A 52,381-nucleotide genomic window follows, 5' to 3' on the forward strand; every position below is an offset into this window, starting at 1 on the left:
GATCCCGCTTCATATCGCGGGAGCCGGCGCAGGATGTAAATATACGTCCTGCGTCGTTAAGGGGTTAATGAATTGAGAAATGTTTCTATGAACTGGGAAAACTCTGCGTTTCCTTTCTTCTAGGCCCTCGAATATTATGTCTTAAAGGGGTATTCCTGTGGAAAACTTTTTTTTTTAATCAACTGGTGTCAGACAGTTAAACAGATTTGTAACTTACTTCTATAAAAAAAATCTTAATCCTTCCAGTACTTTTTAGCTGCTGAATACTACAGAGAAAATGGTTTTCTTTTTGGAACACAGAGCTCTCTGCTGACATCATGACCACAGTGCTCTCTGCTGACATCTCTGTCCATTTTAGGAACTGTCCAGAGCAGCATATGTATGCTATGGGGATTTTCTCCTACTCTGGACAGTTCTTAAAATGGACAGAGATGTCAGCAGAGAGCACTGTGGTCATGATGTCAGCAGAGAGCTCTGTGTTCCAAAAACAAAACCCATTTCCTCTGTAGTATTCAGCAGCTAATAAGTACAGGAAGGATTAAGATTTTTTAATAGAAGTAATTTACAAATCTGTTTAACTTTCTGGCACCAGTTGATTTAAAACAAAAAGTTTTCCACGGGAGTACCCCTTTAAATAGACTTCTGCTCTTTAGTCTCCTCGAGACCCATGGTGGACTTCACAGCCTTAATCAATTGCTCAGAATCCTCTGACAGAAAAAGAGGCTTTCCTGACGAGTCATCCTCCAATGAATGGGAGTCATTCCCTGTAGGGAATATATATAACTATGACTACCCATAGTATAAAAAAAAACTGAACAACCCAATGTCAGATAAAAGAAATACCTGAATCAGAATAAAAATAAATAAAACCTTCTTCCTCCTCAATATCATCAGGAACAGAAGAGGTCAATAACGGCTGTGGAGTGGTAACTTCAGGTAGAAACCCTTTAAAGGGCGGACTCTATCTGGCTCCTAACCATGTCTTTTTTAATTAAATACACCTGCACCCACCTGCAGCAATGATCCTATTAATACAAGCTGGACAGTTAGGTTTAGAGTAATCAGGCGCCAACCCAATTTTACACATAAGGCATTCCCTATGTTTAGTCTTAACCACTTTCCTAGGGTGTATCCTAAGAAATAAAATAACAATGAGAAAAAAATGGACTAAAAAAGAGCCATGACACTCACCCCTCCGCAAGAGACAGTATCGTGGAAGTAGTCTTGGAATCCTCACGGTCCCGTTTGGAAGAACTTATCCCAGTGGAGCTCATCTTCCTTCATACTTCTCCCTCCAGCTGCTTCAGCGTCCAGACGGCTGTCCTCTGTGCAACAGACCGTGCTCTGGAAACACTGATCTACAGCATGTGCTGTTTACAGGATAACTTGAGTCGGAGGCTAAAAGCCACTGTTGTGAAGATGTTGCTGTAGCCACAGCCAGGGCTGGCACTACCTATAGGCAAAATAGGCAGTTGCCTAAAGTGGGGGCGCCGCAATGTCTGCCACAAAAAAGTTAGACAGCCACTATCTGAACCACTCGGTCAACCAGCACCACCATAACCCCACTCTGATGTGTGTCACCCCAGTAGTAAGCTAATGACATGAGAAGGGGGTTTGTGACAGTGTGTCACCTCATTAGTAAGGTAATTACATGGGAAGGAGGTTTGTTACAGTGTGTCACCCCAGTAGTAAGGTGGGGCTTGTTAAAAGGGCGGGCCAATGGGCAGAGTCAAGGGGGCGGCAAAATTAGCTTTTGTATAGAGTGGCAAAAATCCTTGCATGAGCCCTGGTCACAGCTTCTAGTTAGCAGTAAAAAGCATCTACATTTTGTTTAGGGGCAAGGGTAGATTATAATATGGGTGGTTTGGATTACTGCCTGGGGACCATGCCAATTAAAACCACCTATATTTAGTTGTGACCCTGACTTCCCGGGGTGGAGTGTGCATTAATGACATTGCTAGCCCAGGAATCTCCTAGGTGGGCACCACTTTTTGACAGAGCACAGAGCCATCCATCGTGCAACCCTGTTTGATTTTCCAGATGACTATACATAATACATTTTGAATATTGGACTTAAAGGAAAACTGTCACATCTTTTCTCCCGCACTATCCACAGGTATTGGTGGATAGTGCGGGAGATGCTGATTTAAACTGCAGAGCAGTGTTTCCCAACCAGGGTGCCTCCAGCTGTTAGAAAACTACAACTCTCAGCATGCCCGGACAGCTGTTGGCTGTCTGGGCATGCTGGGAGTTGTAGTTTTGCAACAGCTGGAGGTACCCTGGTTGGGAAACACTGCTGCAGAGGGAGAGCAGAATACAGGAAGACTGGCAGAAGCAGAGTCCCGGCCAGGCTTCATGTGACATCATGCCTGCTGGGACCCGCCTCCTTCCACCCCCTCAGAAAGACAGTGCTCCTGAGCTAATGAAGAGGGATAAAAAAAAGGTATTTCCACAGCTTTTAAACCTCAATAAACACAGGGATAGGCATAGTTAGAGTAAGGGACAGATGGCGAGGGGGATCAGGGAAAGTTTAGATGAAGACAGGTACTCTTTAATTTCTCTTCAAAAAGTTTAGTTAAAGGGGTTAAATGTGAATAACATTTTTCCCTAATTCTCTTAAACTGCAAGGGGTCTCTTTTACATGGTCTCTAATTTTGTGTGATTCCTAGCTTTTTTTTTTAAGTCACTATGGGATAAAGAAGAAAAAATATAGTTGATGAGACAACTAGATACCAGTCCTCAAGGTATATGTGAAGGTATAGTAAAGAATAGAAGGTGATCCAGATATCAATTAAATATATTTATTTACAATTTATTTACAATTGTTTGTAATCCTTGCATCTATCCACATCTATTACTTTATTCCAAAAAATCCAACCGATTACAGAATTTCATTTGCAACTGCTGGAGACCTCAACTTTGGGACCACAGCTACCTCACTGCTACTCTACGCGAAATAAGCGCTTGATCACACGAGGCACACTGCACACTCACCCACCGCTGCCCTGGCTATACTGCTCTGTTTGCGCCATCTGATCCCATCAACCAAGGACCCTCGGCATACCTGTGAGGCCGGAGCCATCCGTGCCAGCCGCAGACCTTGAAAGCAAGTCACCATCAACGTACCCACCGCGCTACATACAGCATCGCCAGATACAGGAGACAGAGACCGATACTGCCGGAGGTCTGATACTCCCACACTGCATCACCGAACAAGCTTCTCCAGTGCCGACAGCGATACCAGCAGGTATAAGGGTGGTGAGTGGTGCTTTGCACCGGACTTTAATATTCTCCCCATTATTCTTGATACAGTTTGCAACACTGTACCACTAACGGCTGCCATACCGTATACTGACACTGTATCACCAACACTGGATACGCAACATTGAAAAGCTATTTACTGAGACTGTTTAAATACAGTATAATCCGTTGTCAGCATAGCATATCCAGCTATTGGATTCGCTCTATTGTACTTTCAAGAGACATTTGACCAACCGAGCAGTGAAAGCACATTTACAGTACCTCTTAATTTCAATATTATACTGAAGTATAGATGCAAGCTTTTATTTTTATCTTTAATATATTTTTAATATACTGTTTTATTTTAATTTAATATTACGCTGTGTCAGTGTCCCATGCAAGGGCCCTGCAGGGACATTAGATACCAGTGACCACCATATACTTCCTAATAAATATATTTAATTGATATCTGGATCACCTTCTATTCTTTACTATACCTTCACATATACCTTGAGGACTGGTATCTAGTTGTCTCATCAACTATATTTTTTCTGCATTTTTTAGACCTTTGGGTGAAGGTAACACCAGTTCACCTCAGGTATATGTTCCCACTGAGTGAGCTACACTATCTTTTATATTGTACTATGGGATAAAGTTCTTGACATTCATGTCATTTAGGTAGGCAACCAAAACCTTAAATTGGGATCTCAATCCTGCCCAAACAACAAAAATATCCTCCATGAAACACATGGTCTATCTATGAATTCAACGAGATTCTGCTGTGTGCACACAGAATTTCCGTGCCAGATGTTTCTGGCGCAGAAATTCTGAATTTCATGTCTGCAGAAAGAAGAAACCTGTTCCTTCTTTCTGCGGACCCTGCACGGAATGCATAACCATCTGGGAGATGGCACATTCCCGTGCGGTCCTAGCACCTGCATATTATGCCAGCATCCGCAGTCTCCGGAATGTTTGTACTGAGATTTTCTGTGCCTTAGAGGTTTTCTCGAATCGACCCTTGATGTAAGAATATAACCATATATAAAACTTATCATGTATGGAAGGAAAAAACGCCACAACTTTCTGAGAACAATAAAAAGCAAAACAAATAAAGAAAAAAAATACATTTATTATCTTCTCTACTATCAGCTAAGCCGCAAAATGAAGATGCAGCATTGGGGGTCACTGGCTAATACAATACATTTTTACATGTCTTCTTTCTGTAGAGCACTGTACCGTGAGAGTTATTTGGCAGCCCGCTCATCATATGTCTTTATTTGCCCTTGCCAGTTCAAATGAAGCTCATATTACAGCAGAAATAGCTACAGTCAGTAAATCTATTCCTGTGCCATGTAACAGATCTGCCCAGACTTACAATATCCATATGTCCTTTTTGTGTGATGTTAAGCTATGCAAATTATAGCCTTGAAACTGTTAGGAATAAAATGTTTGCCAAATGTATTAATGATCACAGTTCAGACTGAAAAGTGACACACAGTTTACCATAGCTTTAAAGGGGTACTCTGCCCCTAGACATCTTATCCCCTATCGAAAGGATAGGGGATAAGATGTCAGATCGCGGGGGTCTCGCCGCTGGGGACCCCCGGGATCTCGGCTGCAGCCCTCACCTGTTGCGGCTTTCAACAGCGCTGGAGGCTCTCATCCTAACGCCTCAAGACCACGGTGACATGAGATTGTGACGTCACGACTCCGCCCCGAATGATGTCAGGCCACGCCCCCTCCATGCAAGTCTATGGGAGGGGGCATGACGGCTGTCACACCCCCTCCCATAGACTTGCATTGAGGGGCGGGGCATGACGTCACACGGGGGCAGAGTCGTGACGTCATGATCTCATGTCACTGTGGTCGGGAGCCGAAGCCTCCAGCATTTCCAGAAGCCGCAACAGGCGAGTGCTGCAGCCGAGATCCCCAGCGGCGGGACCCCCGTGATCTGACATCTTATCCCCTATCCTTTCGATAGGGGATAAGATGTCTAGGGGCAGAGTACCCCTTTAAGGCCCTGTTCATACTAGGTTTTTTCAGTACTTTATAAATATCCTTCAGCATACTGTCATATATTGTAATGTATCTCATTTGTTTGACTGGGCACAATAGCTCAATCTGCTATGCTATTGTGCCCCTTCAAATTTGTGTTTACTACAAGGAAGCTGCTCGAATAGAGTCAATAGGTGAATCTGTTCAGGCCATTAAATGTAATGGGGTGCAGACAGATACCTCTAAGCAGTTAAAAGAGCAAGTGACCATGCACCTCCCTCTGTGTCTGTATAGGCTTATGGAGGCCGCTGAGGGATGTGTATGTCACACGTTCCTTCAAGCTTGTCAATCTTACAGATGATACCAGCATTCACAATGCCGAGAAGAATGGGACGGCAAGGGTGCGGGGATTCTCATTTCTAGACAATAAGGGAACAGCGGGACAAAAAGTCAATAAGTGGGTAGCAGCAATAAGGTGGCAAAACTATACTATTAAAATACAATGAATAATTTTAACATAAAGTGACCAACTATTCCATTCTCAGCCTCCTGCAGTTTACTATGTTCTATTACAATAAAATTTATATTTGCAGGTTTAGGGGACCTTTGTTCTGGAGAAAGGTGTGGGTTTCAAACGTGTAAAAGCCATAAACATCTAAGGCTGGAATACCCTGTCAAAGAAACAGTCAGATAATAGAGTACAGCTCTGAGTAATATCGGCTGTAATGGATAATCCCCTTTGTTAAATACTTAAAGATTTAATTTTATTATTAATATATAATGAATATCATTCACCCAATGATCAGGATGTCCATACCTGTTATTGGACATTTGCAAACAACATCCCTACCAGGATCAGGTAGCAACTGGTTCATTTACATAAAAAAAAAAAAAAGGACAATTCTGTACACAAAATCAAACTTGTTTCAGAAAACAACAAAGTAATCTGTATAGTACTGTGCAAACGTAATTATATCCTCTTACGATGATAGCAACACAAATGATACGCGGCAACATTTTAATGTAATGTCTACTAAGAATGCCCTTTTACATGGATGCCTGAGCTGCCTTGGGCTGATCATGTTCTTTCTCAAATTCCAGGTCTGTGGACTGCTCTTGTGCGACCATCTTCACTGCGTGAATAGCATAGTTAATGCTGGTGTCATCTAACCACCTCCAGGATCCCATCAGTGGATTGTATAGCATGCCCCTTAACATATCCACTACAAATCCATCTGTAAAAAAATAAACTAATATTAGTATTGTAGTTTGTAAAGCTAAAAACAGACATATACCCTTCCAGTTTAGCCTACGTTGGTTTAGTGTTGATCCAGAAGAAGGCAAAACTCAATTAAGGTAGAGGCTTTTCCACACTCCCTTCACAATTATTAAAAGTAAAGCTTATATATTATTACCTCCTCCCACCCCAGGACATATAGGTACATACTGGGGCAGACAACAGTGTTTGGAGTGGGATCCTGATGCGATCCTGCTCTGTAAGGCTGGGTTCACATACAGTGAGGGAAAAGAGTATTTAGTCAGCCACCAATTGTGCAAGTTCTCCAACTTAAAAAGATGAAGAGGCCTGTAATTTTCATCATAGATAAACTTCAACTATGAGAGACAGAATAGGGGGAAAGAATACAGGAAATCATATTGTAGGATTTCTAATGGATTAATTGGTAAATTCCTCTGTAAAATAAGTATTTGGTCACCTACAAACAAGCAAGATTTCTGGCTCTCACAGACCTGTAACTTCTTTAAGAATCTCCCCTGTCCTCCACTCGTTACCTGTATTAATAGCACCTGTTTGAACTTGTTATTAGTCTAAAAGACACCTGTCCACAACCACAAACAGTCACAATCCAAACTCCACTATGGCAAAGACCAAAAAGTTGTCGAAGGACACAAGAAACAAAATTGTAGACCTGCACCGGGCTGGGAAGACTGAATCTGCAATAGGCAAGCAGCTTGATGTGAAGAAATCAATGGTGGGAGCAATTATTAGAAAATGGAAGACATACAAGACCACTGATAATCTCCCTCGATCTGGGGCTCTACACAATATCTCACCCTGTGGTGTCAAAATGATCACAACAACAGTTAGCAAAAGTCCCATAACCACAAGGGGGGACCTAGTGAATGACCTGCAGAGAGCTGAGACCAAAGTAACAAATGTTACCATCAGTAACACACTACGCCGCCAGGGACTCAAATCATGCAGTGCCAGGCCCTGCTTAAGCCAGTACATGTCCGGGCCCATCTGAAGTTTGCATTTGGAGGATCCAGAAGAGGATTTGGGAGAATGTAATATGGTCAGATGAAACCAAAGTAGAACTTTTTGGTAAAAACTCGTCGTGTTTAGAGGAGAAAGAATGCAGAGTTGCATCCAAAGAACACCATACCTACTGTGAAGCATGGGGGTGGAAACATCATGCTTTGGGCTGTTTTTTCTGCCAAGCGACCAGGACGACTGATCCGTGTAAAGGAAAGAATGAATGGGGCCATGTATTGTGAGATTTTGAGTGAAAACCTCCTTCCATCAGCAAGGGCATTAAAGATGAAACATGGCTGGGTCTTTCAGCATGACAATGATCCTAAACACACAGCCCGGAAAACGAAGGAGTGGCTTCGTAAGAAGCATTTCGAGGTCTTGGAGTGGCCTAGCCAGTCTCCAGATCTCAACCCTATAGAAAACCATTGGAGGGAGTTGAAAGCCCGTGTTGCCCAATGACAGTTCCAAAACATCACTGCTCTAGAGGAAATCTGCATGGAGGAATGGGCCAAAATACCAGCAACTGTGTGTGAAAACCTTGTGAAGACTTACAGAAAACGTTTGACCTCTGTCATTGCCAACAAAGGGTATAAAACAAAGTATTGAGATGAACTTTTGTTACTGACCAAATACTTATTTTCCACCATAACTTGCAAATAAAATCTTTAAAAATCAGATGCGATTTTATGAAATTTTTTTCTCACTAAGTCTCTCATAGTTGAGGTATACCTATAATAAAAATTACAGACCTCTCTCATCTTTTTAAGTGAGTGAACTTGCACAATTTGTGGCTGACTTAATACTTTCTTTCCCCACTGTATGTTCGCCATCCGACATAGGTGAACTCTGCCTAGATCTCGACGCAACTGATGCCATAACTGATGACAATGTGCATCAGTTGACATCAGTTGTTTGGCATCCAGGGACCATTGTTTATGGATGCAAGCTGCATTCCCCTGCCTGGTGCCATCCAGTGAGTCCAACCGTCCGATGTCAAAATTGAGATAAAAATTTTTATATAATAAAATAATAATAATAATGTGAATATCACTCTTCCCTATTGAAAGTTTTAGTCGCCCCCCCCCCCTTTCCCCCCCATTTTTTTAAAAATAACATAATGTAAACAAAAACAAACATATTTGGTGTCGCCGCATGCGGAAATGTCCAAACTTTTACAATATAACAGTAAATAAACTGCACTTTAATGGTGTAAATGTGTAACAAAAAAAAAAAAAAAAGAAGAAGGATAACATGTCAATTTAACCTTAAAGAGGTACTCCGCCCCTAGACATCTTATCCCCTATTCTTTGGATAGGGGATAAGATGTCTGATCGCGGGGTTCTGCTGCCGGGGACCCCCATGATCTCCCTGCTGCACCCTGGCATTCATTTAGAGTGTCAGGTGCAGCACCAGAGGTTCGTGAAGTCACGGCCATGCCACACTTGTGACGTCACGACCACGCCCCCTCAATGCAAGTCTATGGGAGGGGGTTTGACGGGCGTCACGCCCCCTCCCATTGACTTGTATTGAGGGGTCGTGGCCGTGATGTCACGAGCGAGGCGTGACCGTGACGTCAAGAGCCTCCACCCCGCATCACCAGTCATCCGGCACGGAGCAAAGTTTGCTCCGTGCACCGGATGTCTGGGGGGCCGAAGCTGAGATTGTGATGGCCCCAGCAGTGCAACCCCCTGTGATCAGACATCTTCTCCCCTATCCTTTGTATAGGGGATAAGATGTCTAGCGGCAGAGTACCCCTTTAAGTGCACTGCGTAGAAACGGCCCACCCCAAAGTTGCAAATTATTTTATTTTTTTTCAATTTTGCCCCTACGTGTGTGTATATATATTTGGCTTCTCTGTAGAATTTGTGGTAAAATTAAACATAACAATGCAAAGTACAATTGGTCCAGCAAAAAATTAGCACTCATATGGGTCTGTATATGGAAAATTAGAAGAGTTATGACTTAAAATACGAAGAGGAAAAAAAGAATAAGAAAAAAAATTGCAGTATTAAGGGGTTAAACCTCATGAGTATAAATGACACATTATGAAGTAGCAAAAATGTAACATTTAGTTTGTTGTGCTAAACCAAGTTGCAATGCATTACACCACAGGTGTTATGTCAAAGCTCCAATCCAAAAGATCAAAGGTAATAAGCAATCTCCAGCTGAGTCCATCAAACACCTCTAACTTCTCTCCTTTCATAGTCATGGACGTAAATGTTGGCACCCCTGAAGTTTTTCTAGAAAATGAAGTATTTCTCACAGAAAAGCATTGCAGGAACACATGTTTTGCTATACACATGTTTATTCCCTTTGTGTGTATTGGAAGTAAACCAAAAAAGGGAGGAAAAAAGAAAATAGGACATAAGGTCACACCAAACTCCAAAAATGGTCTGGACAAAATTATTGGCACCCTTTCAAAATTGTGGAAAAATAAGATTGTTTCAAGCATGTGATGCTCCTTTAAACTCACCTGGGGCAAGTAACAGGTGTGGGCAATATATATATATATATATATATATATATATATATTTTAAAAAAAATCACACCTGAAAGCAGATAAATGTTCACTGAAAGCAGAGAAGTTCACTTAGTCTTTGCATTGTGTGTCTGTGTGTGCCACACTAAACATGGACAACAGGAAGAGAACTGTCTGAGGACTTGAGAACCAAAATGGTGGAAATATATCAACAATTTCAAGGTTACAAGTCCATCTCCAGATATCTAGATTTGCGTTTGTCCACAGTGCGCAACATTATCAAAAAGTTTGCAACCCATGGCACTGTAGCTAATCTCCCTCGGCGTGGACGGCAGAGAAAAGTTGATGAAAGGTGTTAACGCAGGATAGTCGGGATGGTGGATAAGCAGCTCCAAACAAGTTCCAATGATATTCAAGCTGTCCTGCAGGCTCAGGGAGCATCAGTGTCAGCGTGAACTATCAGTCGCCATTTAAACAAAATGAAACGCTATGGCAGGAGACCCAGGAGGACCCCACTGCTGACACAGACATAAAAAAGCAAGATTACATTTTGCCAAAATGAACTTGAGTAAACCAAAATCCTTCTGGGAAAACATCTGGACAGATGAGATCAAGATAGAACTTTTTGGTAAAGCACATCATTCTACTCTTTACCCAAAAACGGAATGAGGCCTACAAATAAAAGTACACAGTACCTACAGTGAAATATGGTGGAGGTTCAATTATGTTTTGGGGTTGTTTCGCTGCCTCTGGCACTGGGTGCCTTGAATGTGTGCAAGGCATCATGAAATCTGAGGATTACCAACGGAATTTGGGTCGCACTGTACAGCCCAGTGTCAGAAAGCTGGGTTTGCATCGGAGATCTTGGGTCTTCCAGCAGGACAATGTCCTCAAACATACATCAAAAAGCACCCAGAAATGGATGGCAACAAAGCGCTGGAGAGTTCTGAAGTGGCCAGCAATGAGTCAGGATCTAAATCCCATTGAACACCTGTGGAGAGATCTTAAAATTGCTGTTGGGAAAAGGCGCCCTTCCAATAAAAGGAGACCTGAAGCACTTTGCAAAGGAAGAGTGGTCCAACATTCCGGCCGAGAGGTGTAAGAAGCTTATTGATGGTTATAGGGAGCGACTGATTTCATTTTTTCCAAAGGGTGTGCAACCAAATATTAAGTTAAGGGTGCCAATAATTTTGTCCAGACCATTTTTGGAGTTTGGTGTGACATTATGTCCAATTTGCTTCTTTTCCTCCTTTTTTGGTTTAGTTCCAACAGACAAAGGGAATAAACATGTGTATAGCAAAAACATGTGTTACTGCAATCCTTTTCTGTGAGAAATACTTCATTTTCGAGAAAAATTTCAGGTGCGCGAACATTTACGGCCATGACTGTACATCTAGAAGGATAGGATAGATGTTAGAGGTGTCTTAAAACTGCCCATAATCTTTTATCCTGTGGATTATAACTTTGATGCAGTCCTCATCTGTGAAAAAGCCCTGGAACCTGGTTGAGTGCAACAAACTGTATGTTATATCTGAGACTTAACAAAATCTGTATTCTTTGCTGGTCAGGGCAGAAAAATATTTGCCAGGGAGACCACATTTGTGCCCTTTGTTAATTACTTACTAGATTCAAGTAGTCTCTCGAGATCTACAGGCGATATGAACTTTTCCCAGTCATGAGTACCGTCTGGTACAAGAGACATCACCTTCTCAGCCAGCAATATTCCAAAAAGATAGGATAGCTTTGTTTTGTTGATTGTCGTAATAAAAAGAGAGCCACCTGGCTTCCAGAAAAGAAACCGATATCAATTAACATCAATATGTTCATTCTTTATGTGAAATAGTTTAGATCTTTTATGCCCTACACAAAAAAATACACAAATAAGCTAAGATACCTTTCTTAGCAACAGATATGAAATAGTCAGAAGTTAAAAAGTACCTGTCACCAAATAAACTGTTCTAAACTAATTCAAGCTATGTTCCCTAACTACTCCTAACAACCCTCCTGCCCTTAAAGAAAAAGATCCGAACTTTAAAAAGCTATGTATCATACCTTTCTTCTTGCTCACATAGTGCCATTTCACAGCAGGAGAAAGTGGGCGTTTCCCAGCAGACATGACATGACTGAAACCTGCTGGGGGACCACTTCCGCCCTCACATGGTTGCAGTGCTGTAAAGAATAGAAGACCTTAGGCTCTTTGCATGTTTCGGTCTGTGTTGCCATCAGTGAGGCTCTCCTTCAGCTGTCAGTCTGTGCAGCTTTCTGTTAGAATCTGAGGAGCATTCACTTTCTGTGCAACTGTCAATTAAGCTCAGTGCAGAGAAGCTCCTGCCAGCCCGGAAGGAGACCAAACTCACTGTATTAATTGTGGCAGGGAACAGAACAGAGCCACCTAGTGGCAGTTTTTTATATTAAATTTTAAACATATTTATGTGGATATGAAGATAGAAAATTAGCAGGCGGCACTCCAGGATCTTTTCACGTTCGCAAGAATGCTTTCTCAAGGTAGTGTGGGTAAAGGGGAACACCCTATTTAACCCACTGAACACCAATTGTCTCCAACACTTAATTAAACCCACATGTGTATACATAACAAATGAGTGAAAAATACATTTAAAAATCCATATAACAATTTTTTCACATTTTCCTGTAATAGAAACACATGATCATACAAAAAACATCTATATACAATTTTACAAAAATGAGGACAGATCATTGCGGTCATTTAGACCTAAGATAACAGTTGCATTTGTCTTCAAAAGCCAGGTTGCTTCTGCTTGCAAAAACCTGGTATGTTTATCCAATTCGCTATCCATATGGTGTTATGCACTGTAATCCTTGTCAGGGTATAAAAGAAAGCGCTTTATATGGAAAAAGAAGGAACAAATAAAAATATCAACAGGGTTAATCCTATGAGGTGGACATAAAAAATAAAAAAAAACTCAAAAAAAGAGTACATTTGTAGGTAATTTATGTTGTGCAATAGAGATGAGCGAACTTACAGTAAATTCGTTTCATCACAAACTTCTTGGCTCGGCAGTTCATGACTTATCCTACATAAATTAGTTCAGCTTTCAGGTGCTCCCGTGGGCTGGAAAAGGTGGAAACAGTCCTAGGAGTGTCTTTCCTAGGACTGTATCCACCTTTTCCAGCCCACCAGAGCACCTGAAAGCTGAACTAATTTATGCAGGATAAGTCATCAACTGCCGAGCCGAGAAGTTTGTGACGAATCAAATGTACTGTAAGTCCGCTCATCTCTATTGTGCAATAATAAAACTCACTATTAACGGTTAGATAAAATATAAAAATGATTATATTACACAATATTAATATAGTTGAATTAATCGACACAAAGCCATATAACAATATATATGTATGCAATACTCAGATTTGGCCACAAGATGGCTCTCTACCAAACACTAATTACCCTATCACCTGGACAACAATAGAGGGCAGATGACTAACTGGTCATACAATACAACATGGGAGATTTATGCAATGTAAAGACAATTAGGTATACCAGATTATTGCTCTGACAATATAACCAATCTTAGATATTTGGTAGTGTAGTCCTCCCAGTTACCTGGCTTGATATTAATTCCCCAGAATATGGATTCCAAGGCAGAGACTTTCCTCTGAGTCAATTTAGATGCAATATTCGGTAATATGCATCTTTACCGAATAGCACTAAATACTGACGTAGCTCCTTTAACACTACGCATCCACAATAAACCAGGCCACGACTAAATTTCAAGCCAGTTAATTTAACAACATTTCAGATAATAAAATCTATACATTACCAGATATCTAGGTTTTCAGCCTCCAAGGTAATGATATGCTAGGAAGTTCTTTGTGATGAGACTTTCTGATAGATATCTCTCAGGGAACCTATTTCCCCTCCTGACTTGGACACAGGATTTTGTTTTCTTTCTTATCTGACCTATCCACCCATAACAACAACATGATGACATTCGGTGGGTGTGCCTATGTAGATTGGGACCTAGTTATTCCTAGGTTAACCACAGAGGGCAGTCTAGGATAAGAAATGGACTCTACAACTGGCTATATTCACTACAATTGGGATATATCATATGACCATATCATAAGAAATGACATGGAATATATTGTTTAGCAATATCTGGCATAACAGTTGTAATAGACAACAATCTTGCTAATCATATTAATATTACATTGATTACAGTATAAGACCTTCATTTCAACCTTTCGCTGAGTTCATACATTTCACTGGTAGTTTTGGGGGAAGAAACTGTGAAAATTGCAGACTTGTTTTGCCAAAGCTCAAACTCCATAGGATAAGTATTGTTTCAGGTCAACATACACTTTAACCCCTTCCCGCTATTGGACGTATGCATACGTTCAGGCGAATTACACGTTCGCGCAAATGGACGTATGCATACGTCCAAGCGATCTCCTGCTCTGCTGCGGGCAGCGCAGGAGATCGCGGGTGGGACTCAGCTGTCAATCACAGCCGGAGTCCCACCGCAGCTGCCGGGGCCGCGATCGCGCCGGTCCCGGCAGCATTAACCCCATAGATGCCGTGATCAGTCTGATCACGGCATCTATGGTGTTTGCAGGGGGAGCGCTCTCCCCCTGCCCATCAATCGCGGCGCCGCGATAAAATAAGGGGGATCGGGGGTGTCCAAGACACCCTCGATCCCCCTTGAAGAGATAGGAGTGAGGTGGCAGGGTTGCCACCCCTCCTATCCCTGCTATTGATCGGCGGAGCGGCCGACCAATAGCAGACTGGGGGCGGGGGGGTTAAAGTTCGGTTCCCCGCGCTATGCCCGCCCATCGGTGTCCGGGCACAGCGGGGGGAACCGTGTAGTAGCGGCGGCGGCGATCACGGCGGCGGTGGAGGTGAGTATGGCGCCGCGTGTCCATAGTCTGTTGCCTAGCAACATCTGCAGGGCGACAGTTTAGAGAGTGGTCTCTAAACTGCCGCCCTCCAGATGTTGCAAAACTACAACTCCCACCATGCCTTGACAGCTGTTTGCTGTGTTGGCATGCTGGGAGTTGTAGTTTTGCAAGATTTAGAGGGGTTCAGGCTAGAGATCACTGACAGTGGTCTCTAAACTGTAGCCCTCCAGATATTACAAAACTACAACTCCCAGCATGCCCAGACAGCAGTTTGCTGTCTTAGCATGCTGAGATTTGTAGTTTTGCAACATCTGGAGGGCCACAGTTTAGAGACCACTGTCAGTTATCTCCAGCCTGAACCCCTCTAAATCTTGCAAAACTACAACTCCCAGCATTCAGGAACAGCAAATGGCTGTCTCGGCATGCTGGGAGTTGTACTTGCGTGCATCCAGCTGTTGCATAACTACATCTCCCAGCATTCTCTTTGGCAATCAGTACATGCTGAGAGTTGTAGTTCTGCAACAGCTGGAGGCACACTGGTTGGGAAATACCGAGTTAGGTAATAGGTTCTATTACCTAACTCAGTATTTTCCAACCAGTGTGCCTCCAGCTGTTGCAAAACTACAACTCCCAGCATGCACGTTCTGTCAGTGCATGCTGGGAGTTGTAGTTTCCCCCCCCCCCCCCTCCCATGTGAATGTACAGGTTACATTCACACTGGCGGCGGATTACAGTGAATTCCCTGCTTCAGGTTTGAGCTGCAGCAGCCGCAGCTCAAACTCCTAGCGGGAGACTCAGTGTAATCTGCCGTCAGTGTGAATGTAACCTAAAAACACTACACTACACTAACATAAAATAAAGAGTAAAACACTACATATACACACGTACACTGCCCCCCCCACCACCCCCCCTTCCCCCCCAATAAAAATGAAAAACGTATCCTACAGCAGTGTTTCCAAAACGGAGCCTCCAGCTGTTGCAAAACAAAAACTCCCAGCATTTCCGGACAGCCATTGACTGTCCAAGCATGCTGGGAGTTTAGCAACAGCTGGAGGCACCCTGTTTGAGAATCACTGGTGTAAAATACCCCTATGTCCACCCCTATGCAAATCCCTAATTTAGGCCTCAAATGCGCATGGCGCTCTCACTTTGGAGCCCTGGCGTATTTCAAGGCAACAGTTTAGGGTCACATATGGGGTATCGCCGTACTCGGGAGAAATTGCCTAACAAATTTTGGGGGGCTTTTTCTCCTTTTACCCCTTATGAAAAGGTAAAGTTGGGGTCTACACCAGCATGTTAGTGTAAAAAAATAACATTTTTGTACACTAACATACTGGTGTTGCCCCATACTTTAAAATTTCACAAGCGGTAAAAGAAAAAAAGCCTCCAAAATTTGTAACGCATTTTCTCCTGAGGACGGAGATACCCCATATGTGGGCGCAAAGTGTTCTGGGGACGCACAACAAGGCTCAGAAGGGAGAGTGCACCATGTAAATTTGAGGTCTAAATTGGTGATTTGCACAGGGGTGGCTGATTTTACAGCGGTTCTGACATAAGTGCAAAACAATAAATACCCACATATGACCCCATTTTGGAAACTACACCCCTCACGGAATGTAACAAGGGGTACAGTGAGCATTTACGCCCCACAGGTGTCTGACAGATCTTTGAAACAGGGGTCTGTGAAAATGAAAAATAAAATTTTTAATTTACACAGCCCACTGTTCCAAAGATCCGTCAAATGCCAGTGGGGTGTAAATTCTCCCTGCACCCCTTATTACCTTCCGTGAGGGGTGTAGTTTTAAAAATGGGGTCACATGTGGGGGGTCCACTGTTCTGGCACCACGGGGGGCTTTGGAAATGCACTTGGCCAAATTCTCTCTCCAAAAGCTCAATGATGCTCCTTCTCTTCTGAGCATTGTAGTTCGCCCCCAGTGCACTTCACGTCCACTTATTGGGTATTTCCATACTCAGAAGAGATGGGGTTACAAATTTTGGGGGGTATTTTCTGCTATTATCCCTTGTAAAAATGTAAAATTTGGGGGAAAACAAGCATTTTAGTGTAAAAAAAATTTTTTTTTTTTTACACATGCAAAAGTCGTGAAACACCTGTGGGGTATTAAGGTTCACTTTACCCCTTGTTACGTTCCCCAAGGGGTCTAGTTTCCAAAATGGTATGCCATGTGTTTTTTTTTTTCTGTCCTGGCACCATAGGTGCTTCCTAAATGCGGCATGCCCCCAGAGCAAAATTTGCTTCCAAAAAGCCAAATGTGACTCCTTCTCTTCTGAGACCTGTAGTGCGCCAGCAGAGCACTTTTCATCCCCATATTGGGTGTCTTCTGAATCGGGAGAAATTGGGCTTCAAATGTTGGGGGGTATTTTCTGCTATTACCTTTTTTTAAAATGTAAAATTTTTGCTAAACCAAGCATTTTTGGTAAAAAAAAAAATTATTTTTTTTACATATGCAAAAGTCGTGAAACACCTGTGGGGTATTAAGGTTCACTTTATCCCTTTTTACGTTCCTCAAGGAGTCTAGTTTCCAAAATGGTATGCCATGTCGTTTTTTTTTGCTGTCCTGGCACCATAGGGGCTTCCTAAATGCGACATGCCCCCAAAGCAAAATTTGCTCTCAAAAAGCCAAATATGACTCCTTCTCTTCTGAGCATTGTAGTTCGCCCGTAATGCACTTCAGGTCAACTTATGGGGTACCTCCATACTCAGAAGAGATGGGGTTACAAATTTTGGGGGGTATTTTCTGCTATTAACCCTTGCAAAAATGTGAAATTTGGGGGGGAAACACACATTTTAGTGAAAAATTATTATTTTTTTTTTACATATGCAAAAGTCATGAAACACCTGTGGGGTATTAAGGCTCACTTAATTCCTTTTTACGTTCCTCAAGGGGTCTAGTTTCCAAAATGGTATGCCATGTTTTTTTTATTTGCTGTTTTGGCACCATAGGGGCTTCCTAAATGCAACATGCCCCCAAAAAACCATTTCAGAAAAACGTACTCTCCAAAATCCCCTTGTCGCTCCTTCGCTTCTGAGCCCTCTACTGCGCCCGCCGAACAATTTACATAGACATATGAGGTATGTGATTACTCGAGAGAAATTGGGCTACAAATTCAAGTATAAATTTTATCCTTTTACCCCTTGTAAAAATTCAAAAATTGGGTCTACAAGAACATGCAAGTGTAAAAAATGAAGATTTTGAATTTTCTCCTTCACTTTGCTGCTTTTCCTGTGAAACACCTAAAGGGTTAAAACACTTACTGAATGTCATTTTGAATACTTTGGGGGGTGCAGTTTTTGTAATGGGGTCATTTATGGGGTATTTGTAATATGAAGACCCTTCAAATCCACTTCAAACCTGAACTGGTCCATGAAAAATAGCGAGTTTGAAAATTTTGTGAAAAATTGTAAAATTGCTGCTGAACTTTGAAGCTCTCTGGTGTCTTCCAAAAGTAAACACTTGTCAATTTTATGATGAAAATATAAAGTAGACATATTGTATATGTGAATCCAAAAAAAATAATATTTGGAATATCCATTTTCCTTACAAACAGAGAGCTTCAAAGTTAGAAAAATGCAAAATTTTCCATTTTTTCATCAAATTTTGGGATTTTTCTCCAAGAAAGGATGCAAGTTACCACAAAAATTTACCACTATGTTAAAGTAGAATATGTCACGAAAAAACTATCTCGGAATCAGATTGATAAGTAAAAGCATTCCAGAGTTATTAATGTTTAAAGTGACAGTGGTCAGATGTGCAAAAAAGGGCTGCGTCCTAGAGGTGAAAATGGGCTGTGTCCTTAAGGGGTTAAATAACCCGTAAAATACACACAGATGAGCTTTTTAAACAATAGTGGCTTATTTGTAAGCTCTTATATTGGGTTTCCAGACATCTGGACTAGAACTTCCATTGTTATTATTCTCCTTGTAAACAAGTTTTATTATCTGACTACCTTGGAAAAGAGGGCAAAAAGGTGAGGTCAGCATTATAACCAGACCTGACAGAAAACAGGAAAATTCTGACTTCAGAGCCATGATCTAGGAATTCTATAAGCAAAATAAAATATTCTTGATTTATATTTATACTAATTATGGATACGCCCGACATCCAAGAAACCGGCGACATCCTTTTCCTGTGCATAACGAATATAGATGTTCTCTAAACCTATGGAAAAGTGGACGGATAGTTTTGCCAATATAGCATTTCAAGCGCGGGCAAATGATAGCATAGACTACAAAGTCTGTACAGTATGTAATAAAATCTGACACTGTATGTCTTACCGGACCTAACTGAATGGCTTTTAAAGTATATAGTTGTGTACAGAATGAACAATTTTGGCAGTGGTAAGTGCCTTTTGGCAAATCCTGCTGTAACCAAGTCAGTTTTCTATTCCGGTCTTGAAAAGCACTTCTAACTAGCTCGTCCTTTAAATTTCTCATCCTCCTGAAGGATATTATGGGGCGCTGCTCGGGCAGTTCCGTCAGATCCTGGTCGGACTGTAGAATGTGCCAATTCTTGTGAATGGCACGCTTAACACAGTCCGCTACGGGATTGAACTCAAAAGAAAATACTGCACGTTTATTTTTATTCCTCTCCTTACCGCTCTTCCCAAAAATCTAATTTTTCCTTTCCTGTTTGTTGGCCCTCTCAAAGGCTTGATTAATAATGTTTTCACTATGACCTCTATCCCTGAGTTTCTGCATTGATACAAATGCCTGCTGGAGAAAAACCGCATGGGAATTGTTCCTTTTTAGTCTTAAAAATTACCCATATGGCAGTGAACTAGGGGTGTTACCTAGATACTGCCTACCACTTAAGGGAAAGTGTCTGCTAATTACACAAGGAATGCTATATTAAAAGTTTTATTTGGTGATGTGCATGCACCCTTACAGATAATTAATTTGGTGAAATAGAATTATAATTTTTTTTTTTTTATATCTATCTGTCCTAAAATATTTAGCCAACTACAGGGTCACTATGGTTATTTTACCCCAATGATCCACCTGGCTCTCCTGTCTAACCAACCAATTTTAACCACCTTAGAGGGAGTTGCAGGGATATTTAAATTACGCGCGCCACGCACGAGCACTGTGCTCGCTCTCTGCCCATTTCATATACACGCTACCCGGTCAGCAGTGGTCCGAACGTGCCCGATGTGAGTTCCTGGACTACATAGGGTGACACCTAGTGGCCAGGATTTCAAACGTAAAATAAACAGTGAGTTTTTTTTTTTAACAACATGTATTACAAAAGATTTTTTATTTAGGCATAATCTAATTTAAAAAAATTAAGTTTTATGAGAGTACCCATTTAAACTGATTTGTAAATTACTTCTATTTACAAATCTTAATCCTTCCAGTACTTAGAAGCTGCTGAATACTACAGGGGAAATGGTTTTCTTTTTGGAACATAGAGCTCTCTGCTGACAACATATGTTTGCTATGGGGATTTTCTCCTACTCTGGACAGTTCTTAAAATATTGACATCATAGTTGACATGTTTTTAATTTTTGAAGATATTAGAGGGCTTCAAAGTATAGCAGCAATTCTCCAAATTTTCATGAAAAATTCAAAATCTGAATATTTCTGTAAGGAATAGCATCAAATGAATAGGAATAGCATCAAAATGGAGGAGAAAACTCAAAATCTCATTTTTTACACTAACATGGCTCAGAAGGGAACAAGCGCCATTTGGCTTTTGGAGAGAGAATTTAGCCGGAATCGTTTTTGGGGGCCATGTGGCACTTACAAAGCCCCCATGGTGCCAGAACAGTGGAAACCCCCTCCTGTGACACCATTTTGGAAACTACACCCCTCAAAGAATGTAATAAGGGGTAAAGCAAGCATTTACACCCCACAGGTGTTTGACACAATTTTGGGACAGAGGGCCATGAAAATGAACATTTTTCATTTTTACACTAAAATGCTGGTGTAACCCTTAATTTTTCATTTTACAAGGCATAATAGGAGAAAAAGCCCCACAAAATTTGTAACCCAATTTCTCCCAAGTATGGAAATACCCCATATGGGGATGTAAAGTGTTCAGGGGGCGCCCCGCAGGGCTCAGGAGGGAAGAAGCGCCATTTGGCTTTTGGACAGAGAATGTCTGGAATGGTTTTTGAGGGCCATGTCGCACTTATAAAGCCCCCCATGGTACCCAGAAAGGGGAAACCACCCACATAAGACACCATTTTGAAAACTAGACCACTCAAGGAATGTAACAAGGGGTACAATGAGCATTTACGCCCCACTGGAGTTTGACAAGGGAAAAGTGGGCTGTGAATTTGAAAAATGTATTTTCATTTTCACGGACCCCTGTTCCAAAAATCTGTCAGACAACTGTGGGGTATAAATGCTCACTGTACCCCTTATACATTCCTTGAGGGGTGTAGTTTCCAAAATGGAGTCACATGTGGGTGTTTTTTTTTTTTTCTTTCTTGCGTTTATGTCAGAACCACTGTAACGATCAGCCACCCCTGTGCAAATCACCAATTTAGGCCACAAATGCACATGGTGCGCTCTCACTCTTGAGCTTTGTTGTGCGCCCGCAGATCACTTTATGTCCATATATGTGGTATTTCCGTACTCAAAAGAAATTGCGGTACAAATTCTGGGGTCTTTTTTTCCTTTTACCTCTTGTGAAAATATAAAGAATGAGGCAAAACCAGCATGTTAGTGTAAAAAAAAAATACACTAACATGCTGGTGTCGCCCCAACTTTTCTTTTTAATAAGGGATAAGGGGAAAAAGCCCACCAAAATTTCTCCAGAGTAGGGAAATGCCCCACATGTGGCCCTAACCTGTTGCCTTGAAATGTGACAGGGCTCCGGAATGAGAGTGCTCCATGCCCATTTGAGGGTTAACTTAGAGATTTGCATACCCTACGGCAGTGTTTCCCAAACAGGGGTGCCTCCAGCTGTTGAAAAACTGCCGTGGCTTTCTGGCCACGAGGGGAGTTTTTGTTCTGCAACAGCCAGAGGCTCCAGTTAGGAAACAGTGCTGTACAAGCTGTTTTTAAATATTTATAGGGGAGGGAGACTGTGTAAGGGTGTGTGTATATGTAGTGTATTAATCTTTATTTCACTGCTGCTGCATAGGGGTGATTGGTGTTGTCTCGGACAGCACCAATCACTCTTATTTTACCGGGCCACCAGGGACCCGACTGGCCCGGAAATGCTGTGATTCGCCGGTCAAAATTGAGTCTCAGGACCCTCCTGGGCAATATGCCAGGATGGCTACTGTTAGATAACAGCAGCCATTCTGGGCTGATCACCGCGTCCGGAGAAGCGGTGATCACGGAACGCAGCAACATAAATGTACATCGTTGTGCGCTAAGTGACGCTAAACAGCGCCGTACATTTAAGGCGTTCATCCTTATGGGGGTTAATATAGTGTTTTTCACAGCCCAATGTGGTAAAAACATCACATACAATATATGAAAGTAAATGAAACCTGCCAAAGATGAACAAGTATTGTCTAAGAGTATGGCCATACATACATAGAGGCTGCATGTATGCAACTGAAATATCTATGTTTCCAAGTAAAACATTAAAGAACAATCCCATGAGAAACCATGGCAACTCATACCTTTAGTACTTTAAAGCAACTTTGGATAAAAGCCTCTACATCATTCACATGTTCTACAACTTCGGAGGCCACAACTGCATCAAAGCCTTCCATGTTGTCCTCCACAATATCCTCCAGTGAACAGTTTTTGTACTGGATACGTTTATCTAGAACAGGATCAAATGATTTGTGCAGTTCTCCAGACTTAATGTTATCTTCTAAAGGATCTATTCCAGTGACAGCAGCACCAAGTCTACCCAATGGCTTCAGAAGAAATTGGAAAGAGAGGAACATGTAGGTAGAATAATAGCAACATTTTTTTTACAGGTTATACATTGGAACATACAGGTTCATACACATACACACAATAGGGAAACATAAATACAATAATGAGCCTTGAGCTTTTTACAGATTACTGTAGTTTAGGGTTTTAGAGTCTCTTAAAAGGGAACCTGTCACTAAGTTTTACCCTATATATCATGTGTTCTACCATGCCTGGATGTCTGCTGGCACGTCTGTAAGGGTATGTTCACACTGAGGAATAGGAGAGGAATTCTGCTCGCTTATTCCTCTCCAATTCATTCAGCAGTGCCATACCCCATAGTATTTAGATAACTTTCCTCTCCTCAGTTCACACTGAGGAAATTCTGCTAGCGGAATTCTGTCACAGAATTACGTTCCGCATGAAGAATGAACATGTTCTTTCTTCATGCGGAATTCGGTTCGTAACTCCATAGAAGTCAATGTAAAAAATGTTGGCAGTCTGCCACGCTTCCGCGCGGAATTTGCGCATTACTGTGTGTCCTATCCTCTTTCATTTCCGCAAGGAAATCAGAGTGGAATTCCGTGTGAATTCCGCGCGCAGTCCGTGCAGAAAAAAAGCGGCATTTTTTTGCGGATTTTTTAAGCGACCATTCCGCTCACACCTTAACCAGTATGAACATACCCTAAATGTGGAGGGAAAAACTTTTATAAAAGTCACACACAGTATGTAAATTAGGCCCAAGTAGACATTTGGGAGTGCGGCTTCCTAAAGCAGTGGCAGTGCCTCAAGCTGTAATCTAGCAAAATACTTTGTGTAAAACCCGCTTCATGAGGTCATTTTTGTGAATGTACTGCTCTTTGCCTCCTCTGTGTCATTACTGGCAAGTTACATTCTCTGTTCATTCCCTCTCCCTTTCTGGTCCCAATATGTCACACGTTCAGGTCAGGAAAGTCAGCTTGTACAATGAGGCTGTCTCAAGCTGATCATGTGACATGTTAGGCCAGAAAGGGAGAGGGAGTGAGAATAGAATGCAAACTGCTGGGACGACATGCAGGATAAAGAGAGCGGATGAATGAGCACACAGATCACAGAAAGTCTTTTGTTTTCAATACAAGTATATTGGGATATTAAATACATTTGGGCATGGCCCTTATTTAGCGGTAATTTCATCTCCTTAAATAAATCTTTAATGACAAATGAAACAAACACTTATTTTTACAAATTAAAAAAACAAAAAGGTTAAAAAAATGGTAATTTTGAAGGAAGCCTTGGGCTGGAATCACAGCTTTTTGAGCCAAACACAGTGAACACAGTGCTGTTTGTCCTTGTTATTCCTCCTAAGGATATGTTCACAGGTACATAATCTGCTGTGGATTTTACATTGTGGAAATTCTGCTGCAAAATATGGGAAGCAACAAAAGCTGCTGTGGATTTTCTGCAGTGGATTATGTGTGAATGTATCCTATGGGCCTGACCACAATGCTAAACTTTGCACGCAGCAGAGTCCCACTGTATTTAAGGGGATTCGGCTGCAGCATTCACACTGCGCAATTTCCGTGGGGAAAAATTTCACAGAGGAAATTTAAGATTCAGCACCCACCAAAAGAATAAACATGTTCTTTCTTCTGGCGGAATTCTGCCGGACTGCATTAACATCTATGCGGCCACTGCAGGTGGATATTTAGCAATGTGGACAGGCCCTAAGTTTATAGATAAACAACAGGATGAGAATTTCCTAACCAGTGTGCCTCCAGCCTTTGGCTGCCAGGGAATGCTGGAAGATGTAGTTTTGCAACAGCTGGAGGCACACTGGTTGGGAAACACCAGTGCCCACTATTTAGGGACACACACATAATTCACAAGGAAAATATTAATTAATACATTGCCAACAGAATAACAGAGGAATGGCATGATGTTCTTAAAGGGGTACTCCGCTTTAAACATCTTATCTCCTAAGAGGTTAGATTGCGGGGATCCAGACAAGAATGCATGGGATGGCTACATATAAGAGAGCATCTCATGTAACTAAAGCTGGAGGTTACAACGATACATAATAGGCCAGCTCTGACCATGGGAGGAAGACAACCAAGGCTACTATATACAAATTAAAAGATTTATAACATTTTTTCTAATAGTTTACCTCAGACAGCAGTCCACCACCACAACCAACATCGAGCAGCTTGATGCCAGACAGAGGGCTCCCAACATCATGCTTATGGCTCTTACTCATCAGAATGTCTCTGCAGACAACAAGGTTTTTAGTTGTGTTAAGAACAAAAATATGTCCTGGAATGTAAATATGACAAAATGCTTACTAAGATTACCCACAGCAATATACTTTATCAAAGCCTCTGTTCAAGCTGACTGCTGGAGGACCTTAAAAATGGGCATACATATTAAATGTTCTTATACCCCATGACAGAACCTCCTAGCAGTCTAGGAGCATGGAGGCCTTAATGGCTGTGCTCCATTGGAGGTGAAAGAAGATCAGCCTGATGGACAATCTAAGAAGAAACGTATAGTGGCTTTCACCGGAAAGTAGATAAAAAATGTTCCACTATATGTAACATGAATGTCTTTTCTCCTCCCTTCAGTGTGAACAGCAGAGTAAAATACAAAATTCACTTAGGTGCTAGTGCCGTCTCCTACTGCTTCTGTTGTTTTAATAATTCAGCATGATAGAATTCATCATGCCCAGTACTTAGTTGTAGCCACTGCCAGAGGCATCTCAGTGTCCCCTTAAAAATACACACATACACTTAAAGGGGTACTCACCTGCCCAGTGTTTGGAACAAACTGTTCCGAACACTGGAGTCGGCACCGGGAGCTCGTGACATCTTATCGCCACTCCCTCATTGCAAGTCTATGTCACGCCCCCTCCCATAGACTTGAATTGAGAGGGCGGGCGTGATGTGACGAGGGGGCGGGGATATAACGTCACAAGCTCCCAGCTCCAGCGTTCGGAACCGTTTGTTCCAAACGCTGAGCAGCGGAGTACTCCTTTAACCAATCCGAGCATGTCTTTGGGGGCGCGGGGGTCAGGGCTATTGTCTTTAATTACATTTAGTGTCCTGTACAAAATATTACAAATGCCAGCTCAGGAACAATTGTCGTTTCATACACTTTTATATTCTTTACAGAGCACACCTTACGAATGGAACTCGTATATCGTTCAAAGCATGGAGAGCACAATATACTCCTTCTTCATCCCACCATTTTGCTGACCATGCCTGGAATTTCTTCATTTCCACAGGATCCACCGTTTGTGATGTACTGTATGGCCGCCTTACACAGCAACTGCACAAATATTACAACTTCTTATTAATTTCATAGACACATTGGTAGACAGACAAAGAGAATGCCAAACCATAAGCCAGTAATGTTCACAACAAGCAGTTCTAAAATGTGTATTTCCATGTACAACTGATCAAATTACACTGTCCTTTCAGTTCTTACACAAGTCTTCATGAACATGGCCATTATACAGCAAATGTGGTGTTACAAAAAAAAGATAAAATGTCATGCTGCAAGCATTAAAACAAAAAAACGAAAACACATGTACGCCACTCCCTTGGTGTTTCCGGTATCATGCTCCGTCCTCCAGCGCAGTCTTATTCCTTGTTGCTGTGGGTCGACACGTCAGCCTGCCGCTCAGCTAATCGCTGTTCCACCTTGGCCAGTGATAGGCTGAGCGACAGTGTGACATACTGAGCCCAATACATCACACTGCTACTTAGCCTATCACTGCCTGAGGCTAGACATTGCAGTCTCATGCGCCGACACCTAGCAACAAGGAAAAAACAAACAAACTGGGGGATGGAGCTGGATACCGGAGGTACTGGGGGAGTAGCGTGAGTTACATCTGTTTCTTTTTGTTTGCATGTCAGCAGCCTTAGCAGATTTTTTTTTTTTTTGTAACACCCCATAACCCCTTTAAAGATGTACTCCGGCCCTGAGACATCTTATCCCCTATCCAAAGGATAGAGGATAAGATGTCTCACCGCCCCCTCCCATAGACTTGCATAGTGGGGGAGGGGGGTGACGTCACATGGATGTGGAGTCGTGACATCACGATACTCCGGCCCTGTGGTCGTCACCTGGCTGTTTGTGAGCTGGCACCGCGGCGTGCAGCTCAAGCAGGTGGGTGGTGAATACAAGATTGCGGGGGTCCCCAGTGGCAGGACGCCCATGGTGAGACATCTTATCCCCTAGCCTTTGGATAGGAGATAAGATGTCTCAGGGCCGGAGCATCCCTTTAAAGGGGTTATGTGGTGTTACAAAAAAAATTATAAAATCTAAGGCTGTTGACATGCAAACAAAAAGAAACAGATGTACCCCTTTAAATACTGTACTTCTATAAATTTCCTACAGATTTATATGGAAACCATTTGAAAAAAAAATAATCAAGTACCATATTATGCAGATATTTTCCCTTAGAATCCTTACTAGCGGAGTATCTTGGTACAGTACAGAGGGACCATACTCCAACACATAGAGCACCTTCATCTGCATACTATAGACAAAGACTTCATATCTCAGAGTATAGTCCAAGCATGCAGCATTAAAGGGGTACTCCACCGGAAAACATCTTATCCCCTATCCAAAGCATAAGGGATAAGATGTCTGATCCTGGGGGTCCCGCTGCTGGGCCTGCAGCAGCGGTGACCGAAACACGGAAGCATGGAGTTTCCGTGTAGGTGACGTCACACCACGCCCCCTCCATTCATGTCTATGGGAGGGGGCGTGACGCTAGTACATATCCATCATACCTCCTCCCATAGATATGAATGGAGAAGGCGTGGTGGCTGTGGCCATCAATCATCCGGCACGGAGTGGAGTTTGCTCTGTGCACCGGATAACTGGGGTGCCGCAGCGGGGATTGGGGGGTTTCACAGTGGCGGGACCCCACAATTAGACACCTTTTCTGGCAGAGTAGCCTTTAAATCATGCAACTGACACTCCTTTACATAACTTCACAAACAGCACTGTAAAAAACAAAAAAACTTACGTTCTTCTATCTCTGGATGCAGTACTGACATTGCCATCTGTTCCAGCCATTTCTGAAACCCTCTGAACAGTAGGTGGAAGGCACATGGCTATCAATATAAAGTCAAAAAGCATCGTATTAGAGAAGACTAGATCTCCAATGTTCAGACCCCAACCATTGCTTTCTGCAAAATATAAACCCCCTTCCTGGATACCCCTTTCAAGCGCGAGAGAAGACAACCATCTTCTTGATGCACAGGATCTATGGATACTGTAAGTGTTCATACACCCTAAGGGTAGGGTCACAAGGAGCACATCTGCAGCGTATTTCATGCTGCAGATGCGCAAGCTCCCTGCTGCGGCTGGGTAGCTCTTTGTCTGCTCATAGCGGATGCACACAGTGGAAAATCCACCGCTATGAGCGGACACACAGAGCTACGTAGCTGCAGCAGGGAGCTTGCGCTTGTTAGTGCAGCCAGCGCATCCGCAGCGTGAAATGCACTTGGTGGTTACCTAGCAGTGTGCCTCCAGCTGTTGCAAAACTACAACTTCCAGTATGCCTGGACAGCCGAAGGCTGTCCAGGCATGCTGGGAGTTGCAGTTTTGTAACAGCTGGAGGAGGCACAAACTGGTAGTGACTACAATACAATACAATAAAATATAAAATTGTTGGGGTGGGGAAGTAAAGTTGTCAGGCTCAACACTCCCCCCCCCCCCCCCCGACCAAGGACTTATGGTATGTCCCATCACTACGTCATAAAGCAGCACCAGTAACTGTTAACCCTATAACAGCTGGCTAGAACACAATACAATGTTCTGAACGCCTCCTCCCTTTGGCGGCGGTCCCGCTGTCGTTACCTAGGCGGCATCTGCTATGTACGGCTCTGCTAAGCGCAGCTGCCCCCACACGGGTCCACAAGGAGGCCATGCCGCTATTCCAGCCCGGACCTACAGGTGACACCTTCCGGGGTCAGGGCGGAGGACAGAGACTGAACCCCAGCTGCCCCGGAAGTAGTGCCGTACGGGCCGCGTTCACTACGCGGCTCTAGCTGCTAGTATGACCGCGCTGAAGCTGTGCTAGGCTCCCGCCATGACGTCCTTCTGCCTCTGTTCTTTACATGTCCGCCATAGGTTTGTGTTATGTAGTGTGATACCGCAACTGCTAAAGAACCTAAGATTCGTGTCAGATTTGTAGCAGGAATGTTCACAGCAGGGAAAAGAATTCCGCAGCTACAGGTCCTGGTATTTGTAGTGTCTGACGTATCCATAGCTTCCCATTCTGAGGGTAGGTGCCCTCTAGGCTTCTGTCAGGCTGGTGTATGCCAATATACATTGGGCGGAAGGGGCATGTGCTAAAATAAAATGCTACTTATCCCCCATCATCCTGGGCTAGTCCAGTGTAACAAAACATCCCCTATCCGCAGAGCATGGGGGTCCCCGCAATCTCCCACTTGGCGCCTTGCATGAATGGCGTATGTCGACCACGGTACGAAACTCTGACCGAGGCCCCATCTATGGATCTTTATTTTTGAAGAGCCTAGTAACGTGCTCTCTATCACCTAAGAGCAAGAAAAAGTGCAAGCGTGTCACACAAAAAAAAAAAAAGTGTGGCCAATCGCAAGCTCTTCTCCGAAAGGAAAGAGCCCCCCACCAAAAAACCTACCCTTTCCCTCCAGGCCAGAAAGCATCTGCAAGGGTCTGGGTTTGATGTCCCCTTTCACTGAAGCTACTAAGGGACCACAAGTGTTCCTGGCATCGACCTAGGCGAAGCCAAAACGCCCCAGGGTTGCAAGAAGGCTACACACACCCCGCCCCTAGAATGCCAGGAGGGACACCCAGAAGGGCTTACCGCACCCTGACCACCCTAGTGAACATTTTGCGCCATGATCTGTAGTTTATCAGTACCACTTTTGCTTAGGTTTTACTTTTTATAAATGTTTTATTTTTTTTGGGAATAAAATGTGACAAAAAAGCAGAAATTTTGGACTAGTGATGGAAAGTCCGGATTAGAGATGAGCGAATTTACAGTAAATTTGATTTGTCACGAACTTCTCGGCTTAGCAGTTGATGACTTTTCCTGCATAAATTAGTTCAGCTTTCAGGTGCTCCGATGGGCTGGAAAAGGTGGATACAGTCCTAGGAGACTCTTTCCTAGGACTGTATCCACCTTTTCCAGCCCACCGGAGCACCTGAAGGCTGAACTAATTTACGCAGGATAAGTCATCAACTGCCGAGCCGAGAAGTTCGTGACGAATCGAATTTACTGTAAGTTCGCTCATCTCTAGTCCGGGTCACTAAAGTGAATCGGTTCATTTCGAATGATTCACTGAAATGAACCGACTCCTCGGTTCTTAATGTGAAAAGGAGGGGGTGGGGGGTTGTGACTCCCTAGTAACTACTTCCCAGTCACTCCCCACACTGCTGATTGGCCTTAACCCTTTCTCTGAGTCTATTAATACCTGCCGTGCATGAGGCTTAATGGAATATATTGGAAGGGGGGGGGGGGGGGGGGGGAAACCAGTCGGCAGTGTGGGGAGTGACATGGAGGCAGTCGTGGTGATGATGTCACACTCTGCATTTGCGATTGGCCAAACCCCCTTCCATTATATTCTCTTCCCAATTCTGAGAGTAATGTACATATGTACAGTGACCCCCCCGACCTACGATGGCCCCGACATATGATCAAATCGACATACGATGGCCTCTCAGAGGCCATCGCATGTCGATGTCAGCATCGACATACGATGCTTTATGTCGGGGCCATCGCATTAAAGGGTACCTCTCATCAAAAAAACTTTTGATATATTATAGATTAATGTATGCAGAATAACTTTACAATTGCATGTTATAAAAAAATATGCTTCTTTCTATTTAATTTTCCACTTTGAAGAAATGACCACTAGGGGTCTCCCTACCAGTCCTGGCAGCAAGCATTTCAGACTCATGCTGGAGTCCTAAACACTACGAGCTCCCAGTCTGCTTTGTTCACAAATGAGAACAGTCAGAGCTGCCAGTCTGCTTTGTTCACAGCCTGTTTGGCTGTGAACAAAGCAGGCTGGCAGCTCTGAGTGTTTAGGACTCCAGCATGAGTCAGAAATGCTTGCTGACAGGACTGATCGAGAAAAATACAATAGAAAGAAGCATATTTTTCATTAACATGCTATTGGAAAGTTATTCAACATTCATTAATCTAAAATATATCAAAAGTTTATTTGATGAGAGGTACCCTTTAAGTGCTATCCGACAGCGCCAAATGCTTAAGCTGCTGCCGGATAGCAGCTTAATGTTCCCCGTGTGGTGCGGAAAGTATTACTTACCCCTCCACGATGCTCCGGGTCCAGCGCTGGTCTTCCGGTGTCTTCTCGGCCCTCTCCGATGACGTCAATACGCTGCTGCACACGTCATCCAATAGTAATGGCGTACGCAGCGGCGTAATGACGTCGCTACGCAGGTCCAGTAAGGCCTTGCGGAAGAAAGCAGAGGACCGGAGAAGATAGCCGAGAGCCCAGCCGAGAGCCCAGCGGAGGCCCGGGGACACCATCTCGAGCGGCAGGGACAGGTGAGTACAGCTTCCTATACATTACATTGCACGAATCCCTCAACATACGATGGATTCGACAAACGATGGCTCGTTTGGAACGAATTACCATCGTATGTTGAGGGACCACTGTGTATAATTCTTATAACACAGATCCACTGAATTCCCCCCCCCCCCCCTTGTAATATGATCCTAGACTGAGAGATCCGCCTGTACTGTCACCTACTCCTTACAGTCCGAGTCAGTACCTGATCACTGATTCACTGACTCAAAGAGCCGTCTGATCTCCAGTACAGGACCAGGCAGCAGCTCACTGACTCAATGAACAGTACAACAGATCTCCAGTACAGGACAGTGCAGACCAGCTCACTGACTCCATGTCATGTCTCTAACATCTAACATTGTCATGTCCCCTAACGTTCAGCAATCATTACATTGATCTCACAGCAATGTGAATAAGTTTATCACCTTTCTTTAGTGTTTTCAAACAGTGTGCCTCCAGCTGTTGCAACACTATAACTCCCAGCATGCTGGGAGTTGTAGTTTTGCAACAGCTGGAGGCACCCCCACTGGTGACATGATTACCACAGGTCCTACAGTATTCAGTAAGTAAAGAGCAGGTATTGGTCGGGCTGACTTATGCTTTGTGTGGAGATCACTGCTATTCAATGGCTGGGAGTTTAAGCATTTAAATAAGATTTTAAAAGAAGTACTGTCAGCCGCAGGCCCCCACTCAGGACCTGTCAGTCCGTCCCTGCTGCTACCTGTAACCCGATCCCTGAGGCTGGTTACCAGTGCAGTTACTGATTGAACCGTTTTAAACGATTCATTTAATCTAGTGAACTGAATCATCCGGATCATTGAAAAGAACTGGATCAAAAGAACGAATCACTCATGAACCGGACATCACTATTTTGGACTTTATTTTTATTTTTTTATCTTTACGCCGTTCACTGTACGGGATAATTAACAATATACTTTAATAGTTCAGACTTTTACGCATGCAACGTTACCAAATATGTGTATTAATTATTTTTTTACGCTTTTTGGGGGCTAAAATGGGAAAAACTGACGTTTTACTTTTTTATTGGGGGAGGGGATTTTTCACATTTTTTGACTTTTTTATTTTAAATTTGTTTTACTTTTTTTTTTAACACTTTTTATGTCCCCGTAGGGGACTATTCATAGCAATAATTTGATTGCTAATACTGTTCAGTGCTATGCATAGGACATAGCACTGCTCAGTATTATCGGGGATCTTCTGCTCTGGTCTGCTCGATCTCAGACCAGAGCAGAAGACCCCGGGAGACGGCCAGAGCCAGGTGAGGGGACCTCCGGCCACCATGCTGAATGATCGAATCGCCGCGGCAGTGCTGCGGGCAATCCGATCATCCCTTCAAAGTACCGCACTGCTGCAGATGCCATGATCTGTATTGATCATGGCATCTGAGGGGTTAATGGCGGACATCCGCGCGATCGCGGATGTCCGCCATTACCGGGGGGTCCCTGGCTGCTGATAGCAGCCGGGACCTGCCGCGCATGACGCGAGCACCGCTCCGGTGCTCACGATTATGACGGTGCATAAATGTACGTTATGGTGCGTTAAGTACCACGTCACCATGACGTACATTTACGTCCATTGTCGTTAAGGGGTTAAGAAGCCCTCCTGTTCTCCACTCATTACCTGTATTAACTGCACCTGTTTTAACTCGTTACCTGTATAAAAGACACCTGTCCACCCAATCAAACAGACTCCAACCTCTCCACAATGGCCAAGACCAGAGAGCTGTGTAAGAACATCAGGGATAAAATTGTAGACCTGCACAAGGCTGGGATGGAAATACTACAGATCAATAGGCAAGCAGCTTGGTGACAAGGTAACAACTGTTGGCTCAATTATTAGAAAATGGAAGAAGTTCAAGATGACTGTCAATCTCTCTTGGTCTGGGGGGGTCCATGCAAGATCTCACCTTGAGGGGCATCACTGATCATAAGGAAGGTGAGGGATCAGCCCAGAACTACATGGCAAGACCTGGTCAATGACCTGAAGAGAGCTGGGACCACAGTTTCCAAGAAAACTATTAGTAACACGATACGCCATCATGGGTTAAGATCCTTTCGATCGGACTAACAAGCACAGTGAGGCTGAATATCTTTGTTTAACCCCTTAACGACGAAGGAAGTATATTTACGTCCTCCGCCGGCTCCCGTGATATGCCGCGGGGTCACGCGTCATATCGGGTTGGTCCCGGCGGCTATCAACGGCCGGGACCCGTGGCTAATACAGGACATCACCGATCGCGGTGATGCCCGGTATTAACCCTTCAGACGCGGCGATCAAAGCTGTCCGCCGCGTCTGAAGTGAAAGTATCCCGGCTGCTCAGTCTGGCTGTTCGGGACAGCCATGGTGAAATCGCGGCGTCCCGAACAGCTTCCAGGACACCGGGAGGGCCCTTACCTGCCTCCTCGGTGTCCGATCAACGAATGACTGCTCCGTGCCTGAGATCCAGGCAGGAGCAGTCAAGCGCCGATAACTCTGATCACAGGCGTGTTAATACACGCCAGTAATCTGTGTAAAAGATCAGTGTGTGCAGTGTTATAGGTCCCTATGGGAGCTGTGACACTGCAAAAAAAAAAGTGTTAATAAAGGTCATTTAACCCCTTCCCTAATAAAAGTTTGAATCATCCCCCTTTTCCCTTAAAAAAAAATAAAACAGTGCAAATAAAAAAAAACGTGGTATCGCCGCGTGCGTAAATGTCCGAACTATAAAAATATATCATTAATTAAACCACATGGTCAATGGCGTACACGTAAAAAAATTCCAAAAAAGCGTATTTTTGGTGATTTTTATACCATTAAAAAATTAATAAAAAGTGATCAAAAAGTCAGATCAAAACAAAAATGGTACCGATAAAAACTTTAGATCACGGCACAAATAATGAGTCCTCATACCGCCCTGTACGTGGAACAATAAAAGTTAAAGGGGTCAGAAGAGGATTTTTAAACGTATACATTTTCCTGCATGTAGTTATAATTTTTTACACAAGTATGACAAAATGAAACCTATATAAGTAGGGTACCATTTTAACCGTATGGACCTACAGAATAATGATAAGGTGTCATTTTTACTGAAATATGCACTGCGTAGAAACGGAAGCCCCCAAAATTTACAAAATTGAATTTTTTCTTCGATTTTGTCGCACAATGATTTTTTTTTCCGTTTCAACGTCAATTTTTGCGTAAAATAACTAATGTCACTGCAAAGTAGAATTGGTGACACAAAAAATAAGCCATAATATGGATTTTTAGGTGGAAAATTGAAAAGGTTATGATTTTTAAAAGGTAATGAGGAAAAAACGAAAGTGCAAAAACTGAAAAACCCAGCATCCTTAAGGGGTTAAGTAAGGCGGCAGTGCTAGGATATAAACAAAGATAGGCTAGTAATATCAACAAGGTACGAAGAAAAAGGTATATATCCGCACTCACCACCGAGAACGAACCTCGATGCTCCTACATGGATGCGGCCGCGGGACCGAGACTTCAGAAAGGCTTGTGCGCTCAGAGGCTATAACCGGTCATTTCACGATGACCTGTTATATCCTCTGAGCGCACAAGCCTTTCTGAAGTCTCGGTCCCGCCACTGCGTCCATGTAGGAACATTGAGTTTCGTTCCAGGTGGAGTGCAGATAAACACCTTTTTTCTTTGTACCTTGTTGATATTACATGGAACTTGGTACATGTGTAAACTATAAATATAGGATAGGTAAATTAACCCACACGCAAGGGTCGAGGTTTTTGTTTTAAGTCCCATACAAGTCTGTGGGAAATATGTTACTGCATAACTTCCAAATCGCTGGAGATATTTCGATAATACTTTGGTCACATGTTACTTATATGTAAAATAAAAATATTGGATAGTTTATTTAACTCTAACCTATCACCATTTGCGAGGGTTGGAGTTTTTGTTAAAAGTTCCATGCAAGTCTATAGGAAATGTATGTTCCAGCATAAAGTCCACACGGCTAGATATACTTTGATAATACTTGGTATACATATTACTTATACATCAAAAAAATTATAATTTAGTATATTTAAACCCTAATCTACCCCTTTATGTGAAGGAAGTCCCAAGCAAGTATATTTGCCTTCCAGTGCTTAACTCCACAAGCTCTGCATCTCCTGGTGAGTGCGTTAGAGCCACAAACTGCAAAGACTTTCCCATTCTTTAAGCCACACCACTTTTGTTTTCTACCCTTTTTGCGCATTGGTCTGCCTTGCCAATCACGCCCAGTCCCACAAAGCCACACCCCTTCTAGCCTCACCTGAAGATAGGATATGAGGACAATATGTGGTTGGGATATGAGGAGGGGATATGTTCCTTCCCAGCAAGGATTATGTAGGAAAAACCAGGCAACGCCGGGTAGTCAGCTCGTACCCCATAATGACAAAGTAAGAACAGATGAAGGGTTTTTCTGCTAAAGGCTTATTAGATATGGCAAATAGTTTTGTATCTAATTCAAATATTAAATTTCCATTATTCTCTATGGGCATTCTATTCTGGTCCATTATTCTCTATGGGCATTCCACTTCCCTGTTAAGTCTGTGGGCATTCCATTCTATCATTCCTTTTAGTATGTCCCGAAATCTTTGCTAATTTATTGAACAGGAAAAACAAAAATATTGCATTGACATAAGTAGTTTTCTGCAGGGATTTTCTGCCATTCTACACTGTCATACTCTGTATTCCTTACAACCTCTGTCAGGTTGGATGTGGACTGTCAGTGGACCGGCATCTTAAAGGCGAAATCTGGTAAAAATAAATCCTGTGAATAGGGGATAGGTTTACTTTTGCCGCAGATCTCCTTCTGTATGTAAGGGCCCCCACTCTCGAGCTTATTAGCCCTGAGCCAATTGAGAAGACAACATCTTAAGAAAAAGTATTTGGTACTGACCGTAAAAAAGTCTGCTTCAGATGCCTCAAACCGAGGTGCCTTTGCTGTGGACAAATCACCCACGGAATATCCTATTTTGCATCTTTCTCCACCGGTGAAGATTTTGACATAAAACACAATTTAACATGTCAGAGCAATTATGTCATTTATTTGATACAATGTTTTTTGTGCATGTTACAATATGTAGGTCGTACTACCAAGCCGATACATTGCCGACTAAATCAGCATAGAAAATATTTCTATTGCACAGTCCCTCACGACATTGCACTAACTACCATCTAGAAGCTTTAGATCCTATCCGCATCACACCAATTGAATGGGTAAGAGATTATGCCAACAACGGTTCAAAGCATTGAAGTGTCTTAAGATTTTTTGGATTTATAAATTGTCCACTATAGTTCCTAATGGACTTAATAAAATTACTGTGGTTTTCAAATAAAAGTTTTCATTTTATTGTTTTAATCTATCACCTGTTCGGCCGTTATTTATTTTAAGCTGTACATCTGATTGTCCACTACATGTTACGCACCCCCACCTTAACCCCTTAAGGACACAGCCCATTTTGACCTTGACCCCTTAAGGACTCAGCGTTTTTCTGTTTTTGCATTTTCATTTTTTCCTGATCACCTTCTAAAATTCATAACGCTTTCAATTTGGGACATAAAATTCCATATGATGGCTTATTTTTTGCGCCACCAAGTCTATTTTGCAGTGACATTAGTCATTTTACCCAAAAATCTATTTTGTCGCACAAAAATTCATTGTGCGACAAAATTGAAGAAAAAATTTCATTTTGGGGGCTTCCGATTCTACGCAGTACATTTTTCGGTAAAAATGAGACCTTATCTTTATTCTGTAGGTCCATACGGTTAAAATGAGACCCTACTTATAAAGGTTTGATTTTGTCGTACTTCTGAAAAAAATCATAACAACATGCAGGGAAATGTATACGTTTGAAACCCTACAACTTTATTTTTCCGCGTACGGGGTGGTATGAGGGCTCATTTTTTGCGCCGTGATCTGAAGTTTTTATTTTTATTGCGCGTACACCATTGACCGTGTGGTTTAATTAACAATATATTTTTATAATTCGGACATTTTTAATTACACATTTTTTTTTTTTAAATGGGAAAAGGGGGGGTGATTAAAACTTTTATTAGGGAAGGGGTTAAATGATCTTTATTCACTTTTTTTTTTGCAGTGTTATAGCTTCCATAGGGAGCTATAACACTGCACACACTGATCTTTTACATTGATCAATGGTTTCTCATAGGAAACCATTGATCAATTATTCTGACGCTTGACTGCTCATGCCTGGATCTCAGGCACTGAGCAGTCATTCGGCGATCGGACACCAGGAGGCAAGGAAAAGGACCCTCCTGCTGTGTCACAGCTGTTCCGGATGCCGCAATTTCACCGTGGACATCCCGAACAGCCCCCTGAGCTAACCGGCAATGATTTACTTTCACTTTAGACGTGGCGTTCAACTTTGAACGACGCTTCTAAAGGGTTAATAGCGCACGCACCGCGATCAGTGCCGTGCGCTATTAGCAACGGGTCCCAGCTGTTGTTAGAGGCCGGGCCCGTTCCGCCTCTATAGAACGGGAGCGGACTCAGGGCTGATAGGTACACCCTTGGTCCTCAACAGGTTAAGCATTAATAACTCTTGGATGCTTTAACTTATGAATTTGATTCCAAGATTGTTTTTTCGTGACATATTCTACTTTATGTTAGTGGTAAATTTTCGGTGATACTCATTTCTTGGTGAAAAATTCCAAAATTTCCTGAAAAATTTGAAAATTGTGCTTTTTTTATTTTTTTTTTCTTTTTTTACTTTGAAACTTTCTTCTTGTAAGGAAAATGGACATACCAAATAAATTATATATTGATTCACATATACAACATGCCTACTTTATGTTTGCATCATAAAGTTGACATATTCAGAAAGTTTGTTAACCCTTTAGGTGTTTCACAGGAATAGCAGCAAAGTGAAGGAGAAAATTCTAAATCTTCAAATTTTAAACTAACGTTCTCATAGACCCATTTTTTCAATTTTTTTTTTACAAGGGGTAAAAGGAGAAAAAGCCCCCAAAATTTGTAACCCAATTTCTCTCGAGTAAGGAAATACCTCATATGTGGATATAAAGTGCTCTTTGGGTGCACTAGAGGGCTCAGAAAGGAAGGAGTGACAATGGGATTGTGGAGAGCAAATTTAGCTGAAATGGCTTTTGGTGGGTATGTTGCATTTAGGAAGCCCCCATGGGGCCAGAACAGCAAAAAAATAAAAAAATAAACACACGGCATACTATTTTGCAAACTACACCCTTCAAGGAACGTAATAAGGGGTACAGTGAGCCTTAACACCCCACAGGTGTTTGACGACTTTTCGTTAAAGTGGGATGTGTAAATGAAAAAAACTAAAATGCAGTTTTTCCCCAAAATTTTCAATTTTTACAAGGGGTAATAGGAGAAAATGCCCCCTATTTCTTCTGAGTATGGAACTACCCCATGTGTGGACATAAAGCACTCTGTGGGCGAACTACAATGCTCAGAAGAGAAGGAGCCACATTTGGCTTTTGAAAAGCAAATTTTAATGAAATGTCGCATCTAGGAAGCCCCTATGGTGCCAGAACAGCAAAAAAAACAAACAAAAAAAAACACATGGAATCTACACCCCTCAAGGCATGTAACAAGGGGTACAGTGAGCCTTAACACCCCACAGATTTTTGACAAATGTTTCAATAAATTTTGATGTAGAAATGAAACATTAGATTTTTTTTTCACTAAAATGCTGGTGTTACCCCAAAGTTTATAGTATAGTTTATACTATAAAGTTTATAGTATAGTCCCCCAACATTAGGTGCAGTATAGTTCTCCACATTAGGTGCAGTATAGTTCACCCCACATTAGGTGCTGTATAGTTCCCCCACATTAGGTTGGCAGTATAGTTCTCCACATTAGGTTGGCAGTATAGTTTACCCCACATAGGGTGCAGTATAGTTCCCCAACATTAGGTGTAGTATGTTCCCCCACAGACATACAGCCTCCAGCCATACAGTGTATGGCTGGAGGCTGTATGCCTGTTTACTGCCCTACTTCAGTGCTCCGACCACTGGTCCGGCCACCATAGCAGTAGGTCCCGGGACTGGAGGAGCGGTGGTCGGAGCACTGAAGCTGATGTGCCCCTGGTCACTTACCATGCTGGCCAGCGCATGTCCCGTTCGCTGCTCCGCTCCTCCGCTTTGCTTTCCAATGGGCGCACGCACGGGACGTCAGTGACGTCCCGGCGTGTGCTACCTCCCGGCGGACCCTGCGAGGGGCCGAGAGGGTTAACAGGGGCATGGTATGTCCTTAATAGGGATGTTCTTAATAGTGATGGGGAAATTTATCGGGGGGGGGGGGGGCAATTGCCCCATTCCCCCCCCCCCCCAGATCCGCCACTGCATGCATTATATACACACACACAACACACTGTACACATTACATACTGTACATGCATCAAACACACACATATTGTACACAATACATACTGTACATGCATCATACACACACACTGTACATATTACATACTGTACATACATCATAAACACACATACTGTACACATTGCATACTGTACATGCATCATACACACACACTGTACACATTACATACTGTACATGCTTCCTGCACACACACACTGTACACATTACATATTGTACATGCATCATACATACACACTGTACATATTACATACTGTACATGCATCATACACACAGATACTGTACACATTACATACTGTACATGCATCATACACACAACATACTGTACACATTACATACTGTACATGCATCATACACACACAACATACTGTACACATTATACTGTACATGCATCATACACACACAACATACTGTACACATTACATACTGTACATGCATCATACACACATACTGTACACATTACATACTGTACATTCATCATACACACACACATACTGTACACATTACATACTGTACATGCATCATACACACACATACTGTACACATTACATACTGTACATGCATCATACACACACATACTGTACACATTACATGCATCATACACACACAACATACTGTACACATTACATACTGTACATGCATCATACACAAACACACACTGTACACATTGCATACTGTACATGCATCACACACACACACTGTACAAATTACATATTGTACATGCATCACACACACACACTGTACACATTACATACTGTACATGCATCATACACACACAACATACTGTACACATTACATACTGTACATGCATCATGCACACACACATACTGTACACATTACATACTGTACATTCATCATACACACAGCACACATACTGCACACATTACATACTATACATGCTTCATACACACACAGATAGAATAGATCAGTGTTTCCCAACCAGGATGCCTACAGAGGATGCAAAACTACAGCCTTTGGCTGTCCGGGCATGCTGGGAGTTGTAGTTTTGCAACAACTGGAGGCACCCTGGTTGGGAAACACTGGTATAGATACACACATGCACTTTATATATAGTCATCCACAGAAGTAACACACACACACAGGCACAGTACATAGACATACACAAATGTACACACACACATATATATATATATATATATCCACACACCTGCTTCTACACATATATATCTATTTATCCAAACACACACATACGCTTATACACATATTTGTGGTCGGTGCTCATTAGGATAGCGAACCTACCTAACTAAACCTCATACTAAACTCCTATTCCTACTAACCCTGTAACCTATCTAGGCAGTTAGATGTGTGCCATATACTGCCGCGTACGAGTACACCTGAAAAAATAGAGGGCATACCCTGATGTGTAATGATAGTCATGGAGTGAAATGATATTGAGGGAGGGTTGGGTGGGTGGAACGTGAAGAACCCACGGCGTCACGCACAGGAGCTGCCACGGGTTCTTAAAGCGAAATCCCCGCCCCTCCCACAAATGCAGGCTAATAATAATTAGCCTTCACACTTGTGGTCGGTGCTCATTAGGATAGCGAGCCTACCTAACTAAACCTCATACTAAACTCCTATTCCTACTAACCCTGTAACCTATCTAGGCAGTTAGATGTGTGCCATATACTGCCGCGTACGAGTACACCTGAAAAAATAGAGGGCAAAACTCATAATCAGAACAAAACGCTATTAACTCACATAGTAATCACCACACCAATGACTGAAATGCATCATCCATTTCTGACTATGGACTGGGGGTGCAGTGCACGTAATACTGGATTTTTAGTGCCCCCTATTTCTTAATCACGTGTGCTGGCACACCATGACGTGGCATTGATACAGCTGCCCCAATGCCTAGTGAGTGGCTGAACACAACGGACGGATCACTACCAGAGGGCTTAATAAGAACACGTACATGTTTGACAAACAACGTAGTGGTGATTGCCGTCCCCCAAAACAACAACAGCGGCGGCGGCTCCCCCTCGGATCCTTGACGTGGCGAAAGCAAAGCTGGCAACACTCGAGCTGAGCGCCACTTGTGTAAAAATGAAAAATACCGTATGATGATAACCTGACCGAGCAATGACTATTCGCTGCTATACAATTTCAATGCATAATAATCTGCATCCCAACAAAGTGCTTGTAACTTCTGCCATGCACCTGTATGTAAATTCCTCAGGCCTTAGGAGACCATGACAACTCAAGAACAGGCGGCCTTAACTTAAGCCATCCGATATCCAAATGGGGAATCACCTAAAGCAGCAGCTAACCAACCAGCCAACGAGGGCTGATGGCTAGAGGCTTGCAAACCTCCCTCTCTGCGTACTCATGAAGGCAGATTAATGCATGGGACACAAACAATGACGTCCTGTCAGGGCAAGACAATGTGGTATTATGCTGGTTACCTTGAAGAGTGGCAAAACCCGTTGAATACAAAATAGGAATGAAATGGCATGCGAGACATCCTCTGAGTATCTATTGCAAAGTGTCGTGTAAGTATTCCAGACTGCGTGAAGGAGGCTCTCTGTGAGCTTTAGGCGTGACAAGCCTCAGAGAACAAACCCTATGCCCGTATGCACCACGCCAAGTGCCAACTTTTTTTTTTTTTTTAAATAACTACCTAGTCGCTAACCTAGACCTGTGACAGGTTGTCACTGCAACCAACCTGTGGATGTGACCGGCAATGAGACCACTTACGCAGAAAACATGACGATGAGACTCAACCAACGTGTAACTACTGTCATCGTCAACCTAAGCCGATACAAACAAAACCTCTACTGAACCAAGCTAGAAGAAACTGAACCGACAGGCCGAAAATGAAAGACTCAACCAAATATGTAACTAATAGTACTACCGTTAACCTGAAGCCAAGACAGGTTGTAACTATGATTAACTATAGACGTGGCAACTCACAATGGAAAATAAAACTATATCCCTTGTAGCGTCTCCCAACTACTGAATAACACAACATATAACATGGCATTGCCGATAACCTGAAGTCGTGTCAGGTTGTAGCTGAACCGACCTGTAGATGTGACAGGCCGAAAAAACGAAAGACTCAGCTAAGTATATAACTAATAGTATGACCGTCAACCTGAAACTGATACAGGTTGAAAACACGTTGCCTATAAACGTGGTAATTCACAACGGAAAATATAGCTGAATTCCTGTAGCATCACCCAACTGCTCAATAGCCACAATGTATAAAATGACATTGTCACCAACCTGAAGTCGTGTCAGGTTGTATCCGGACTGACCTGTAGACTTGACTGGTCAATCCGAAGCAGAGCCTCAACCAAAGTAAAGTATGTACCGAATGAACAAATGAACATGTACCGAGTATGGACGCTTATAAGCATATGCGTAGCATAACTCGTAGACACATATGCTGAACATGACAATATGAACGTGGGCCCGGCATAGCTAGCCAGACCATGTGTACATCAAGAACACCAAGACCACATAAAACGACCAAATTCACAGGCTAAGCCTGAACTGAACTAGCCATTGGGAACCATGCCGTAGGAAACAAGATGTGCATAGCGAATTGGAAAGGACGTGATGTACAACTAGCATGAGTAAACAGCTGGACTGTGAGTACAACGCTGAGTGACCTAAGCCACCCCAGAAGTGATCGGATTCTAACCTAGCATGCGTGCTTTACCCAATTGAGGTGCTGATCCAAGCTGAGTGGGTCGGATGTATGCAACGCAGTCAAATGCCATGACAATGTAAATGACATATGAGATGCGAAACTGCTCTGAAGACGTGTCAGTAACAGCCGCAGGCCAAGGTCACCCCTGAAAACGTGTCAGGATAACAGCAAAGCAAGGCCTAGTCCAAACCAGACACCATGACCTTATACACCGACAAAAAATAATATGAGAGCCTGTACCGCACAAACTATGAACTAAAATGAGTGAGGCTAAAATGAATATTTATTTATTTATTAACTTTTGTATTTCTGAAGATGTGTCAGTAACAACAATTGCACAGTGCTTCCCCCAGCAGACGTAGCCAGTATAAGGTTATACAACCGCCTATATGTGGTGATGTTGTTGCTCTGAAGATGTGTTGCAAAGGTAGGTATGATACCCCGACCGCAACAGCTGTATAAAAACTAAAGTGAGGAACACATGTGCCCCATTGCTATGCAACTATATGCACTGCGGACACTACAATTAATCTACAAAAGTGCACTGTAAACGCTATAACGTGTAAAACTAAATGAACTGACATTAACATAAAACCCTGAGCGTATAGACCAAATGAACTATGTGTGCGTATACCCAAACAAACTATATAAACGAACGGCCACTGTTAATGCTACCATGGCGATAAACACTAATCCACAGTATCAATGTAACAAGCAGATGTAACGTATAACCTAAGTGAAACAGTATAATTAATACCAGCATATATAAATTATAAACATACGAACAACATGAATCTATAAGCGTATGTATGTGAGTGTGTTAAGTACAGTATAACTCCTACGAGTGTATGTCAGACATGAAACCTACAAGCATGTGTACAGTATAAATACTACCAGCGAGTGTACAGTATAAACTCTCTGATCGTATTTACAGTATAAACCTACGAGCGTGTATACCGCATGAACCCTACGAGCGAATATACTGTATAAATCCTACGAGCGTATGTACAGTATAAACCCTCTGATCGTATTTACAATAAAACCTACAATCGTGTATAGTATAAAACTGACGAGCGTGTATACTGTATAAATCCTACGAGTGTATGTACAGTATAAATTCAACAAGCGTATACTGTAAAATCCTATGGGCGTATGTACAGTATAAATCCTGCGAGCTCGATTACAGTATAAATCCTTCCAGCGTATGTACAGTATAAATCCTACGAGCGTGTATACTGTATAAATCCTACGAGCGTATGTACAGTATAAATCCTAAGAGCGTATGTACCGTATATATCCTAAGAGCGTATACTGTAAAATCCTACAAGCGTATGTACAGTACAAATGCTGCGAGCATGAGTACAGTAAATCCTACAAGCGTATATACAGTATAAATCCTATGAGAGTGTATACTGGATAAATCCTATCAGCGTATGTACAGTATAAATCCTGCAAATGTATATACAATGTAAATCCTACGAACGTGTGTACAGTATATATCCCGTGAGCGTGAGGACAATATACAAACGTACACCTGAGTGACCCCCCCCAACTACCAATGGCCAACCTTGCTGACGAAGTGTTAGTCACAACACGGAGGATCGGTCAAAAAACCTTAATGGGGACCGTAGTACCTAAAGAAAATACATCTAAACTACACATAATTAAAAGGGTAGAAAACCGTAACAAAATTTTATATAAATGCGTGTGAGATGATTAATGCCATAGTGAAATATCTATCAAAACTAACTACACACACCTGTGCATGTATACACACATACACATGCCTATGCATATATATACACACACACACATTTATCTTGCCACCATTTTTATTTTTTATTTTTTGTATATGCTCCGCATGATTATATCTGTACATGGGAACCACAAAACTTTTGTAACGTAACCATGCATGTGCTGCATGTATGTAACAGCCCCTGCAACGTGTATAGCGGAGCAGCCAGAAAGCGTGCTGGCATATAATTACCCCTATCTGTAATGTGCAGAGCGGAGCGACCAGAGCGTGCCAGCGTATCATTAACCCCTTACTGAAATGTGCAGAGCGAAGCTGCCAGAAAGCATACCGGCATATAATTAACCCCTACTGCAATATGCAGAGCGGAACAGCCAGAGCGTGCCGGCATATAATTAACCCCTACTGTAATATGCAGAGCGAAGCAGCCAGAGAACGTGCTGGCATATAATTAACCCCTACCGTAATATGCAGAGCGAAGCAGCCAGAGAACGTGCCGGCATATAATTAACCCCTACTGTAATACACAGAGCAGCTAGAGAATGTGCTGGCATATAATTAACCCCTACCGTAACATGCAGAGCAGCTAGAATGTGCTGGTATGTATGCAGTATAAAGTTACGGGCGTATAACCAGAATAAAGGCTACGGGTGTATGTACAGTATAAAAGCTATGGGCATACAACTAGTGTAAAAGCTACGGGTGTATGTACAGTATGAAAGGTATGGGCGTAAAACCAGTATAAAAGCTACGGGCGTATGTACAGTATAAACCTCCGGACGTATGTACAGTATAAATGCTACGGGCGTATGTACAGTATAAAAGCTATGGGCGTATGTAAAGTATAAAAGCTACGGGCGTAAAACCAGTATAAAAGCTACGGGCGTATGTATAGCATAAACCTCCGGGCGTATGTACCGTATAAAAGCTACGGGCATATGTACAGTATGAAAGCTACGGGCATATGTACAGTATGAAAGCTACGGGCATATGTACAGTAGGAAAGCTACTGGCGTATGTACAGTACGAAAGCTACGGGCGTATGTACAGTATGAAAGCTACGGGCGTATGTACAGTATGAAAGCTATGGGCATAAGTATAGTATAAACCTACGAGTGTGTGTACAGTATAAAACCTACGAGCGTCTGTACAGTATAAATCCTATGAGCGTGTTTACAGTATAAACCTACAAGCGTGTACAGTATAAAACCTACGAGCGTGTGTACAGTACAAACCTACGAGCGTGTGTACAGTATAAAACCTACGAGCGTCTGTACAGTATAAAACCTACGAGCGTCTGTACAGTATAAAACCTACGAGCGTCTGTACAGTATAAATCCTATGAGCGTGTGTACAATATAAAACCTATGAGCGTCTGTACAGTATAAAACCTACGAGCGTGTGTACAGTATAAAACCTACGAGCGTCTGTACAGTATAAAACCTACAAGCGTCTGTACAGAATAAACCCGTATGAGCGTGTGTACCGTATAAATCCTACAAGCGTCTGTACAGTATAATCGTATGAGCATATGTACAGTATAAATCCTATGCATGTGAGTACAGTATAAATCCTACAAACGTGTGTACAGTATAAATCCTATGTATTAAATGTTACGAGCGTATGTGCAGTAATGCCCACTGGGACCTAAGATTAACCAATAACTATAACGGAAAATAATGCGTCTGAGAGGCTAGCGGCATGCATAAGAAAAATTATAAGCAAACTGAAGCTCATCATAACCCGCAGGTCATAAATGTGACAAATTTAACATGCGTGTACTGTGACAGTATCATTCGTGCAACCAGTTAAAATAAATAAACCTAACGTGATACTGATATGTGAACAAAAATTATATGACCGCATGCGTGGAATTATGGGAGCGTGTGCACAGAATAACCATATGATCGTATGCGTGTAATAAATTATGGGAGCCCGTGTACAAAACAACTCTATGACTGTATTCATAAGATAAATATATAAACACGCATGCAGAGCAGACTTTTGAAATGGGTGCACAGAACAACTATGCCCATCAATAAAAATTGTTTGAAAAGAACAACTATGCCCCTACCTATAGAGTAAATTATAGGAATGTGCACAGAATGACTATATAATCATATGCACTGAATAAATGATCGTGTGCCTGGAAATATATGACCTAAAAGTATGTAACAGCTAAATGCTGCATATTTACGTGCACCTGAAACTCAAGGCTGGTTTATGCGACGCATATGCTAAATATGTGGACATGCCAAATCCTGACACACTCTTGACTCTCCATAAAATAGCAGGCGCCAAGGGGACCAATCTAAGCCTGTGATCACCCCTCTGATACAACGAGCAGGGGGCCAGCCCCAAGGCGACAGCACCGATGAACCATTTAGATCCGTACTGCCACAGGGGATCCATGCTGTCTGAGGGTTTCGTGGGGGAACGAGGTCTCATGCAGACATCCTCAGACGGCAACAGCGTGTCACCATCACAGGTCCCGCTGCTGGAGGTGACCCGCTGTGCGCCTAACACGAGAGAGAAAATTCCCCCCATGGGGCGCATATCCCCTTGTTACTGAAACCGAGGCCGGGCCTAGCCGAGGGTACACCCCCGACTCCGGATTACCTCCGGAGAGGGGGCTGCGCGGAAATGCCGCCGCCCGGGCCAGCCCCGGTCACCTGCTGGAACCCCGCCGCTAAACCGCTTCCGGTCAGCTGACTCGGCGTTCCAGCTGACCCGAGAACTCCACACGAGATCTACTGCGGGAGTGGGCCCGGGTCGCCCATAGACCTGGCTTCAATAGTTGGACCGGAGCCCCCGTCGAGGCTCCCCATATTAACCCCCTGCGCCAAAATATACTTTACCGGCGAACATTCACAGGGGACTCCTCTTTCTGTTGTCCATGCTTAATGTGGCACACACAGACACACAATGCAAAGATGAAGTGAACTTCTCTCCTTTTTATCTGCTTTCAGGTGTGATTTTTATATTGCCCACACCTGTTACGTGCCCCGGGTGAGTTTAAAGGAGCATCACATGCTTGAAATAATCTTATTTTTCCACAATTTTGAAAGGGTGCCAATAATTTTGTCCAGCCCATTTTTGGAGTTTGGTGTGACATAATGTCCAATTTTCTTTTTTTCCTCCCTTTTTTGGTTTAGTTCCAATAAACACAAAGGGAATAAACATGTGTATAGCAAAACTTGTGTTACTGCAATCCTTTTCTGTGAAAAATACTTCATTTTCTAGAAAAAATTCAGGGGTGCCAACATTTACAGCCATGATATGTGTTTTTAATATGTACTTATTGTTTATACATTTATTTTTATGTAATGTGTATTTTTTTGAGCATGTAAAATGTTAGATACGTGTTTTACACTTGCACTTACTCCAGCTATTGCAAAACTACAACACCCAGCATGTCCTGATAGCTAAAGGATGTCCGGGAATGCTGGGAGTTGTAGATTTGCAACAGCTGGAGGCACCCTGGTTTGTTGGGAAACACTGCCCTAACCTATTTCTGTTTTTTCTTTTTTAAATTTTCCTCTCCCTTTATTGAACTGGTTTAGTAAGTTAAGTAAATGCATAGTTAATTGCCATGGGGAAATTTTATATTGATAGAAACACAAACGTTCTAAAGGACAATTATCAAATTATGTCTGTGATTTTGACAATAAAATTTTTTCCCTGCGCAATTAACTATGCATTTCAATAACCTACTAAACCAGTTCAGTAAAGGGAGAATATAAATTTAAAAAAGAAAAAACAGAAATAGGTTAGCGCAGTATTTCCCAACAAATCAAGGTGCCTCCAGCTGTTGCAAAACTACAACTCCCAGCATGCCCGCACAGCCTTTGGCTGTTAGGGCATGCTGGGTGTTGTAGTTTTGCAACAGCTGGAGGCACCCTGGTTCATTGGGAAACAGAAACACTGGGTTAGTGCAAGTGTAAAACACGTATCTAACATTTTACATGTTCAAAAGAATACACATTATATAAAAATGAATGTATTAACAATAAGTATATATTAAAATCACATATTTTACTATAAATATCTACATAAAAAAATCTAATAAAAATAACCAACATGACACGTTAAACATAAATCACTCGTTAATGCAGAATTCATTCAACATTACATTATGTATTAATAAATCACATAAAATTAAACATTGTCTTACCTGTCTTCCAATGTTTCGATCTCTGCGTCTCCCTTCTTTTCCTGCGCCCGCTCCCCATAATGGTCCTCTGCATCTAAATAAAAAAGAATTTCTCTATCGGCTCCATTGGGGGACACAGACCGTGGGTGTATCTTGCTGTCTCTAGGAGGTGTGACACTATGGTAATAAAAAAGTCAGCTCCTCCCAGCAGGATATACCCGCCTTCAGGCTCTGAGCTAGTCAGTTTAAGCTTAGTGTCTGAAGGAGGTGGACATGGGCTGGATTCTCCAGTCCAGGTCTTCTGTTTTTTATTTTCCTAGTTAGGGACGTGTTAGTTTTTTCTTCCCTTTCTTTTCCGTTTTCAGGTGGGGACTCAGGAACTGCGGTTCACTGTTTCCCCATTGCGAGTAAGGGGGCACAGACATTGCGTATATGCGCTGTTAACCCCTCCTCGCCAAGGGTCAGCGCCTGGGTGGTACCTCATGGGTCCGGGTCCCCCTATTTTTCCTGCTTGCCTTGCTCGCGCATAGCAGCCAGGCGTGATACAGGTAAGTAAAGCTGACACAAGACTTCACTGAAGACTTCATTAAGTACTTACCTCTTCTGGCTGAGGTCAGTACTTTCCCTCTTTCTCCTCAGGTAAGCGGACTTGCAACTGCTGGAGACCCCCTGTTTTTGGCCCACCTTTTCAGGTAGGGCTGGCTTACTGGGAATGGACTTTTATTGGGGACTTTATTCTGGGGGAGCAGTGGCACTCTGAGGAGGCATGTATGTTATGTTTGGCACTGTGTGTGTGTAGTGTGTTACGTTGAACAGCGCCTTATATGCGGCTTACAGCTGCGGCGCTAGTACGGACCGGCTTACTTTAGTTTTCGCCGGCAGCGCCTTATATGCAGCTGACAGCCGCAGCGCTGGTACGAGCCGGGCGCTCTCAGCGCCGGCTTACTTTCATTTTCTCCGGCGTACTTTCGCTGCTCTGCCGGCGTACTTATCGCCCGCTCTGTTCCCCCGAGCACATATGCGAATGACATGTGCGCTCGGGACAAGGAGCGTGCGCCATTATAGCTCCTTCTCAGCCTGGTTTTAGCTCCGCCCACAGGGCTGTCGGAGCTCTTCTGAAGCGCGCATCAGCCCCCAATCAGCGCCATGGGCACAAATTTCAGTCAGAGGGGGGGCCAACTAGTTAGTGCCTCTGCTGCAGGCACGCCCCCCTCTACCATTGGCCGTCCCTTTCTCACTCTAGCTGCATGGAGCTGTTTTCCTCTCTGCAGCTGCCAGGATACATAGTCTTATTTGGTCTGTAAACACTGTAGTACCAAAATGCCTGGCTCTGCCGAGCCCACTTGCCCTGCCTGCTCCACTGCTCCCCCCAGACCCCCTGGTACCCCCTAATACCCTTTCGGTCCCGGTGGGTTCAGCCTCTCCACCACCCTGGGTTTCTCCCTGACCCAGTATATGGCTGACTTGACCCAAGTCTCCCATTCGGTGGCTGAGGCCTCCCGGGTAGTGGTGTCCGCCCTGAAGGGGTCTTCCCTGTGCAGGACCTCTGAGAGGGCCCGCTCCTCGTCTCCTCATGCTTCACGCTCTTCACGTACTAGGGGTGCCTCGTCTGACTCTTCCATTGAGTCTTCAGATAGACGTGGGCGTTCCCCTTGTGGGTCCCGCCCCCCTGTCATCTGGGCACAAACGTTGCTCCTCCAGAGGACGTTCTCGGAATTGCCGCTCTGCCACTCCAGAGCTGCGTACCCGGTCAGGGTCGCCCCCCTCCAGGACTGCCTCTACTCATTCACTTCCCCTGGTGAACTGGTGGACGAGACTTCTGAGCCGGCATCTGACTCAGAGGACCGCTTGGACTCAATTGCAACGGTGAACTCATTGGTAACAGCCATAAGAGACACCTTTCACCTAGAGGACCCAGTATCTTTGGATGTCTATCCAGAAGTATACTTTCATCGTGCTAAGCCAGTACCTCAAAGGTTCAGCTCTCACGCTGACTTTGACGACATTCTGGAATCTGCATAGAAACATCCAGACAAGAGGTTCCCGGGAATCAAGACAATCCAAGAATGTTATCCATTTGTCAAGGACTTTGTCGCTTAGGTGGTTTCCCCTCCCTCAGTGGATCCACTCTCCCGGATCTCTAGGACGACTACACTGCCTTTGGCAGTTGCCGCTGCCTTCAAGGATCCCACGGACAAGTAGGTGGAATCCTTAGCGACGTTTGCTTCTGAAGCAGCTGGCTCTTCTCTTCTCCCAATCTTCACCTCGACATGGGTGTCCAAGGCCCTGTCAGAGTGGTGCCAAAAGCTCCATCAGGATATCTTATCGGTGTCTTCGTCCCCCCAGAGGATCTATCTGCTCTGGCTCTCCAATGCTCTAAAGCCGGGGACTTTCTGTGCGCAGCTTCCACGTAGTCAGCCGTTGTTCTGCTTTGCTGGGGATCACCTAGCGGCTCTCCGCCGCTTTATGTGGCTTAAAGCTTGGAATGCGGATGCCGCTTCCAAAAGGTCTCTCACTCAGCTTCCCTTTACGGGTGGCCGTCTTTTTGCCGATCGCCTCGATGAGATTATCTCCGAGGCAACGGGAGGTAAGAGTTCCTTCTTACCTCAAAATAAGGCTCGCCCTTCTTCCCAATGGAAGTCCTTTTTCCTTTCAGTCTTTCGGACCTCTGGTTCCAGCTAAGGGTCCGGGCAGGTGCCCTCGTGGGACAAGAAGGCTCCCTCGTGCCGTGCACGCCCGGCTTGGAAGTCGGACTCCAACCGGTCCGGCCGTTTTGCGCCCATTTCGGGCAACCGCAAGCCCACTTCTGCATGAAGTGAGGCCCCCACCTGCGGTTTCTTTCAGGTGGGAGGTCGTCTCTTGTTTTCCGAGACATCTGGACTTCACATATTCAGGACTCTGGGGTCAGGGATGTGGTGTCCAACGGTTACTGGATCGAATTCGCCTTCCTTCCGAGGGATCGCGTTTTTTGATCCCAGGCCCCCCGGTCTCCTCCTCTGGCAAAGCAATTTCGAGCGGCTCTCCAGTCTCTGAATCGTCCCCGTTCCTCCAGGGGAACATTTTCGGGGTTTCTATTTTTAAAAAAATGTCGTGGTCCCCAAGATGGACGGTTCTGTGCGACCAATCCAA

At 43.2% G+C, this 52,381-nt stretch overlaps 1 protein-coding gene across 2 annotated transcripts; it reads right to left on the bottom strand.

The window, feature by feature from the left end:
• Positions 1 to 5,217: 5,217 nt before the first annotated feature.
• COQ3 (coenzyme Q3, methyltransferase) lies at positions 5,218 to 28,809 on the bottom strand. Of its 2 annotated transcripts, none has more exons than XM_056566166.1 (7): positions 27,912 to 28,102; positions 27,719 to 27,806; positions 25,858 to 26,007; positions 24,851 to 24,950; positions 22,467 to 22,709; positions 11,613 to 11,772; positions 5,218 to 6,470 (listed from the first exon to the last, which is right to left on the bottom strand). In XM_056566166.1, the coding sequence occupies exons 1-7, from the start codon at positions 28,027 to 28,029 to the stop codon at positions 6,283 to 6,285; spliced, it is 1,047 nt and encodes a 348-aa protein (XP_056422141.1). In that variant the 5' UTR covers positions 28,030 to 28,102; the 3' UTR covers positions 5,218 to 6,282. The 2 variants fall into 2 exon arrangements, with proteins under 2 accessions (XP_056422141.1, XP_056422142.1); XM_056566167.1 differs by lacking the exon at positions 27,912 to 28,102 and adding an exon at positions 28,555 to 28,809 and having other exon boundaries at positions 5,219 to 6,470.
• Between the last annotated feature and the right edge of the window lie 23,572 nt (positions 28,810 to 52,381).

Source organism: Hyla sarda, chromosome 3 (assembly GCF_029499605.1).
Source record: "Hyla sarda isolate aHylSar1 chromosome 3, aHylSar1.hap1, whole genome shotgun sequence".
In the NCBI taxonomy this organism is placed as follows: domain Eukaryota; kingdom Metazoa; phylum Chordata; class Amphibia; order Anura; family Hylidae; genus Hyla; species Hyla sarda.

Coding starts and splice junctions, on each gene's coding strand:
- COQ3 (XM_056566166.1), bottom strand. CDS start 28,029: ATGAAATACGCTGCAGATGTGCTCCTTGTGACCCTACCCTTAGGGTGT. Junction 26,008..27,718: donor GCATCCAGAGATAGAAGAAC/GTAAGTTTTTTT, acceptor ATATTTGTGCAG/TTGCTGTGTAAGGCGGCCAT. Junction 6,471..11,612: donor CGAGAGACTACTTGAATCTA/GTAAGTAATTAA, acceptor ATTTTTTTACAG/ATGGATTTGTAGTGGATATG.